The sequence below is a fragment of the Psammomys obesus genome, unplaced genomic scaffold, assembly GCF_907164565.1.
Source record: "Psammomys obesus unplaced genomic scaffold, mPsaObe1.curated_primary_1811, whole genome shotgun sequence".
Classification (NCBI taxonomy): Eukaryota; Metazoa; Chordata; class Mammalia; order Rodentia; family Muridae; genus Psammomys; species Psammomys obesus.
The window spans coordinates 6,556,845-6,627,302 of NW_026586589.1; the positions used below are offsets into that span (position 1 = coordinate 6,556,845).

The 70,458-nt window shown below is 48.5% G+C and overlaps 3 protein-coding genes across 8 annotated transcripts in view; 1 reads left to right on the plus strand and 2 right to left on the minus strand.

Annotated features, from left to right (window-relative positions):
* Window positions 1-3,774: 3,774 nt before the first annotated feature.
* Manbal (mannosidase beta like) lies at window positions 3,775-32,847 on the minus strand. Of its 2 annotated transcripts, XM_055602174.1 has the most exons (4): window positions 32,813-32,831; window positions 21,329-21,549; window positions 20,566-20,773; window positions 3,775-4,590 (listed from the first exon to the last, which is right to left on the minus strand). In XM_055602174.1, the coding sequence occupies exons 3-4, from the start codon at window positions 20,713-20,715 to the stop codon at window positions 4,483-4,485; spliced, it is 258 nt and encodes an 85-aa protein (XP_055458149.1). In that variant the 5' UTR covers window positions 20,716-20,773; window positions 21,329-21,549; window positions 32,813-32,831; the 3' UTR covers window positions 3,775-4,482. The 2 variants fall into 2 exon arrangements, with proteins under 2 accessions (XP_055458149.1, XP_055458150.1); XM_055602175.1 differs by lacking the exon at window positions 21,329-21,549 and having other exon boundaries at window positions 32,813-32,847.
* A 25,361-nt stretch (window positions 32,848-58,208) lies between these two features.
* Ghrh (growth hormone releasing hormone) lies at window positions 58,209-66,843 on the plus strand. Of its 2 annotated transcripts, none has more exons than XM_055602372.1 (5): window positions 58,209-58,271; window positions 61,704-61,803; window positions 62,077-62,184; window positions 64,503-64,619; window positions 66,720-66,843. In XM_055602372.1, the coding sequence occupies exons 2-5, from the start codon at window positions 61,724-61,726 to the stop codon at window positions 66,727-66,729; spliced, it is 315 nt and encodes a 104-aa protein (XP_055458347.1). In that variant the 5' UTR covers window positions 58,209-58,271; window positions 61,704-61,723; the 3' UTR covers window positions 66,730-66,843. The 2 variants fall into 2 exon arrangements, with proteins under 2 accessions (XP_055458347.1, XP_055458348.1); XM_055602373.1 differs by lacking the exon at window positions 58,209-58,271 and adding an exon at window positions 58,677-58,725.
* A 3,564-nt stretch (window positions 66,844-70,407) lies between these two features.
* The window catches only part of Rpn2 (ribophorin II), a 46,542-nt gene continuing 46,491 nt past the window's right edge, over window positions 70,408-70,458 (minus strand). For all 4 annotated transcript variants that reach the window (XM_055602244.1, XM_055602245.1, XM_055602246.1 and 1 more), the window contains one exon: window positions 70,408-70,458. This exon is cut by the window's right edge and continues 295 nt beyond it. The gene's annotated coding sequence lies outside the window, so the exon portion shown is untranslated.

Below are 70,458 nucleotides of genomic sequence, written 5' to 3' on the forward strand. Positions count from 1 at the left end.
AAAGCCAGATGCGCACCCATTTCAAGTTGTACTCAAGGTTATAATAATCAAAACAGGATGATACTGGTATAAAATGGGGCAGGAAAATAGAATGAGAGCCCAGAAATAAACCCAAGCAGATGTTGTCAACTCATCTTCAATGAAGGCACCAAAAATAGACAATGGAGCAATGAGTCTTTTCAACCCATGGTGTAGAGACAACAACATGCAAAGAAGTGAAACTGAACTCTCATCTTACATGGTATTAGTTATGTGCATGCATGTGTGTGTCTGTGTGGGTATGTGCCTGTGAATGCAGTTTCCTCAGAGGCCAGTAGAGGGCGTCCAGATCCCCTGAAGCTGGAGTTAACAGTTGTCTGACATGGGTGCTGGAAACTGAACTCAGGTTGCTGAGCCGTCTCTCTAGTCCATTAAAACAGATTACAGACAAAAAATGTAAAACCTGACAAAGGGAAACTTGGAGAAGAGGAAAGAGGAGGAGGAGAAAGAGCCCCTTGATGTTAGCCTTGGCAATAGGTATTTGTTTGAGACAGGGTCTCACTGTGTAGCCTTGGCTGGCCTGGAACTCATTGTGTAGACCAGGCTGCTCTCAAATTCATAGAGATCTGCCTGGCCCCAGCTCCTGAGGTAAAAGCGTGATCACTATGTGTAGCTTTTCTTCTCTCCCTCCCACCCCTTTTTGGATATGACAATAAAAGCACATGGTACAAAGACAAAATAAACAGGTGCAAACCCAACTAGACTAAAGGTTCATGAGAATGGAAATGAGATGAAAAGTCACTCTACAGAAGGGAAGAGTTACAAGTCATATTTAATAAAGGGTTCATGTCTAAAATAGTATGCACACAATTCGGTAGCAAAAAGGCTAATTTGCTTGACTTAGTAATGGCAAAAAGACCTGAACTTTTCCAGAGTTGGTCTCCACACGGCCTGCTGGTGTGTTGTAAGGTACTCACCCCCATGGTCAGGAGATATAAACAAGAGCAGGAATGGTTGCCTCACACTTGCTAGGAGGGATGTCTCAGAAAAAGCTAGGACGTGGAGAAGTTAGAACCCTGGTCCCGTCAGCAGTTAAAACGTAAAAGACTTCAAAAGTTAAATAGGCTGGGTATGGTAGCATACATCTTCAATCCCAGCACTCAGAAGCAAAAAACAGACAGACCTCTGTGAGTTTGAGGCCAGCCTGGACTACAAAGCAAAAAAAGAAAGAGAGAGAGAGAGAGATGTCTATGTAAACAATAGAATATAGCTCATTTTAACAACAAAAACTAGACGTTATGGTGCATGCCTATAGCCCCAGGGTTCAGGAGGCTGGGGAGGAAGGAGAGAGGGAGAAGGAAGAAAGAACGGAGACATAAGTGGACATAGGCTGCCATGATCTTGTCGAACTCACACTCAGAGAGCAGAGTGGGGCATAGAGGCCTGAGGACCATACAGTGGGAAGACAGGCCCTGGCAAAGGGTATGAAGCTTCAGCTCTGCAAGATAACTCAATTCCAGACGTCTAACATGTGGCACTGGGATCCCAGGTCATGGTACCGTTGTGTGTGCTTAAAATGTGCTGAAGAGGTAGGTCCTACGTGTCCACAATACTTGCACTCTCACTTGCTCACTCACACACCACACGCGCGTACACACTCACATGCACACACTCATACACTCATCACACACCACAGTGCACACACACACACCACACATGCACTCACATACCCGTGTGCGAGGTCACACACACACTCATACACACTCACAACTCTACTTACACAGCCACAGAACGGAAGTGATGGATATTTTAATTAGCTTGGTTATGGCAGTTATATAAATAACTAGCTCGATTAGGGTGGTTATATGTACACAAGTATGTGTGTGCACCACATGTGAGCCTGATATCCACAGAGGCCAGAAGAGGGCACTGGATCCCCTGAAACCAGGGTTGCAGACAGTCATGAGCTGCCATGTGCATGCTGGGAACCGAAATTGGGTCCTCTGCAAGAGCAGCCAGCGCCATGTCTACAGCCTCGTTTTTGTTTTGTTGCTGTTGTTTTAAGGAGAGATGTTCTTTGAGGTGGAGGACCATGAATTTCCTGAGCAGCTGCCTGGGATGCTGGTGAAGAGACCAGGAGTCCTGTCTGCACTGCCCTTCGGCATCCACAGCGAGATACTGGGTCGGTCAGGTCTGGAGAGAGATGTTTGGAAGGGATGGTTACTTTGTCAGCTCCCCAGGCTGGTGACGCTCAGATGTTGGATTAGACTGTTTCTGGGTGGTCTGTTTGGGTGTTCGCAGGCAGATGAGCGTTTGAACTACCGAGTAAGATGGGTATCCCCCCGCCCTTGGGTGGGCCTTGTCTAACTGGCAGAAGTCCCAAATAGAAGAAGGTGAGGAGGCTTGGATTCCGAGTCCTTCTCCCAGGCTGAGGGCCAGGGCCATCCTCTTGCTCCTGGTTACTAGGCTTTCCACTCTCACTGGTGTCTACCCATTGGCCTTAGCTCCAGCTTCTCTGCCTGCAGTTGATCATGGGACAAGTCACCATGATCACGTTATAATCACCATAACGTCTTCCGATAAAGCTCTCCTGGTGCTTCTCTACCCTGGAAACCCCAGGCAGCTCAGGAAAGCTGGAGCCTGGACCAGAGCCTCAGGGAGCAAGTGCCAGGCAGAAGGCCAGTGGGAACCAGGGATGGGAAGGAGATCCAGGAGAGATGTCTCAGAAGCCATGAAAGCCCGCTGCTGCCATCGCCACAGTACAGAGGGGAGGCGGGAATGGAGAAAGTACAGGGCTCACCTCTCCTAGCCTGGACCCTGGAGCAGCCTCTGAGGGAACATCAGGAGTTGGGCTCTGAGGTAGAACTGCTCCTGGCAGTTACAGGTTCTCTCCTCTGCTGTGGCCTATGCTTGATTATGCCTACCATAGTCCCTTGACTCTTAACTCCTGCCAGGCCTTTTGACAGCTGGTCACTTGCGCTGGGCTTGGTCTGACACGGCGACCCTGCGCTGGGCTCCCACACTCTGCTGACCTCCTGATGGAGACTCGAGCCTCATCTGTTTGTATGTCAGCCTCCCACCAGGCCAGGTGCACTCACGGTTCCCACAAAGGCTCCTTGTTTCTGTGGAAGCTCTTTGTGTGCTTGTGTTTGCACAACGTGGCCCTTTGCCAAGTAGAATGTCCCTGGATTTCCCGAGACCCGAGGCTCTGGGAGGGACCCCACAGCACCTGCCCTACTCACGATATACACCAGGATAAATGCCTGTTGAATTGCGTGGCCAGGAGCCTGGGCTCGGGTCACACTCCCACTGTGGTGTCTCAAGTGGCCTGGACTAGTAAAATGGACAGGCCTGATGACACCTGGGATAGCATCTGGCTGGTGGAGGAGCCTGTTGTCCTGACTTTGTGGTGTAGGGGTTTTCCTTGGCGGCTGATTCATGTGACTGGAGCCGCCTGGAACCTTGATGCTTTCTACTGTAATGCACTGTATTTTACAGGGCTCTAAGGATAAACAGTGTTGTCCTCCTGCAGTAGGGACCTATGGAGTGAGAGGAGCCTGGACTCTGTGGAAACTTAACTCACAAGGGCTCCCAATGACTAAGGACAGCGTGGAGCCACTGACTGGACCTTTTCTGGAAGCCTGTTCCAGGGTGGCTTGGCCTAGAGGGCTGCTTTGCCCAGAGCTGCCATTTCTGCCCACACTGTTCCACTTCTTTGGGGGACAGTGTTCCCTCATCCTCAGGAAAAAAAACCCAGGTTGTCCCTTCCCCTCCTCAGTGACAACACTGGCAGGCTCAGCATGCAAGACAGTTTATTTGCTTTGACTTCTCCACATAATTTTTCTTCACTGGCCAGGGAATGAGAGCTGTGGGAATGACAGGTCGAAGTCAAAGGCACTTTGAATGTTAGAATGGCTTGAAAAGAGGTTGGTCTGAAAGTGAAATGCCTGTTTCAAAGGCTTGCAAAGTCCGTGTCCAGGAAATCTGGCCTCATTCAGCCAGCAACTTCCTGTGCAGGCATCACTGGGCCCAGGCCTTCGACTGTCCCTCCAACCCCCAACATCTTCAGGATCTGGCTGCTAAATCAAGTGGGCTAGGTCACACTGTATCCTGACCTGAACACATGTGAAGTTCTGTGCACATAAGAGTGACACATGTGGCCCAGACAATGGGAAAGGGCGTGCCTGGAGCCTTAGGTAACAGCTCCTAAGGTTAGATGCAGCATGTCTCTATCTGAAGACAGCTGGGCCCAAGCATGACTGTGAGGGCTGGACTCTGTGAGCCTTACAAGACCTCGGACCCCTCCGGGGCCGTGAAGGAAGAGGAAGTGGTGGTCTGCACAGCTGGGGCCTAGGGGCTGTTCAGATCCCTGTGGTCAGAGGGAGTTTTAATGACCTCAAACCCCGAGCCAAGGACAGAGACAGTCTGTGAGAGGAAGCAGGATGTTGGATCCCAGGAGGGCTGTCCCCAAGGCCAAAGCCGTGGGCTCCTCGGCCTCCGCTTCTACCGCTTCTTCTTCGTCTCCTTCTTTGGCCTCTTGTTGGTGGAAGGAGCGGCAGCCTTGGGCTTCTTCGTCACCTCTGCACTTCTAGGCTCACACTGTTCTGCCTCCTGTGTGTTGATTAAAAAAGAGAGTCCTGTTAGAGGAATCCGGATGGACCAAAGGGATTCTGTCAACTGAAGCACGCCACACAACCATAGGCAAGGGCTGTTTCCCAGAGCAGGGTCTGAAAGTACATGGCACCAGGGGGCATCTGGCTCCTTTACCTTCCAGTCCAGTGGCCTGTGGGCATTTCAGTCCCAAGCCTATGTGTAAGATGGGGACAGTGACAAACCTATGGATAAGATGGGGAAGGTGACGTCGCAGGAAGCACCAGCAGGGCTGGTGGCACCGTGGCTGTCAGGATGCCCCATGCTAGGACAGAATTAGTGAGTGTGGGCGGTGGGGGAGGCTGCTGTGGATGGCACTGCTGGTGGTCACGCTCCTCCCCCCATTTGGCCACAGCATTTGGATTGGGGGTGGAGAGCAGCTGGCAGGTGGGCTAAACTGTGCTCTGCAGGGTCTGGCAGAGGTGCCTTGGGGGAGGGCAGAGCCAACCTCAGGCCAGAACCCCAGGTTCTCAGCAACTGGGGCAGCTCTGCTGCCTGTTTCATACCCCATGATCCTCCCTCAGAAGATCTGATTGGGACAAAGGTTTTACTGCTGAGAGAAAAGAAAGTGCAGAGCCACAGATCTAGGTCTGGCCTCACTGTGCTGATAAAGAAGGTAAACCCCAGGAAGGCACAGGCCTGCCCCAGGCCACTCCACTCATTCCAGAGAAGAATCTGGAATGACAGCTATCTGCTGTTCCTCTCATGTGGTGATAACATGAGGAATGCCATGGCCCAAAAGGACACCAAAAGCAAGTTAGCACAGAGGACACCAGCCACAGCCTGTGCTTTGTCTGCAAGCTGCACATGGTCTGCAGTGTTTATTCTTAAAAATCCACACTGGGGTGGGGTGCGGTAGGTTGGGTGTGTGGCATGGTGGCCCAGCAGGGAAAGGTCCAGCAAGCCCAATGGCCTGGGTTTGATCTACAGGCCCCACAGAGTAAGAGAGAACTCACTCCTAAAGACCTCCAAAGGAGGACATGGCATGCATGCCTCCTGCAACAAACAAACACACAAATGCAACAAATAAATGTAATGAAAACAGTGTATACCAGGCTGGTGAGAGGGCTCACTAGGGAACAGCATTTGCCATGTACTTCAATTTCCAGAACCTACATGAAGGTGGAAGGAGAAAACTAACTCTACAATTATCCTCTGACTTACACACACACACACACACACACACACCCCATCCAGAAAAAAACACACTAAGAGTTTTTAAAGACTCAAAATCCATGCATGCCAACTGGGTGACTTCCCATGAGATCTGACTCCCAGCTCCTCCTGGATAGTGCATGCATGCAGCGATGGCAGTTCTGTGTCCCCTCATAGTGGCCACAGCTCAAGAGCACTGCTCTGTGTTCAAGGACAACAGCCTAAGGTGCCAGGGCAGGACAGAGACAGATCCACTTGCCTCGCCTCCTGATACAAGGTCTCACTGGGAATCCCTGGCTAGCTGGAATTCAATATGGGAAAGGTTGTTGTTTGTTTTACCCCTTTGATATAGTTCTTCAAATTGCTGAGCTTTGTTAGTTTTATTTTATGTGTGTCTTGCCTGTATGTCTGTCTGTGTGTCACATGTGTGCTCAGTGCCCATGGAAGTCACAAGAGTGTCGGGTCCCCTAGAACTGGAGTTACAGATGGGCCGTGAGTCACCGTGTGTGTGCTGGGAATTGAACCCAGGTCCTCTGCAAGAGAAGCAAGAGCTCTTAACCACTGAGGAGGCTGGAGCCACCTCTCCAGCCTCCAAACCCCTTGGTCTTTAGTTAAAATAGAAAAACTAAAAAGCAGAGTAAGGCTACATCCTTGCTCTGGAAGACAAAGACGCTCCTCTGTGTTTAATCTCAGATGCCAGGTTTTAGCTTATTTATTTTCTGGTATTACTACAGTCCCCAGGGCCTAGGTGCCTTCCTGCAAGTGGAAGAACTACAGCTCTGGGAAATGGTCCCTACCAAAGGCCAGCCCAGACCCTGCCAAGTCCCCTTCTCAGCCAGAGAGCAGGTATGGAGGCCTGGTGGGAGTTAGCAGAAGGCTGCTTCCCACTCACCAGGTCTCAGGACTGGAGCTCAGCTCCTCTGGCTGCTGGGCCTCCTCCAGCCAGAACTCAATGGTGTCCAAGATGCCTTACACTATTATTTATGTAACTTGGCTAAGAATAAAAAAATAACCAGTTAGAAAAGCAAACAAAACCAAATCTCAGAGGAGTGGCTGTCAACTGCACCCCCACTCCCCCACTGCCACAGTCCCTTGGGCAAACTCATCAGGACGTGATGTCGATGTCACTGGGGGCCTTGGGAGCAGAGAGCTGTGTCTTACAGCACCTGCACACCCTGCGGAAGTCAGCTGTCTCTACGTGCCCTGAGCAGACATATGGCATATGCCAGAAAACCTACTGAGGCCTGCTCTGAGCTCAAGCCTGTAGCAGCTAGGGCTGGTATGGTGGACTAGTGGCTGTCCTGTGCTTCTTCATGCTACAGAGAATCTTCCTGATGCCTCCAGGGACTTTGGGCTCAGAGACAACCCCGCCCCGCGGCGCCCCCCCCCCCCCCCGTGCTGCCCCATTCGTCTATACACCAGATAACTAGCATGGGCATGCCCCATGCCCTTCCAACTCAACCCTCCCAGCTCGCATGGCATCTTTTCTACAAGCCCAGCCTTCCTCCAGCAGGAAGTGACCAGGGTCCCAGTGGTCTACCTTCTACTGTTCTGCAACAGGTCTCAAAGCCTGCTGACTCAACCTTCCCTCCATCTTGACTCAGCCACTCGCTAGCATCTGAACCCCTCCTTCCATCCAGACACTACCCCTGCCCTGCCTGCTGCCTCTGCCAAACAAGGTGCCCAAGATGCAGGTCTCACCACTGCTCTCCGCCCTCAGCCTCCCCAAGAGCTTTCTACCACCCTCAGCCTCTTATCCCATACCTGGGAAGGCAGTTAAGGCAGCCTCCCAGCACCACACTGGTCAGGCTGCAGGGCCTCCCAGCCAGCTGTACTAACAGGAGCACCCTCTGTCCTTGCCCAGATCCACACCCTGTGGCTTGGGCACTCTTAAGAACATACTCCAGGGCTGGAGGGACGGCTCAGTGGTTAAGAAAACTTGCTGCTCTTACAGAGGACCCAGGTTCAGTTCCCAGCATCCATGTGACTGACAGTCTACATTCACCTCTAACTCTAGCTCCAGGCAGCCTGACACACTTTTCTGGCCTTTAAAGGGTGCACTTACATACATGCAAGGAAACCACTCATACACATAAAGTTAAAAAAATAAAAACAAATCCCACTTACGACTGCCTAGCCTCCTTTCTTTACAGAGTGTCCAGACACCTTCCAACACCACCAACACTCTACCACAGAGACACGTATACTGTGTGTGACGTGTGCATGGGCACGTGTTCATAGACATGCATATGTAGGTACGTGTGTACATGTGTGTGGATGCCAGAGGCTGATGTTGAACGTCTCCTTTCACTGCTCTCTACCTTTAAAGTGACACGTCCTCGCGCCTATCTTACCCGGCTAGCCATCTTCAGGGCAGCGTCAGCGGCTTGAACAAGTTGGTGAATGCAGTGAAGGAGCAGGCAGAGACGAGCCTCTTGTCTATCACGGACAACACTGAAGATGAGGCCTCACGCTTCCGATAAGCTAAGGGGCGCAGCCATTTTAAAATCAACTACGTGCAGCCCCCAGCCCTGCTCAGCTTCTCCACCGGTCACACTACCGCCACACCAGCCCAACACTGCCTGGTGGCGAGCATGTCAGGTCCCGTGTCATTCGTCTAGACAAAGTGCCCCAGGATGGAGCTCAGGTGATAAACAAAGGGACGAACACCTGGGCTGGCCCCAGCTCTGTCTGGTGAGCAGCAGAGCCAGAGTCTGTGTCTCTCAGTGTTTCACTGCTAACTATAACATCTATTTTCTACACTTAGCATCCCCTAGAGCCCCATGCCAGAATGACGAAGTGGTCTGTTCTGGACTCTGTCCCCTCCTTGTGACCAGTGGTCCTGGAGGAGTCAGGCAAGCAGGTTAGCGGCGTAGCTGTGTTCGCTCTGTGCAGCTGACTCGGTCCTCTGTGGGTGTGCACACCACAGGTATCATGCCTGAACACGGTAACTGTTTCCCTCTCTACCCACCCCACCTCAGCTTTTGGCACTGCCATCCATCCAGCTGCCCAAGTCATTTCTAAGCTTTCACTGGTCCCTCATACCCCCACATCAACCTGTTCCCAAGGCCTGTTTACTCTACTTTCCAGGAGGTTCTAGGTTTGCTCATCCCAACCACATGCGCAGCCACTGCCCGTTTGGACTCATGGTGTCTGGCCACTCCTGGTTTGCACCCTTCCCTTGCACCCTCCATTCTCTTTATCCCCCGCACTGCTTCTAGACGTTTGTCTTAAAATGTGGACAACGGTCATGACTGTGCCTGTTTCCAGATTTAGAATGTCTAAGATGACTTCCAGCCTTGGCCTTGACTCCAGGCAGGCCCCTCTCACTCTAGGCCACTGGCCTTGTGTCCTAGCATCCACTCATGGCACAGGTGCTTACCACGCATTTATGTGTGCCCAGTACAGGCAGCACTGTGCTCACCACAGGGCGCTGCAGAAGGCCCAGCATATATTCAGTCATTTGCTCACTGGGCCTGTGAGGAGGAGGCAGCCACTGGAGCCACATTTACTGGCAGGGAAGCCAAAGCTCTGGCACAGGGGACTTTTAGAAAAGCTACAGGAAAGCAAAGGTGGCTGTCATAGTGTGATTTGGGTCCTCAGGTCCTAGCATGACAAGGCTAGTTTTCACTCTCAGCTGACAGGAATAACTGAACAAGGGAGTGACTTAACTTCTCTTCAGATGTGTGTGGCTAGAACAAGCCAGGGAAGAGCAAGAAGACTACACACTCGACAGCCTCACCTTTAAGTCTGGGGGGGGGCCGCACCTCATCTGAAGCAAGTGAGGGAAAAAAAAAAAGACATGTGAGGGAAAAAAGAGACACCTTCACTGTCAGGTGTTTCCTGGGTCCATGGAGGCATCTTTTGTGGACACAACCCCATCAATAACGAGGTGGCAAGAGAGCAGCTCGCCAGGCCAGAAAATTGCTGCTATCCATCAGGCCCAGGTAACGGAATCTGTGCAGTATCAAGGGAGAGGCACTAAGCTTGCTGTCTCCACTGTGCTGCTCAGTGTGGCTGTGCGCCTGTAAATCGGGACAGAATGTCATTCAACACTATCTCTCTCTCACACACACACACACACACACACACACACACACACACACACACACACGCCAGGGAAAGAAAAAAGAAAAGCAGCACTCTGCTCAGGCATCACCTGGAAACGGTCTCATCTGACCCTCCAGGAGCTCTCCTCTCTTTACGGCTCAGCTACAGTAAGACTGGACAGAACTCAGACCAGTCAGCCTCATGCTGCAGCTTGGCCCTCCCCACCATGCCACTACTGCCTGAAGCCCTGGGCAGGCCAGGGGCTAAAAAGACCTTGTGGAGATGGAGCTCGATGGTGGCCTTGAGAAGAGGGCAAGCTACCAGATGATATGAGGAGGTGGGGGAAGACTGTCCTCGGGGGCTCAACTATGCCAAACAGAGACACAGCATCCAAGACACTTTGGCAGGCAAGCGGAACCATGATTAGAAAAGGCAATCTGGGAGGAATGGGGAGATGGTTCAGTTAGTGAGGCACGTGCTGTAGAAGCTTAGGGACCTGAGTTCAGATCCCCATACTCACGTAAAAACTGGGGTGTGGTAGCACGCACCTGTTATCCCAGCATTAGGGAGGCAAAGACAAGATGTCTGGGGCTTGCAGGAATGCTGTGTGCCATTAAGTAAAGCACACCTCCTCCCAAGCCGCAACCACATGCCAGCAGAACGGGAGCTGGTTCTGTTAGCCAGTCCCTGGATGCTAGGAGTGGGCGCATGCTTATTCAAGTTAACTGTATAGTTATGGGCACAGAAACTCAACCACCCCCACCCCCCCCGTCAACACACACACAGAACTTTTCATAGAGCTCTGGCACTCTAGGCCACTGTCCCAGAGCTCGGGGACAGGTTTTTCAGGTCTCCAGACACTACAGGCTTCAGGTTGGGAGTGACAGCTCTGTGGGCAGCACATTAGACGCCACCAGCTCACTAGATTCTGGTGCGTTCTCCAGGAGAGCATGTGGTCAAGCAGAGCCTCCATGAGATTTCTAAAGTGAACGCAGCAAGTTAACGGTTCCGAGCTGTAACTCCATGTTGATGGGGATGCTGAGAGCTACCATCTTCCCTCCTCACCACAGGGCCCAGGAAGGAAGTCAGTATACCCTGGGAAAGGCAGGAACTGGACCACTCTAAGCTTCCAAGTCCCCTATGCCTCGATATCCCCAATCTGCCAAGCTAACGAGCCAATACCATGTCTGCATGGGGAAGCCACCAGAGCTGGGCCGATGACCCTCATTAGCACCACAGACCTGGATGGAGTGTGAGCAAGCGGAGCTGCCTACCTTCTCCGTGCTGCTTGCTGAGACAGAACAGTTGAGATTGGCTCAGACAGCATCTAAACTACAAACTCATGGTGCACTCTCACCACTGGCATGAGGCAGTGAACAAGCCAGTGCCACTCACGTGGGGCCAACTGGATGTACATTCTGTGCAGAAGCTCCAAAAGACGCCTGGGGGAGAAGCTCGGGCTAGTCAGGACACACGGAGCAGCTGCCCACACTTCCTCGTTTTCCTTTTCTTTTTCTTTTTTCCCTCTCCCTCTCTTCTGTTCTCTTCTCTTGACACAGGGTCTCATTACGCAGTCTTGGCTGGTCTGGAACTTGCCATGTCAACCTGGCCTCACACTCATGCCCTGAGGGAAAAGGTGTGTCTCAGCATAGTCTGGCTTACTGCCCTTTAAGGTTCGGGATTTCCCCTAAGAAAGCCTACACAGACCTCCCCAGAAAAGCACCCAATGAGCTTACAGATGCCATCACAGACTGCAGAAGCCCAAGTTAGCTCTGCTAGAACCCCTCTGAGGAGGGCTACCTGAGCCTGGCAGAGCTGGCAGGCAGAAGCTGCTTGCCTCTAGTCTCTGGGGTACTAGAATTCGCATATGCTCCCCAGGACTCCAGCTTTTGGAGAAACAGACCTGGGCTCCTCAATCCCAGCCATCACTGTAGCTACCACCCAGTGACCACTGTTGTCCCCAGCAGGCCGGCAGGCCTCCTTTCAGGGGCCTTTCAACTAGCCCAAGCAGGAAGGCAGCCTCCTTGGGATACTGTGGCTGAAAGAGACAAACTCTGGGAACTGTCATCTCATCACAGGGTCAGGGAGGCAGAGGGCACCTCAGGAGTCCTGGGTTCCCACCCCAGGAGCAACTACTTCTCAGTCAGCCTAAAGCACATGTAAACTTCAAGCAGGGTAGGTAGGCAGGGTCAAGTTCAAGCCTTTCTGGAACCTTAATTTCCTTGCATAGCCCAGCATCTCCTCAGGTTTCAAGTAAGCATGCTAAATTGAAGCTGGGTGTGGTGGAGCACACTGATAATCCTAGCACCCCGGCGGAAGCAAAGGCAGGAGATCAGGAGTTCCAAGTCATCATTGGATACACAGCAACTTCACGGCCAGTTTCAAAAAAGTGACTTCCCAATACACACATGCACACCAAGATGCTCATGATGATTCCTCTAATCTAACTCTTCCCAGGCTCTTCCTTTCCCAGCTTGTTTGTTTGAGGTTTTGTTGTTTTTGTTTTGAGACAGGGTCTCTCTGTGTAGCCCTGGCTGTCCTGGCACTAGCTCTATAGACCAGGCTGGCCCCGAACTCACAGAGACCCACCCGCTTCTGTCAGGTACTGGCATTAAAGACGTGTGCCACTATCACCCAGCTCCTTTCTCAACTTGTGATATCAAACCATCATTTCACACTTAACCTGTCCTCCTAAAATTAAGTTTAGGCTTCAGGGAAATAAATCCAAGTGCTAGATAAGTGCCTCATATTAGTCCACCTGGGCACATTACAAACCCTTGATCTGTGACTCTGATGACGAGAATCCACATCTGCAGGAGTCGGCCAGGCCTACGAAAACTCCCCAGATGGCCCCAGCCACGCACAGAGCCACCGAATGATCACATCCCAGCCCCTGGCTCATAGGCAAGCATCAATAGTCTCTTTCCTCTAGAGCCCAAAGGCGATCTCAGAATCCTTTCTATTTTATTTTCCTTTTGAGACAGGGTCTCACCTGTAGCTGACTACATAGACCAAGCTGGCCTTGAACTCACAGAGATCTCCTGCCTCCACCTTCCCCACCCCCACAGTGTTGTGATTGAAGGTGTGTACCACTATGTACAGCCTAAATCTAATTACTTTTATTTATTGTGTGTGTACAGACGCATGGGCACACTTCGAAGGTCAGGGGACAACTTTATGGAGACAGTTGTCTTCCACCATGAAGGTTCTGGGATTGGAAATGCCGTGAGGCCTGGGGCCTTTACACACTGGTCATCAGTCCCCCAGGATCTTTTTTTTTTTTTTTTCCCTTACCATGCTCCATACAACCAAACTTGGCTTGAAAGACAGGAGCATTTGCTGTCTTTTCTGAGTCTAAGGACTTGCTACCTCATATTTTTGAATCTAGCCTATAAGAAAACACTTGGGTTGTGTGGCCTTGGCCTTAGTCAGGAGCAAATAAATATTTTCTCAGGTCTCAGCTTAATGAGGTGTCAATGGGAAAACCTTCCATCTGGCTCAGGATTCTAGAGGCTTGGCTGCAGTTGCCAGTGGGTTCTTGTTTCTCCTCTGAAAGGATGGGGGTGGGGTGGGAATCATTTATATGTGTTCTTTTTTTTCCCCTCTTCCCTGATTAGCCCCCAAAGAGCTTTCAAATAATCTCCTAAGTACTGAAGCACTGAAAGCATAAACCAGTTGCAAGAAATCTGCTTATTGGGAAACAGGAAAGACATTCTTTTTGCTTTCAAAGGCTTTCCCATCATCTGGAGCCAAAAATATTATCTTCTGACCCTAAAAGCCACTAAGAAACCTTGTGTCTATATGCTAAGCAAGGAGACAGTTTTGCCCTAAGCAAAATAGCAAAGAGCAGCATTGTTTTCCGGGCCTCTTCACCCCACTTCTGCCCCTCTCCCACCTCTGTAGCATCGCCTGCTACCAAGCGCCACCCTGCTGCCCTCAGGCCATAAGAGTCTCTACAAGCTGTCCCTACTTTCCCAGGCCCCCTTCCTCCCTAAGACCTCAGTTGTCCCCTAGTTAAAGGCCCCTTCCCCCACCCCATCTGGCTGTTTGACATACTCCCAGCGGTGCAGCCCAGACACTCACCACTCTGCTGCCTAGTTCTGGCAGCACACAGCTCCTTTCCTTTCTGTGCATGTAGTTGGGGGTCACAGTGGGAGGGATGGGGGAAGGGAGAGGAGGCTGTCTCATCAAGGTACAGAAGAAAGTTGGTAGCAGAATCCCTAGTCACAGGAGCCATATGCTCGCCTAAGGCAGTAAGTGGCTTCACAGTGCTTCATTTTATCATCATCATTGCTACTGACCCACTGAATGGGTTTTGGCTGTTTTCCTTTTAATTTTTAAAAAAGATGTATTTATTTATTATTTATACAGTATATAGTATTCTGCTGGCATGTGTGCCTGTAAGCCAGAAAGAGGGCAGCAGATCACAATATAGATGATTGTGAGCCACAATGTGGTTGCTGGGAATTGAACTCAGGACCTTTGGAAGAACAGCCGGTGTTCTTAACCTCTGAGCCATCTCTCCAGCCCCCTTTTTTAAAAAATTTTAAAAGATGTAGTTATATTATTTATGTGTATGAGTGATTTGCCTCCTTGTCTGAATGCATACCATGTATGTGCCTGGTACTCACAAAGATGGAAGGTCAGGCCAGAAGAGGTTGCTGGATTTGCTGGAACTGGAGTTATAGATGGTGTGAGCCTCTATGTGGGTGCTGGGAATCAAATCCAGGTCCTCAGCACAAGCAGCCAGTGCTCTTCATAGCCAAGCCATCTTTCCAGACCTAGTTTTTTGTTGTTGTTTAAGATTGCTTTTATTTGTATTTACATGTATGTGTGTTATGTAGATGCCAGCAGAGGCCAGAGAAGGGTGTTGGATCCTCTGGAGCCTGAGTAACAAGTGTTGTGAGCTGCCCAGCATGGGTGCTGGAAGCCAAGAACAGTACGCCATTGTAATTGGACCATCTCTCCATTCCCCTGGCAAGTTTTTTGTTTTTTTAAGGCAAAATGGGTCATATATAGTGGCACAATCCTAGCACTTGGAAGAGAAAGGTGGACAGATCTCCGTGAGTTTAACAGTCTGGTCTACATAGTGAGTTCCAAGTCAGCTAAAACTGGAGCCAGTGGGCTCAGTAGGTAAAAGGTCTTGCCACCAAGCCTGCTGACCTGAGCTGGATCCCCAGAATCCACATGGTAGAACTGATCTTTGCACGCTGTCCGCTGACCTCACACATGTGCACATGCACTCACAGAGACAGCTACACAGCCCTGTGTGGCGGGACACACCTGTAATTCTAGCACTTGAGAAACTGAGGCAGGAAGGTTATTATTCTCAGTTTGAGGTCAGCATGGCTACAGTGTGAAATCTTGTTTCAGCAAACAAAACAAAACAGAGTTAATACAGTAAAAACCAGTTAGGAAGATAGCTCCCCTGTATTCCCTGCCCCCTGAACCACAAGAAAAAGAAAAGAAATTTGCTGCAATATATTTATATTTTAAAAGATGGAGTAAGTTAAATCTTCCTACTTGTTGGGTGACTTAGAAGGCATATACTTAAAAAAAACTTTTTTCGCCTGTTTGCTTTTTAGGAGACATGTATTAAAATTTTTTAAATCATATGGGGGGGGGGAAAGACATGTCACAGTGAGGTCAGGAAGCAACTTTCAGATGACTTGAGGAGCTTATATTTCTGAGCCCTTTGTCAAGTCCTTGCCTTGAAGGACCGTTCCCTGCCAGCCTGTGGCACAGACCCAGGCCTCTGCTCTCTTCAAAGGGTTAAGAACAATGGGCGGAACATGGCTTCCCTTCCTACTCTCCAAATAAAACAGCAGTTACCCTGCCCCTCACTCCCCCATCCCACTGTCCCTGGGGACCAAGAACAGCTTCAGCAGCAGCTGATGACAATAAAAGTTTGTCACATAATACTCAACAGCATGCCCTGGCAGAGGACTGGGCCTCGGGATTGCGTTGTTTTGTTTTTTTCTTTTATAACTTATTTGTTTGTTTATTTTATGTACGTTGGTGTTTGACTACATGTGTGTCTGTGTGAGAGTGTCAGGTCCCCTGGAACAGGAGCTGTGAACTGCCAATGGGTGCTGGAATTGAACCCGGGTCCTCTGAAAGAACAGTCAGTACTCTTAGCCCCGGAATTGTGTTCTTAATTGTGGGATGTGACTATGGGTGGAAAAGTCCAGTGCTGACATCCATAAAATACCAGAATACACAATGGACAAAACCACCAGGGGCCACACGCCTGCCCATGCTAGAATCCCTCAAAGCTCTGGCCTTTGTCTGGTGTAGTTATGCATGAGTGTGTGCACATGCTTATGCAGTTCATGCACCCATACACTACATGCCTGCATGTGCCTCTGCGAGGACAGCAGAAGCCTTGGAGCTAGAGTACAGACAGGTGTGAGCTGACATGGTAGGAATTGAACCCAGGTCCTCTGGAAGAGCAGCCAGAGCTTTTAACCACTGAGCCATTTCTCCAGCCCCTTAAAGGGACCCTTTTAAAACTTGAAGTCTGGCATGCTCCTTCCGCTGGCCCCATGCTACACTTGCTCCTCTGACTTGGTTCCCCACTGCACAGCACCCATCACCCTGCACCACATAAGCAGGAGCTTCAGAACACTACAAGCCCCAACACGTACAGTCTCCAAAATGCAGCATGCTTGTTAGGCAACAGCCAGCTGTGGTGATCCCCTTTAACCCCAGCGCTCAGGAGACAGAGACAGGAGGGTCACTGAGTGTGAGGCCAGCCTGGTCTACATGCATAGAGAGTTGCAGGCAGCCAGGGCTGCATGGTGAGATATTAGGGGAAAAAGAAAAGGTATGTTTATGACTATGCCAGCTCAGTACCTCAGAGGAAGGACGACAAATGCATGGATATTCATATACAGACAACATACCAGCATTTATTGGTTTAAAAAAACAACAATGAATCAAAATGATAAAGATGAATCAGTAATAAAAATGGCTTCCTATGGGAGGAAGAAGAAAGTAGTGGGGGCATAATGAGATTAAAGGAAACTTCTATGAACATACCTTATTCTACAGGTTGAAAATGTTATATATAAACATTTTATAAGATTTCAAAAACAAATTAAATTAAAAAGAAAAAATTCCTAAAACTTAAAAACAAGTTGTAGCAAATGTGCCTAATGTCTTCCAGAATGGAGTCCACAGAGAGAGCAGGCTGAGAGCGCCGTGCTGGGCTGCAGTCCCCCTGCAGGAACACAACCTGAGGCCAAAACAAACCTTCACACGTCCGCCTGGCTCCCAGCTTAGCGGTGCATGTCAGACACGGTAGGTGTTAGAGTAAAGTCAGGTAAAACACAGTCACATCTTTCCAGAAGCTGCTGGCACGCCTGGTCCCTGCTGGCACGGCTGCTCCTTGCCAGCACTGGACGCTGGGATCTCTTAACAGCTCCCCTCACTCCCACTGTTGTGAGAGCGCGCTGTGCCGTGCCTAGCCCATCAAGCACTGTGCCTTCCGTTGACACCTGCATCTCTGGAGTCTGAAATCTGGACATGCAGTAGGCAGACAGTATTCATGTGACCAGCCCCAATAAAAAGCCTTGTGGGTGGGGCTACAGCTCAAGGGTAGGACGCCTGCTTGGAGCTCACTTGGCAGAGTGCTTGCCTTCCATGCAAGAGGCCCTGGGTTTAGTCCCAAATGCCTCATGAACCAGGTGTGGTGGTGAAATCCCATCATTAGGGATGCAGAGGCAGGAAGAGCAGGAATGTAAGGATAACCTCTGCTACGTGAGACTGTCTTCAAACAAACACACTGTCTCTGAGGAATGACTTGTTGACAAAGCTTCTTGATCTATTGGCTTCTTGCTGCTGGAGTTGGACACATCTGTGTGGTTCTGGTCTGGGTACTTTGGGACTGGGGTCAGTTGGTCTCCAGCTTTATCCCAGGCCCCTTCTATATCCTTTCACTGTGGTAGCCACAGCTGTGAGGCCTCCTAATTCATTACTTAACCTAAGTTGACCTTGGTGACCTCCAACATAGCAGGACAGAACAAAATTAGTCATTTTGTTAATCTTCTAGGAAATCAGACTGCCTTTATAAACCGAAGATAAGTTTAGCAGTGGCAAGGTGATTCAGTGGGTAAGGGCACGTGCAACCAAGCTTGACAACCTGAGTTCAATTCCACGGACCCTCAAGATAGAAGGAAAAACCCAACTCCTGAAGGTTGTCCTCTGACCTCTGTACACACATGTACACACGTGAGTATGTACGCATGCACATACTCACACATATGCACACACAAAACAAATAAATGTAAAAAAAAAAAAAAAAGTTTTATGATACAATTGTAAACTCAAAAACACCGGAGTCTTCAGTTTAAATTCTAAATATCAGTATGAATTCCAATTCTTTCAACTGAGCTAGGATCTCAGAATGTAGCTCAAACTGGCCTACAATTTACCAGTCTAGACTGCCCTCAACCTTACGGCAATCCTCCTGCTTTCGCTTCCTGCACGCTGTAATTACAGTGTGCGCCATTACACCTGATGCAACTTCTTTAAGAAAAAACTTGCTGTGGCCGGAGGTGTGGGCACACACTTGTTATCCCAGCACTTGGCGGGCTCAGCTGGGAGAAGAGTAGGTTCAAGGACAGTTTGGGCTTCAAAGGAAGACCCTGCCTCAAGTAGTTAACAAAACCCAGGTGACTGGGATGGCTCCAGGGGAAAGGCATCTGCTTCTGAGTTCTAGTCCTGGAACCCACATGGTGGAGGAGAGAACCAACTCCCAAAAGTTGTCCGTTGACGTCCACACAAGCTCACACTCACACACACTCCCATTGAATTTCTAAATGCACTTTAGAAATTGAAACAGCTGGCTGGAGAGATGGCTCAGCATTCAGAGTACTTGTTGCTGTTGCTGAGGCCTGGGTTTGAACCCCAGGGCCCACACGGTGGCTCACCACAATCACAGATGGTTGTGAGCCATCTGGGGGATCCAACAGGCACGCACACGTTCACATACACACGCAGGCAAAATATTCATACACGCAAAGTAAAACCAAAAAAATTACAACAATTTTTAATTTTTAATCAAATTTTAGAAATCTGATGTCTATCAAGTAGAGGGCCCAGTCGTTAAGAGTGCTCAGCGCTCTTCCCAGGGGGCCCAAGCTCAGTTCCCAGCACCAACATCAGGCAGCTCACCGAATGTCAGCTAGCAAGTCAAAGGTCCTCACTGAATGACTGGCAAGGCATGGGGGAATAATGGATCTCAGCAGTGATGCTGCAGCCATTTAGGACAAAGACTTCAGGGTCAGGTAAGATCGACCTTACGATGATCTCTCAGTGTACAAGAGCCAGACATCATGATCCTTCTGACACCAACTACAACTGTCACAACTGGAAAGTCCACAGCACCAAGTGGTGGGAACAAATAACTGAATGGCCTTGGGTGCCTGTGTGGAACTTCCTGTGGGAACAGTGGCCATGTAGAGAGGCAACCAGGTAAATCGTGGAATGCGCAGATCACGGATGATAAAGACTTGCTTCCTCCAACAAGTCAATGTCAGAAGAAAATGGGGGCAGTGTACAAGAATGGTTGAAAGCAGGGTGGTACAGAATAAAGACACTCACAGAGTAAGTGTCACACCCAAAGCAAACATGATCGTGTCACTGTCTTCAAACTCTCTGGGCCCTGCCCACACCCTGGGCTGCAGCTCTCACCCAGTGCCCTCTGTGCTCCAGCCACAGTCATCTCCTAGGTTCCCTGAACCAGCCTGGTCCTTCAGGGCTCAGGCTCCTGGCAGGACTCCTTCTCTTCCTTGGAATGCCATCCTCCCACCTTCCCCATTCACATGGTAGAAGGCTGCTCATTCTCTGGCTCAGCAGCAGGGATAGCCCAGGGTGAGAGGGTCCCTCTACCTAGTTAGTCACTCAGAGTATACCTTGTATTTCTCATGGAAACAGGGTGCCAATTTTGGGAAAGAGAATCACACTATACAGCCCAGGCTGGCCTTGAACTCACGATCTTCCTGCCTTTGCCTAAGTGCTGGGACTACAGGCATGCATCACTGAGTATTGTTTTATATCTGCATCCCTCCCAAAGACAAGAAGCTCCTTGAAGACAGAGGCCATATTTCTTAGCAGCCTGGCAGGCAGCAGGAGCTAATGAAAGTCTTAACAGAAGCCCTGTGTGATGGCTCACACTGGTCCCAGGAGGCTGCGGCAGAGAGGCTGTCTCAAGTCTAAACCCAGTAGACTCTATCTCAAAGTAAAACAAAACAAAACAAAACAAAATAAAATAAAGCACTTAATAGAAAGGCAGCATTCAGGACTCAGAGAGATACTGAGTTTGGGGCCAGCCCTAGGTCATACAATAAGAATCTGTCTCAAGTTGGGCATGGTGGTTCATACCTTTGATCCTAGCACTCAAGGAGGCTGGTAGATCTCTTTGAGTTTGAGGCCAGCCTGTCTACAAATAGAGTCCAGGATACCCTGGGCTACAAAGAGAAACCCTATCTCAAAGAACCAAACCAAACAACAATAACAACAACAAAAGATTCTGCCTCAAATAAAACAATATGAAAAAGACCTGATCAAATAAAGCCACGTGGTCCCATCCATCAGGTAGGATTCCAGGGACCATTCTAACTTGATAAGGGCCAGCAGAGTCCCTGCTGATCTTGATTATGGTGATGTCTTATGGCACAAGAATCTAGCCTGCCATGCAGAAAGCTGAGGACCCAGGGAAGGACTCACCGCCTCATGGGACTTGGGAATGGGTACGATAATGGCCAGGACACAGATGAGCTGGAAGATGGCTCCCAGGAAGAGCCCATACCGCAGCAGGTTCTCCAAGAAGGTGGGCTCAGGCACCTCAGGAGGTGAGAAGTCCAGGTCGGAGGCCATGGCCCAAGTCACTACTGCCAAGTGTCTCTTGAGAGTTAGCGTTCTCCAGAACCAAATTCTAAATGAAAAGAATGAATGTCAGGTTTCTACATGTGATCTTTAAATGGTCCCACTTGTGCATATGGACAAACTACATGCACATACTAGAACAAGCAACTTCAGTGAGGCACAAACAGTTCTTGAATTTAATTAGAGAATATATGCATAGTGAACTATCCCCTCAACTTTTAAATGTTTGAAGTTTTCCAAATATAATGAAAATAAGCAAATCAAAAATCTCCAACCACTGTATTTATAAAGACCCACACATTTCTGTGTTTTGTTTTACTTGCTTTTAAGATAGTATCTCAATCATCCTGGGCTGGCCTAGAGCTTGTTAATAATCCAGGAAAGTGTGAGCTTCCGATTCTCCGGCTTCTGCCTTCTAAGAGCAGGAGTTACATTATAGGCTTGCATCCTTAAGTCCACTTTATATGGAGCTGGGGCTTGAACCCAGGGCCTCATGAATGCAGAGCAAGCACTCTATCAACTGAGGATACCGACTATATATCCGATTTTTATTGCTTTATTCATTCACCTAGTGAAATAGCACTTTGGGATAACAAAGACTTACAGAAAAATGCCTGTTCCCAGAGCTCTGCTCCAAATGGAGGCAGAGTAGCTATGGAGACATGCGGTAGGGGGAGAGAAACTGGGAGCCGTTTAAGGAAGGGCGCCATTTGATCTTGTATGAGGTGGGAGCAAAGGCCTCTGTGGATATGGCAGGTCTTCAGTAGATAGAGATGAGAAGAACTGGACAGAAGTAGAGCAGCTCACACTTGAGGGAAGAATACTCTAGATGGAAAGAAAAGCAAATGTGGAGACCCCAGGCCACCCTGGGCACCCACATGCCAGGAACGAGTGGCTGGGAAGGAAACTGGAAACTGGTGAGATGGAAGAGCAGCCAGTGCTCTTAACCACTGAGCCATCTCTCCAGCCCAGTCCTACTCCATTCTTAATTCCCTGGGAAAGCAGGAAGAACTGCCTTTGGTTCTCCAAGAGCACACGAGGCTGTCCAGAACAGCCTTCCCATGACTGTTATTCAAAACCCTATTCTACCTCCAAGCCTGAGCTCAAGGGTTACCTTCTTCCTTTGCTTCTTCTTTACCATGGCACCTACCTATATGGCTTCCCCGACAATAAAGAGACAAATGTACCATGGCATCAGGTGCCACAGGTGCCTGTGTTTTCAGAGAAAGATCTGTGCCACACTGTGCAATTTCTAGCGAACTAATATGGTGCTCACGAATCACATGTGGTCCCAAAATGCACTTGGTCTGAACAAAATTGACTGTTAAATGCAGACCTAATTTCAAGGTGTATTATGAAAGAATGTAAAATATCTCATTAATAATGTTTTATATTGATTATATGCTGAAATGGCATGCTATTAAATTACTAAAGTTAATTCAACTTATTTTGAAAAAGAAAGTTGGAAAACATTGTATGATATTAAAACAGATCTACTGACATGAGAACAGGCATACAGACCAATGGGACAGAGATGAGAACAGACATACAGACCAACAGGACAGAGATGAGAATGGACATACAGACCAACAGGACAGAGATGAGAACAGACATACAGACCAACGGGACAGAGATGAGAACAGATGTACAGACAATGGGACAGAGATGAAAATGGACATAGAAAAACAGGACAGAGATGAGAAGAGATGTACAGACCAACGGGACCCAGAGCTCCAAATAAACATGCACACACAGGAGAGGATGGCTTTTAAACACGTGGTGCGAGCAAACAGTGTCCCACACAAACAGATACAGCCGGACGGCCCCCTTGGACCCTATACAAAGATTAACTGAAACTGACCCAAGATCTAAATTTAAGACAGCAAACTATAAAACTGTTGGAAGCCTAAGGTGGAAGTCTCTGTGACTCTGAATTTGGCAGTGTTTCCTGGATGTGACATCAGAGACACAGCAACAAAAGAAAAACGTCAGTTAGATTCCACATAAGAACCAAAGTCTTTTGTCCACAGAGGACAGTTCTCAGACAGTGAGAGACAGCCCAAAGAATGGAGGAAGATATTTGTGAATCATACATTCGGTAAAGGTCTAGCATTCCAACAGACAAAGAACTTCCATAAGGCAACAAAAAAAATATAAGCCATAAGCCAGGCAGTAGTGGCGTACACCTTTGATCCCAGCACTCAGGAAGCACAGGCAGGCAGATTTTTGTGAGTTCGAGCCCAGCCTAGTCTACAGAGTGAGTTCCAGGACAGCCAAGGCTGCACAGAGACACCCTGTCTCGAAAAAAAAAAAAAAAAAAAAAACAAAACCAAAAAACATAAACAACAAAGCAGGTGCCAGAGTAAGGGCTCAGCTGGCTAAGGCACTTGCCACCAAGCCTGACAACCTGAATTTGATCCCTGGGACCACATGATAGAAGGAGGACAGACTCCTAAAACATATCATCACATACACGTTATAGCAAGTATGCCTCTACCCCCTAAAAGTATTAAAAACAAAATAAATGAGGGTGGGGGAACCAGTCAGTTCACGTCTGCAATCCCAGTTCTCAGCTGGAAAATGAGTTCAAGACCAGCCTGTGCTACAAAAACAGCAAGTTCAGAGCCAGTGTGGGCTGCATAGTAAGATTTAGTCTCAAAACTGGGAGGGTAGGGTTGGTGAGATGGCTCAGTAGGCAAAGACACCTGACGTCAAACCTGATGGCCTGAGTTTGATCTTACATGGACATGGTAGAAGCCCGGAACCAGCTTTCTCTCTCTCTCTCTCTCTCTCTCTCTCTCTCTCTCTCTCTCTCTCTCTCACAGACACACACGTGGGGAAAGTAAAAATGTAAAAAAGTATAAAAAAAAAAAAAGCACAGGTGGGCAGGCACCAAGCACCAGTGAAAACGTGGAGAAACTGGAAGCTGTGTGCACTATCTTAGTCACTGCTCTGTAACTGAAAAGACACCATGACCAAGAATTCTTATTTAAAAAAGCACTTAAGAGGGGGCTAGCTTACAGCTTCAGAAGGTCAGCCCAAGACCACCACGGAGGCAAGCAGACAGACATGGCACTGGAGCAGTAGCTGAGCTTTACACGCTGCTCCATAGGCAGCAGGCAGACAGACAGCGCCTCGTGTGGGCTTCTCAAACCTCAGAGTCCACCGCACAGGGCCACACCTCCTCCAAGGAGGCCACACCTCAAAATCCTTCTCAAACAGCTGGCCAACTGCGGACCAAGCTTTCAACATATGAGCCTCCGGAGGCCACTCCCCTGCAGCCACCACTGCACACAGGATCAGAAACTGGCACTGCAGCTGCAGAAACTCCTGTCTAGGTAGGAGGCGGAGTTTTTCTCCAGGAGGGTGAAGAAGTTCTAGACACAGTGATACAAAATGGCTGAAAACACTGAATTTATTCTTAGAAATGTTAAATTTTAGCCAGGCCTGGTGGCACACGCCTTTAATCTTAGCACTCAGGAGGCAGAGGCCAGTGGATCTCTGTGAGTCTGAGGCCAGCCTGATGTCCAAAGTTAGTCTAGGTCAGCCAGGGCTACACAGAGAAACCCGGACTCAAAAAAAAAAGAACGGTAACTTTTGAGCTACATTCAGGGGCGCACCTCTATAATTCCTGGACATAAGAGGTAGATGTAACAGAGTCACAAGTTCCAGGTCAACCTGGGCTACAGGAGACTGTTTCAAAAAAGGTAAACTTTGTTATATTTTAATACAACACAAAATTTCACCTTTTTTTCTGTTTATTTACTTATTTATTCCATTTTACTCGTTGACACAGGTTCTCATGTAGCCCTGACCTTGTTGCCGCCGACTCCCGAGTGCCGAGATTGCAGGCCTGTACCATTATGCCTGCCTTACCTGCTTCTTATACTTTAAATGTAACTAGCTGAACATACGTTATGGTTCTATAGCTAGCCCTGCCACCACAGGCCGGCCATATGACCTTTTTCCATCTTGACCCTGCTGCTCCTCTACTCTAAATGATTTTTCCAACATGAAGAACAACTGTAGGATTATAAAACGACCCACTAGCTAAACAGAGTGGGCACAACACAAATGTTTGTTTCCCTTTCAACCTGGTCACTCCAGAAGGTCATGTGCTTGGCCAGCAAGACAGCCAGTTCTCACACCGGTTCAGCGTCTTTAGAAGTCTTTCACAGCAGGAGCCAGCCCCTCACTCACTGGCCCCAGGCCCTCAGAGCTGGCAGATCTTTCTCCTCCTGAGAAGGCTCTGACGTCTGGAAAGAGCCCAATGTCATCTGGCTCCAATGAGGACCAATCAGGTGGGGCATGGTGTTCAAGGATACCATCTTTGGTCATGTACAAGGTGCGAGGCTCAGCGTGCAGGCAGGCTGCTTGGAGCAGCTCCTAAGCTGGCCCTGGAGTGAATTCCAAGGCAGCCCAGCCCAGCTCCAGGGGAGGAATTGCCAGGCTCTCCAGGGCACTGGTCCTAGTGCCAAGGCTGAAGAAAGCTTCACTCCTCCAGCAGCACCTCATAAACTTAGTGCCCATGACCACGCCTCAGGCTCAAGCCTGTGGTGCATTGATGCTAAGACTTAGCATTATTAGGAAGATTAGGGTCCTGGGATAGACAGGGACAGGCGGCAGGAAGCCGGGGGACACAGCTATGGGCATCTAGCTACACTCTGGCCTATCGCTTGACTTCTTAGAGAGTTGATGTCATTTTGAGCCCATCAACAAATGTGCCCAAAGCCATAGAATACTTAGGCTTTTTTTTTTTTTTAATGGTCATTAGACCAACATACAACAAGAGTCATATAACTGATGATATCCTTTGTCTGAATAACTTACTTCCTAGAATTTAGATGAAGGAAATAATTAAAAAGAAAAGGCCTCCAGGTACAAAAGCAGGCTTGGCAGCACCACTGCTAACACTGGAAGGCAGGAAGTCTCCAGCAGGAAGGGCGCTAGGGATGGAGCATGTACACCATGGGACTTCACTAAAAGGACAGCTTACTGGGCACAGAAACACTGCGACCAAGACAGGGTGCAATACTGAGGAAAAAGAGAACTATCAACAGAGTGACTGCAGTCTGTGCTAACGAATTTCACTGGCTAAAGACCAAAGGCGGCACTTGCAGAGTATCCTGGACAGGTGCCATTCTGGTGTGTCATGGAGCTTCCATTCTAATGAGTACTCACAGACACTTACAGTGGAATGTCAGGGCTGAAAATCTGAAAACCCAAAGGAGGAGGAATGGCTTGTTATTTTATGTGGAATGGTCAGGGAAGAGCTGTGAAAGCGACATTTCTACCAAGGCAAGAAAGCAAAAGGCTGGGAATGTAGTTCAGTGGCTAAGCAAGCCCCCGAACTCACTCCCCAGCATACACAGACCTCCCCAAAAGGAAAGCAAAGTGTCATTTAACTACCTGCTAGAATACTCCAGAATGGAGATATAGTTAGGACAAAGTTCTCAAGACAGGAATGTGTCCAAGGTGAGCAGGAAGGTGAGCAAGTGGGGGAGGGCCATGTGGACCATTGTAAGGGCTGTGGCTCTCATTCTGAGTGAAAGTAAAGCCACTATAGAGTGCTTGGCAAAGAAATCTCACAATTCCCCTGACTGCTGTGTAGAGACCAGACTAGGGAACAAGAGAGAAACAGTTACAATAATAGTAGGACACTCAAAAGAAGTGCTCATGACAGGCAGAAACCACTGAGGTGATAATTCTGAGGTTACAACATATTCTGAAGAGACAAACAACACGATTGATGGGCAAGTTATGAATGAAGTTCAAATACTTGGAGGGGAAACTGCTCAGCTTAATACTGTAAACAGAAGATGTTAAGCACAAAAGATCTAAACTAAAAAGTCCCAACACAAAGAGTAAACTTTAATGATTTTGTAAACACAAATGATTTTAAATGTTCAGAATGGAATGCAGGGTGCCATTCTGAATCTGAATGTATCTTAACCACACTGAAGAGGTGGTGAGAACAGGGTCCTGGCATGAGCGACTCTAAAATGAAAGGTGTCTCTAAAATGCTCTAAAGGCGCCATATATGCACCTCAAACTAGCTGCCAAAAGCTTCTTTCCCAGCTGGGCATGGTGGTGCCAGAGGCAGACGAAGGCAAATTCCCGAGTTCCAGGACAACCAGGGCTACACAGAGAAACCCTGTCTCAAAAACCAAAACAAACAAAGGAAAAAAGCTGTTTCACACAGGATCCAGTTGTGAGGCTGCCACACACAGGACTGCCTGTAAGTGAATAGATGGGGGAGTGGATCTGTTGCGGTGGGGAAAGGTTCCAGATAAAAGAAGGACGCTACCATCACCCACCAAGGGTTAGGGACATCAGCACAGTGTATTTAGCTTAATATAGACACATATAGAAAGATTCACACCCATGCACACACACAGATATCACACTCTGGCCGAGAGAGCACAGAAAAGAGAGCGCCCCAGTAACAATGTGCGCACCTTATGTCCAGATCTTGGTTTCCGTAAGAGAAACCAGGACTCCTTAGGGAAGTGGCTAATTTCTAAGCAGAAATAAACAGGATGAGCCTGGGGCAGAAAGCATGCAAGCGATTTAAAAAAAAAAAAAGCAAAACCAAACATTGCCAGGAGTTGTCCAGAGTGGGGATTCAGCAGGCAAAGCTGGGACACAAGAGTAAACTCAAGATATAAAAACAAACAATGACACAAAGAATCCGCTGGCTAAGTCAATGGCGCATCTTTTGCATGAATCGCAAGTATTTATGTAGCCACTCTGGTTGCGTGTGGACAATCTCAAAGGTGTGCTGTACATAACGACTTTCTTCTGGAGCGACAGTGTAAAGGCAGGCGAGGGAGTAACTATAGTTGCCTGACTACTCCCTGAAGCCAAGAGACCCTGGATAACATCAACACTCACAGCCACAGCAGGCCCCTCTGTGGGCCTTCCTTCTTAAAGTCTGTGACTGCGCCTGCTCACCAGCAAAAGACATACATCTCAACCAGGAGGCTCTTCTGCAAAATACCCGACCAATGATCCTCAAAACTGCCACCTAAAACATGGTGTCCTGGCCAGTAGGAAGGGCCTCCAGAGACATACTGACTGAATGGACTGTGCCATCCTAGCTAGGGTACAGAAAGAAACTGGAAATCTGAACCATGTAGTGATTCCTGGGCGTGGTGATGTTCAGACAGTGGCTCATTAATTATGGCAAAAGTTCTCTCTGGTAATTCAACAGTGTCTCAAAATAGCCATAAACCTAAAATCATTTTTAAATATTTTTTTGAGCCAGTCTTATATATCCTGGGCCGGCCTTGAACTCACTTGGTATGAAGGGGTGATCCTGAACCTCTGGCCCTCCCACTCTGAGTCCTCAACACTGGCATTACAAGTATGAACCATCAATCGCCATTTATAGAGCACTGAGGACTGAACCCAGATAGATCATTGTGCATGCTAGGCAAGAACGTTCATCCCCACTGCATCCCCAGCCACTAAAATACTTCAAACTATGAACATTAAGTCTGAAAACATAGATTCCAAAATTGCCAGAGGTTTCAGAATCTCCCAACTGTTTCCCACTGCTGTACAGAGTCTGGGCAGGGATGCCTGCCCCCTAATGAGGGGATTTTCCAAAGCTGTTCTGAGACTTCAACTAAAATGAGGCAGGGAGTGCTGGGGAGATGACTCAGTGGTTAAGAACACTGACTCCTCTTCCAAAGGACCTGGGTTCAATTCCCAGCACCCACACTGTAGCTCACACCTGTCTTTCACTCCACTTCCTGGGGATCCTCACACAGGTACACATGTAGGCAAAACACCAATGAACATAAAATAAAAGTAAGTTATGTTAAAAAAAAAAAAAAAAAAAAGAGGCAGGGGAATAGAAAAGACGCTGTCTTACAGCAATCGTGATGCGTTCCCAAGAACTGTTTAAAATTAGGTAAGGATTTTGTCTGATGGAAAGGTAAGCAGCCCCTAGGGGAGTCACACTGGTGTGCAGATAAGTACCGGCATTTAAGGTATGAGATGCCACAGAGTTGTTCTTTCCTACCCAGTGATGCCAGATACTATGCCCAGCACTGAACCCTATACTGACTTCCCCTCTAGACACACCCCTGTGAAAAAGGCTACAGACTGGGCCAGCAAGAGAGGAACAATGATAATAATATACAGCAACAAGCCATTAAATCGGGCCTGTGTCAGTATCATTTAAAAACAAAAATAATTACATCTGTTATTATTAGCGGGAGGGGGCCAATGTGGCAGTCCAAAGACAGCTTTCGGGAGTCAGTGCTCTCCTACACGTGGGTCCTGATGATCGAACTCTGGTTGGGCTGAGTGTATGACACAATGCATGTGTGGTGGGTGAGGTGGGTGTTATGATACAGCACTGGACTGTCCCTGACCTTCTGACGACACATGAAGGGAGGGGCAGTCAACCCACAGTTATGATGGGGATGGCTGGGCGCCAAGAGCACAGGAGACTGGTGGTTGGAGGATCTGTGAGAGCCGAGGACTTTTTTAGTAAGTTTTTAAAAAAAGATTTATTATTTATTATTTATACAGTGTTCTACCTGCACGTGTGCTTGTGTAGCAGAAGAGGGCACAAGATCTCACTTTAGATGGCTATGAGCCACCCTGTGGTTGCTGGGAATTGAACTCAGGACCTTTGGAAGAACAGCCATTGCTCTTAACCTCTGAACCATCTCTCCAGCCCTGAGGACTCTTTTTGAATAAGTACAGTCCGCCATATGTTCATTTGTTTGAGCAGAGTCTCACTGTGCAGCCCTGGCTAGCCTGAAACTCAGCATGATGATCATGGCCTTGACCTCAGAGATCCACCTGCCTCTGCTTCCCTAGGGCTAGGATTAAGACAGGCAACACCACACCTGGTGAAGGGGAGGAGCTAGTTCCCTAGGAATCTCATGCTGGGGAAAGAGAAAGGCTAAAGTCCTGATGCCAGTCAGAAAAGAAACTTGTCCAGAAAGATTTCAGTTTTTACAAAGCATCAGACCACCTTGCGGGGCAGACAGGATCAAGGACAGTGGTGGACCAATGAGTGACCGACCAATGACAGGCAGGACTGCGTCGTGACCGGACTGCTTAGCTATGCATACTTCTACCCCTCTAGTTAAGCCTAAATCTCATGACAGTATCTCAGGGAGGAACTTTGAAGTGAGAGAATCCCTTTATTTGTTCCTTTCTCAACGAGGGCACACTGAATGAATATTTTTCTGATCTTCACTGTTAGTTGTCTCATTAATTAAAATATTAGGGATCAGTGGCCAAATCTAGCTTGTTGACACTGTCAAAGCCCAGACTTTAACCCCAAAAACTTTAATAAAACCTTTCAAAAGGGCATTGAAGTTGCCAGGTATGGTAGCATGTTCTTTGTCCCATCACTAGGGAAGCAGGCAGTGCTCTGTGAGTTCAAGACCAGTGAGTTCCAGGCCAGCCAGACTGCACAGTGAAACCTGTCTAATAATAGACAAATATGCATTTGTAATGGCATATCAATCTGACAGTGTTTGCAGGAGCTGCAGTCCCTCACTGGCCACACAGATGACTTTAATGTTTTGTTCCATCCAAGGACCACAACTCACAGTCTTGTCCTTTGGGGCATGTACAATTTGAAACACACACCGGCAAAACTTGACAATGTCCACACTACTCTGCTTCATCAAATCTCTCCCAATTTCTCACTTGTTGGCACTTCAAAACTGCCTTCCATGGGTTCTTATGCTGGGAATGCAGCAGAAGCTTCTTCATTGGTAGCTATGGCCTCTACAGAGATCTTGCTTTTCAAGACAAATCCATCCCTACCCTGTGTAGCCATTCCTTGGCCCCATTAAGTGGCTCTGTGTTCCTCTTTCAGCCAGGCATAAAGGTTTGGCAGAAGGCACTCTCTGTCCCTGTTTTCTACTCGCAAGTGTGATGCCCTCTCTACCCAAGTAAACACTTACTATGCACTGTGGCCGTGCCCGTGGCAAAGCTACCACTTATTAATTGCATTTCAGAAAGGTTCTCGTTTAGCCCTCAAACTTGCTATGCGGCCAAGAATGGGAGTCTAGGAGTGTTCCTAGACTGTGCCATCCTAGCTAGGGTACAGAAAGAAACTGGAAATCTGAACCATGTAGTGATTCCTGGGAGTGGTGATGTTCGGACAGTGGTTCATTAATTATGGCAAAAGTTCTCTCTGGTAATTCAACAGTGTCTCAAATAGCCATAAACTGTGGCTTTTCTCTGGATGCTTCTGCCAACCTTTCTGCTCTCCATGCCTCGGTCCAGAGAATGTCTGACCTGGTAGTTGCTGATGTGACTGTCAACTTCTCTCAATTTCCCTATGATTGCAAATTAAACTTTCTCTTTTCAGCCTATCTTGGCTTTTGGTCAGTGGTCAAGATTAGAAAGCCCCCACCACTCCCTTAGTAACTGACTGAATTACATGTTTATTCTTTTCTCCTACTCTAAGTACTATAGTGGAGATTCTGTGGCATCTATTTGTCCCTTGCTTCTGATTTATCTTCTCATCTTATAGTGTTATGGATAAAACGCAAGGCTTCTTGCATGGGTAAGCACTCTCCCAACTCAGCTATATCACCAGCTCCAACTTTTAATGTATTGGGGTATTTTTGTTTTGTTTTGTTTTTTCAAGAAAGGGTTTCTCTGTAGCCCTGGCTGTCCTGGGACTTGCTCTGTAGACCAGGCTGGCCTCAAATTCATGGAGATCTGCCTGCCTCTGCTTCCCAAGTATTGGAATTAAAGGCATGCACCACCACAGGCTGGCCCATTTTTAATTTTTTAAAGACTTGTTTTTAATTATGCCTGCGACTGCAAGTTACACGACACAGGCGCAGAAGCCCTGGCTGCCCTGGTGCTGGGGAAAGAGGTGATAGTGAGCTGGCTACCCGATGTGAGCAATGGAAATTGAAATTAGCCCCCCCCCCCCCGGAAGAGCAGACAGTGCTCTTACCCACTGAGCCATCTCTCCAACCCCGATTTGTTTGTTTTTACACAGGTCTGGCAACTGGGCCCAGGCTGGCTTCAAACTCACTAACCTTCTGCCTCGTGTCTCAAATGCTAGGGTTACGGAGGGGCAACACCATATTCAGCACAGTTTTCTTCTTTGTAATCTCACCGATACAAGATTTGTTCTTGCCCAGCAGTGGTAGTGCACGCCTTTCGTCCTAACCCTCAGGCGGCAGAAGCAAGGGGATCTCTGAATTCGAGGCCAGCCTGGTCTACGGAGCAAGTTCCACTTTCTCTTTTTCTTTCTTTTCCTTCCTTCCTTCCTTTCTCTCTTTCTTTCTTTTCAAGCTTTTTACTTTTTGGCTTTGCCTCAGCAAACCTCAAAGGCTAGGCATTACTACTCTTGTGCCGATTATCTAAGCGTTACCTGAACACAGGCAGTTGTCCTAAGCGCCTAATGAGTGGGCAGCAAATACAGCAGGGATGCGCCGAGCAAGATGCTATAGGTGCAGAGCAGGAAGGGTTAAAACTTCATCATGCTGCTTTTTCTTGGGCTGGGAAGAAAGTACTGGGGAACGGACATGGGACTCAAAGCACGCTGGGTAAACACCCTGCTATTGGGCTCTTCAAAACACTACTCAGAATCCACGACTGGAACGCCAAGAGCTGTTTGTTTCTGGAGTCTTCCCCTTACTGTTCTCAAGTAACTGAAACCGCAGGTAAGCGGGAGGCTACTGCATTCATCTTCCCTTTCTCTCAGTTTTCTCTCAAACACACATTGCGCACCTAAGCACTATGACATCGGTGGTCTCTTCATCCTCTGCACAGGCCTATGTGCCCCTTTTTCGGAGGAGGAAACTGAGAAGAGGAAACGTGAGATGTCCGAGGTTACATAGCAATGCTGGGCACACTCGAGATGCCAAGCCCGGGCTCCACCTGGCGGAGGGCAGGCTGGACCCTGGGCCTTGAAGAACCCTAGCTCTGGCCCGGGCGAGGGACCCGGTCTCCCCAGAACGCACACTGCCCTTCTCAGACAACTTCCCTCCGCAGCCCCAAGAAGCCTCTGAGGTCCGCAGCGCCGCCCCGATCCCGCCCGCCGATACAAAAGCCCCGGCGGGGCCACCGGCACCTAAACACTCACCTCCCGTAACTCCGCGCCGCCTCACCGGAAGTGCTTCCTCGTGACCCGGAAGCGATGAGCCCTGAGCTCCAGCAACCTTCCTCTCAGCAGGCTTTGCTGGAAGTACGGCTTCCCCGCCCACCTCCTCCCGTTCTTCCCTAAAAGCACAGTGAAGGTTGAAGCCTTATTGAATTTTTGTTTAATTTGAGATAGAGTCTCACAGTGTAGCCCTGACTGGCCTGGAACTTGGAGCAATTCTCCTGCCTCATTACAGATGGTCTCTGCATTGTTTATAACTTAGTTCTAAGCCTGAGCTAGAAACCTACAATATAAGGAGGAGGACAAACAGATTGACGTGATATAATTCAGACAAAAACAAATAAATTAAAAAGCGACCACTGAACGTTTCTGCTCCCAGGGAGTTTATCGTCAGAGAGAGTAAATCACATAATGGATATGGGATCCGTAATGCGATAAATGTTTGGAAGGCAAACACCAGAGAATTGGAATAAGTGAGGCAGATTAATTGGGAAAAGGAGGCCCAGTTTAGGCAAAGGCTGGTAACCAGCTTCCATGATGGACAGTTAATGTTATTGGTGCCTGATTTTCAAGCCTTTTACAGTCTCCTCCCACGCTGACCAGTGTGACCCATAGGATATTGGGGAAATACAGAACTTGAGTTCCAAGACTTAAGTCAGAAAAACATTGTGACTTCCTCTTTGCTCTCTTGATCACTCATGGGAAATCCCACATGGTGAGGCTCACATGGGCAGTTACCAAGCCTCCAGCCAACAACTATCAGCATTGCAGCCAAACGGATAGACTACCTCCAGAGGTCATCCCCCAGGCCCAGGTCAGCTAAAGATTTAGGACCCCTAAATCTTTTAATTGTGTGTGGGGCAGGTGGGTTGCTGTGGGCATGGGTGTGGCATATGTACACGTGCGTGCACCTGTGCAGGCTAAGGCCGGAAGGGTACACCAGGTGTCCTGTTATATTCCACAGTACTCCCTAGAGATAGGGAAAGCCCCAGTGATCCTGTCTCCAGCAAGCCTTGGCACTGGGGTTGAAGGTATATGTGTGGCCACATCTGGCTTTTTACTTTGGGTATCTGAGATTCAAACCCAGATCTCCATGCTTGCACAGGCAGAGCTCTCACCCACTGTGCCATCCCCAGCCTCAAAATCAGTTGTGTGGATGGATCTCTGTTTGTCCTTTTTCCAATGCTGAGGATGAAACCTCAAGCATGCTGCTCCAAACTCCTGCTGCTGTGACTTCCTCCCAAGGACAGACTGTAATCTTCAACCATGAGCCAAAACAAACTTCCTCAGTTGCTTCTGTCAGAGTATTTATCGTAGCAGTAAGCAAGTAACTAGGACTGGAGAGACACGGTGGCTCACACCTATATTCTCAGGACTTGAAAGCCTGAGGCATGAAGGTCACCATGTGTTTGAGGCTAGTTTGAACTACACAGTGAGCCCCAGCCTGGGCTACATGATGAGATATTGTCGTAAAAAACAAAACAAACAAACAAAAAACAGGGATGGCTCAGCAGTTAAGGGTACTGACTGCTCTTCCAAAGGACCTAGGTTCAAATCCAGAACCCACATGGCAACCCACATGGTGTCTCACATAGACACCAATGCACATAAAATAAAAGTAAATAAACTTAAAAAAAAAAAAAAAGCTGGTGGTGGCTCACACCTTTTATCCTGGCACTCAGGAGGCAGAGGCAAGTAGAGCTCTGTGAGTTCAAGGGCAGCCTGGTCTACAGAGTGAATTACAGGACAACACTACACAAAGAAACCTTGTCTCCAAAAACCAGAGAGAGAGAGCTGAGTATGGTAGTGAACACCTTTAATCTCAGCACTGGGGAAGAACTCTGAGTTCCAAGGCAGCGTGGTCTACATAGCAAGTTCCAGGCCAGCCAGAACTAATAAGGAAATCTTGTCTCAAACAAACAAAAAAGAAGGCCAAGGAGAGAGCTTCTTTGGTCAAGATGCTGCTGCACATGCCTAGTGACCTGAGTTCAACCCCTAGAACCCACACCAAAATGGAAGCTGAGAACCTACTCCACAAAGTTGTCCTTTGACCTCCACATATCTGCCATAGCATGTGTGCCCTTCCCCATATCACACAGATATGTATATATATGCACACACGCAATGATGAATGTTTTTAAGGGAAAAATGAAGTCAACACACATGAGGATGTCATACATGAAGATGAAGATGAAGGCATACATGAAGGTCCTACAAGTTAAGAACCACCAAAATTCTCCCATGAGCCACCGGGAGCTGAGATAGCCATGGATCAGCTTTCTCAAGCCTTCACAACTGCCCTCGGACCACTTGGTTTCAGACTTCTGGCATCCGGAACTAATAAGATAAATGTCTGCTGCTCAACTCACCTAACGTGTGACATGTACATGGCTATGGCAGCCCAGCCCTAGCATGTTAACACAGGTAGTGTGGGCGATAGGCTAACCCAGGTGCTCTGAAACCTGTTACTATCTGTCTCCAAATGTAGAAAGATCCCCAGTGTGGCTGCTGCGGGCAAAGCCACTTTCTTACTTTCTGGAAGTTCGTAGAGGACTCCAGCTGAATTTAGCTTCTTGCTGTCCCCTGCATGGCTCCATTTAGCGCACAGCAGAGCTCCGTGGCAGGTTTGGAGAAAACACCAAGATAAAAAATATAAGCAAGTATCTTGGGATTATGGATGGAAGGCAGCCCAGATAAGAATGGTTAAGGTGGAAGGTATTGGATGGGGGCTGGGAGGTAGATCTTGAGGTTATTGAGATAGCATAGGTGAGATGTCTGCCCAGCCCAAGGAAAATAAGGCAGTTATAGAATTTTAACAGGTATCTATGCTTTATTAATTGTGATAGTGGGTTAAATAATACCACTGAAATAATTATAGGACAAATGATAAACATTTAGCCCAATACCATTTTTATTTTCAACAACAAATCACTGTAATTTATCCTCAATGGATTAATCTTTTGGGTAATATAATATTAATTATAGATGATGATGATGATGATGATGATGATGATGATTGAGAGGTAGTGAAAAGTAGGAGGTAGTAGGGCTGGGGAGATGGCTCAATCAGCAAAGTGCTTGTTATATAAGCATGAAGACCTGAGTCTAATCACCAGAGCCCACAGAAAATGTGGGTGTGGTGGTATGTAATCCCAGTGCCGGGAAGCAGAGACAGGCAGATCTCTTAGGCTCACTGGACGGCCAAGCTGACTTTACAAGCTCCATACCAGTGACAGACCTTGCCTTAAGAAAAGAAAAGAAGAGCTGCAAAGGGATGGAGTGTTCATTCTTTAGCCAGGCACGGTGCTCAGGCCTTTAATCCCAGAACTCAGGAGGCAGATCTCTGTGACTTCAAAGCCACCTTGGGGCTGGAGAGATGGCTCAAAGGTTAAGAGCATTTGCTGCTCTTCCAAAGGTCCTGAGTTCAATTCCTAGTGAACACATGGTTCATAACCATCTACAGTGAGATCTAATGCGCTCCTCTGGCGTGCAGGCACACATGCAAGGCAGAACACTGTATGCATAATAAATAAATAGATCTTTATTAAAAAAAAAAAAAAAACAGCCTGGTCAATATAGCAAGTTCCAGGCCAGCGAGGGCCACATAGTGAGACACTATCTCTAAAAGAAAACACAGTAGGTGAAAAATTCCTGAGGAACGATACCCAGTCCTTCCTTTAACCGCCACCTGTACACACACAAGCACTCACACATTCCTGAAAACACGTGCACTCACACTAATATGCACACAAAGCAGGAGGCAGGAACTTGGTGGGTGACATAGGCACGAGAGTAGGCCCTTGAGAGAATCTTGTCTGTGGCTTCTTCCTGCCTTGCTCCCTCACTTCCTGGGTGCCATGATTAACCAGCTCTGCTCTTCCATGCTCGCCACACCAGACGAACTAAAACTTTGAAACCACGAGCAAAACAAATCCATCCTCCTTTTGTTGTCTTTCTGGGTGGCACTGGCTGTCCCGGAACTCACCTTGAGGACTAGGCTGGCCTCTGCCTCCAAAGTGCTGGGATTAAAGGTAGGTGTCGCGCAATCGCGGCTGCCACAGCCACCCTGCTCCTTCCTCCCTTTAAGTTATTCAAGTCAGGTATTCTGTCATGGTGATGAGAAAAGTAATGAGGGATCCCATGGAATGGTTCAGCGGGGAGAGGTACAAACTGCATAACACTGGTGACCTGGGTTCTATTTCTGGAATGAATCCACATTAGAACCAACAAAAAAAAGTTATCCTTTGATTTTTACACACACACACACACACACACACACACACCGGTAGGTAACTAGTGCATTGGATACAGGGAAAGAAAATAGAAGGAGGTAGAAGACGTCTTTTGCATATGCCAGTCTTTACCACTGTTGGTCCCCACACCTAAGATGGAAAGACAGCTAAGATTAAAGGGACAACAGTGAAAGATCCCCGGAGGGTATCTTCCGTCAGAGAGACCCCCTCCCAAAGAACAACGAGTCCATTCGGATGCAAACAGCAAGAGGCTTTTATTTTGATTCACGAGTACTCGGGGCAGCAAGGTCACTCGGGAGGACCTGGCGCGCCTCCTTGGGGAAAAACTGGGGTTTTTATAGGGTTTTAGAGCAGAAGCACTGGTACAGAAGCGAGAGGGCATGGTTACAGGGGGCTGATTGGCACGTTTACACGAGACCACAATTTGCGTCAAAGTTTGGCAGGGGCACCAAGATTCCAGGAACTGGGTGGTCAAGGGGGGTAGGATGACCCCTTGACGTGGCCCGCCACCTGTTATTTTGTTTTTTCCTATCTTAGCTGAAACAGTCTCACAGATATCTATGAGAGTGATTAACACAAACTGTTTTTAGTATGACTGGGGCAGCCTGACCACAGATATCCCAAGTGGGTGACACAGCTAGGATTTTTCAGTAATTTTCCAGTTTCTCATCTGGCTTTCAGAGTTTTATAAAACAGTGGTGTCTCACAAAATGGCGTTAGCTATGTTTAACTTAGTGTGAGGCTGCGGTCTTTCAAACAGGAGAGAAAAGGCTCTCTTCACCCTGGTGTCTTGCTGACTGCACCAAGAATTCCAGTACAAGTATCAAAATTTGCTTTGAAAGTTGCCTGCGTAGAGACAGAATTCCTTCCATACATCGCTATTTCAAGTAATGTTGAAATAGCATTGACCCACACTACAAGTCTGAGTGGCTGTGACAAAGTGTGACCTTTCTCCTTTCCAGGTGGAGAGCCTGTAACGTTCTAGATACCTCATAGGCAGGCTATAAACTCCACTTACGATAAAAAGGCATGGCTTAACTCCCTTGTACAAACTCGGGCCTGTGGTTTTACTGTATCAGCTTGAAACCCCACCCAAGGCAACCTGTGATCTCATTTATCAAAAAGGGGAGGGGGGATGGCCAGGTGGTAGTGGTGGCACAGACCTTTAATCCCAGCGCTCTGGAGGCAGAGGCTGGTAGATCTCTGTGAGTTTGAGGTCAGCCTGGTCTACAGAGTGAGTTGCAGGACAGCCAGGGCTATGCAGAGAAATCCTGTCTCAAAAAAACAAAACAAAACAAAAATGAGGTGGGGATAGATAAAAAACTCATTTTAGAAGCCTTTCAAACAGTGCAATTTCAGAAGCCACTAAAATAACGTTGTGCTGCGCTGCTGAGAAGCTGGAGCCCATGCCTACACTTGGGCGTGCCCTTTCCCAAGCCCCTCTGAATCAGTCCCTGTGCTTAAATCTAGGTAAAAATCTTCTTCCTAATAAACGCCAGCTCAACTTCGAGCAGGCTTCTCCTGCAGTTCTTTTCTACGGGGAAGTCAGGAACTGTTTCACCTGAGCAGAACGGCCCTGTAGGCCAGGCTGGCTTCAAACTTACAGAGATCCACCTGCCTCTACCTCCTGAGGGCTGAGACTGAAAGCTTGCACCACCACTGCCTGGCCCTAGAAGAATTTCTAAGTCTCTGTTTGTTTTTCTAGACAGGGTTTCTTTGTGTAGTCTTGGCTACATAAGCACTCCTCGGTCTGATGCGGGTGGCCCTGTGGAGCTCTCTCTCTGCGACTCTGCTGCCGCTAACAGAATGTTCTCTTCTCTTCGCGAGGCAGACTCATTCTCAGCTCTTCGAGCTCAGGGCAAATATCAAGTTCTCTGAAAAGGCCTCCGGGATTGTCCCCGCCAACGGTGCCTCCTGAGGATGGCTACAGGAACGCCCCCTCTGCTTCAAACAAAGGGCTTTGGTTCAAGAGATACTATGTTAAAATCAGGCGCAGCACTTAACTGTCCTGCCATGTAAAAAGCGGCTCTGCCCAGAGCCCACCCAGCTGCCAGCCTCAGGCATCAGACCCGGGAGGGCAGAAGAGGGCGTGAAGAGATGAATGCATGAGAAAGCAACAGAGGCAGGGCGCTAGGTGTGGAAATCTAGATGGGGGGGGGGGGCAGGATACTTGCTGTCTATGTCCTTTGGCTTCTATACAAACCCAAAACTGGAGATTTTCATTGTAAAATTTCATTTTTTAAAAAATGTTCATTTATGTGTGTGTGTCCGCTATGCACGTGCACGCCAGAGAGGGCATCAGATCTCATGGAGCTGGAGTTCCAGACATCTGTACCTGGTACTGGGCGTTGAACTTGAGTCCTCTCAGAGGACGCAAAGTAGTCTTTACCACTGAGCCATAGTCTCCAGCCTTTCTTTATAAAGTTTTAGACAACAAAAGAGATCATATAGGAAGCAGATTCTCTAGCACCCCCCAACATCTCTGCAGATACCCCATGGGGCAGCGGTCGGACCCCAGCTCAGCCCTCCCCAATCAAAATCCCCAAACCAGAACTAAGTGTTTCTTTCTTTAATTTAAATTTAATTATTTTTAAATTTCATTCATTTTATATCCCAATTATAACCCCCTCCCTCATCTTCTCCTGGTCCCATTCCCCCTCCCTCTCCCCCCCCCCAACCTCCTCTCCTAGTCCTCAGAAAGGGGAAGTCCTCTTCCCCTACTAATGTTTGTTTTTCTAGACAGGGTTTCTTTGTGTAGTCTTGGCTGCCCTGGAACGGCCCTGTAGGCCAGGCTGGCTTTAAACTTACAGAGATCCACCTGCCTCTACCTCCTGAGGGCTGAGACTGAAAGCTTGCACCACCTCTGCCTGGCCCTAGAAGAATTTCTAAGTCTCTGTTCTGAGGTCTGCATTGCAGAGACTCTGTCTGGTAAATGTCCCTTACCTTCTGCCACCGCATGCTACCTATGTCTTCACCAGCAGCAATGGAACATGCGCTGCAAGGCCACGGGCAGATTCCCTTCAGCGTCCGGGTGGCAGGAGGGGGCTGAGATTCCCCGTGTGCTAATTCGCTGGGCCTGTGGGAGCCTTCAGCAGATAGCCAGCCTGGGTTGTTTAAGGCCTGTTCTCTGTCTACAAGGTGTGATGTCAGGACTGGGTTCCACACTAGCCACAGTGCCAGCGGGCTCCTAAGTACCAGCAGGCCTTAAGCTACAGGGAAAAAGTCCACACTGAAACGCTGGGTCATGAGGAAGGACACCAGACAGCCTTCCTATGGGAAGACCAAGCACCCTTTGAGGGTTACTCCTTGGTTTTAGCTATTGTTCAGGCCTAGGAAATCCCTCAGGCTTTTTCAGATTAGCTGTGTGTGTGTGTGGGGGGGGGTGTCTTTCCCTGAGGTTACCACTCTTTATTCCATTTTGAATCAGGCCTTTCTTTAAACTTCCCATTTCCTCGAGCACAAGTCTTGGCTCCACCATTATATTTCCCGGTGCTCTTTTTTTCCTTAAACTGGACATTTTGTTTCTCTTTGCCCTATTTGCTCCTTTTCATTGCAGGTCTGAGTAAGAGTGATCACTGATAACCTCGTGACACAGTCAATACAGGACTGTCTTGAAATCACTTCTGCCAATAACGTTAATCCTAAACTCTTCAATTTAGCCTCCAGCATGTTGCAGGATATTTGATCCCATTGTGAACCCTGAGATTGTGAACTGTAAAAACCTGTTTCTTCTTGTGGTGTGGCTCAGCCTTTGATCCTAGAGCTTTCTGTTTACTGTAAACACGTATTTGTGGTGTGGCCCAACCCTAGCACACAGCTTTAATCCAAGAGCTTTCTGTAAACAGGATTAAATAGCTTTAGGTTAAGAGGCAGAGCAAGAAACCAGATTGACAGGAAGTGAACATAGAAAAAAAAAACATAGAGAGAGGAAGTCCAAAGGACGGATAGAGAAACAAACAGGAAGTAGAAAGGAGGGACATTGAGTTGAAGAGTATTTAGGACATTGTAGAGAAGGAAGGCCTTTTCCTTCTGAGACATGAATTGAATAGGAGAGGTTTTTTTTTCCTTATGGGATGTGAGCTGAGTAAGAAGGTCAGCTGGGTGCTTTCTCTGCCTCTCTGAGCTAGTAGGCCTTCACCCCAGTATCTGGCTTCTGAGTCTTCATTGGTAAAATCAAACGTTTGGGATTTTGTTTTTAATAACATCAGCAGATTTTTAGGATAAAGGCAAAAGTCAGCCACATTCTTTGCCAATATCGCAAGAATGGTCTCTATGCCAGCTGCTGGTATAAACATTGTTTTCCTCTGAAATATCTTGAGCTGGGCATGCATAGCCCATCTACAGACAGCACTGCTGTCTTCCCATTAAGCCCCACCTAAAATGTCCAACTGCTTCCTGGTCCAACATCCCAAAGTGCTTCACATTTCTCCATAGAAAACCATGGTCAGGCCTGTCACAGCAATGTCACTCTCCTGGCACCAACTTCTGTCTTAGGGCTTCTACTGCTGTGAAGAGACACCATGACCATGAAAACTCTATAAAGGAAATATTTAATTGGGGCTGGCTTACAGGTTCAGAGATTTAGTCCATTGTTGTCATGGTGAAAAGCATGGTGGCATGTAGGCAGACATGGTGCTGGAGAGGCAGCTGAGAGTTCCACATCTGGATTGGCAGGCATCTAGAAGAGAAGGTACCAGTGGGCCTGCCTTGAGTTTATGAAACCTCAAAACCCCTCCACCACTGATACATTTCCTCCAACAAGGCCACACCTCCAATAATGCCATTCCCTATGAGTCTACGGGGGCCATTTTCATTCAAACCACCACAGTTCATTATCATCATGGTGAGAAGCCGGCAGGCATGACAATGGGGCAGTAGCTGAGAGCTTTACATCATGATCCACAGGCAGCAAGGGAAGAGAGGGAGACTAGACTTGACAGGAGCTTTTGAAGCCACCCCCAGTGACATACCATCCAAAAAGGTCACACCTCTTAATCCTTTTCAAACAGTTCCACTAACTGGAAGCCAATTGTTCAAACATATGAACTCTGGGGACTACTCTCATTCAAACCACCAGACTCTTCCTAAGAAAATCCAAACACCCTGGGCATTCTGAAGGTCAAAAAAGCTTTCTTTTAGCAAAAGTGCATGGACTATTACCAGACACTAGGGACAAGATCTTGGGCTAGGGTGGGCAGAAGTGACAGCCATATCAATAAATAACACAAAGTAATGAGTTTTATCATGGTGTCTTCACTCATATATGGCATTATATCCTGTTTTCATTCATCCTTCTGCCCATCATAGAATGCTCTGTCTGCATATACATCTATATGCCAGAAGAGGGCATCAGATCCCTTTATAGATGGTTATGAGCCACCATTCGGTTGCTGGGAATTGAACTCAGGACCTATGGAAGAGCAGCCAGTGTTCTTAACCTCTGAGCCATCTCACCAGTATGTATTTTCTCTTTTTTACCCTCTCTCTCTCTTGCTCCCTCCCTCTCTTCCTCCCTGCTTTCATTTTGTTTTTCTTAAGACACAACCTGTGTTGCCCAGGCTAGCCTCAAATTTGCAGTCTTCCTGCCTCCATTTACCCAGAACAAGAAAGTATTTTGAGTCCTGTACAAAATAAATAAATAATAAATAATAAATAAATAAATAAACTTGCAGAGTGACAAGGCAACCCAGGAGAAATGCCAGAGACGTTTAGAAGCCACGGGAGGCTTTCCAGGAGAGGTGAATATCAGTCTCTCAGAGGAGCACGCACACAGTAGAACCGCAGCTCCGATCCAGGGCTCTCCGGCTCTGTCCCCCTGCACGGAGTCCAGAAGCTGCACAAGTTTCATGGGCACCAGCGTCCGGCTGGTATTAATTACTTCCACATTTATTAAGTGCCCCATTAACCTTGGCTCCGACAGCACTGTTGGCTCCCTGGGTTAAATCCACACTAAATATTCAATTATACGCAGCAGAAGCAAGCTCACATTTGGCAGGGATTAGCTCACTGGTCCTGCAAAGAGCACTTTTCCAGCTGAATAACAGCGGCGGTGCCTTTCAACTATGCAGCGCTTTCCTCTTGAGGGACTTGTGGCAGGACCATCTCCCAGAGGGAGACAAAAACAATGTCATCATCTCAGTTGAGCGGTTGAAGAGCTCAGTAAAGGGAGCTGGCCCTCTCACCACATACCCTGGAGCCCACTCTTCTTCCTCCAGGGCCCAGCTCACACTATCTAGGCCTTGAAGCTTTCTCCATTCCCATAAGGGACTCTCCAGGCAGGGCCCGTCACTGAGGAAAACAGAGAACACCTTGTTCTGGCTGAGCCCTAACTGGGCTGGGTCTGTGACCCACATTTGCTCACTTGAACCTCCCACCAATGCTGAGGAAACCGAGGCAGAGAAGTTAGATGGTGAATGGTTCTAGGGTTGCTGGATATTAGTGCATTCTGAATATAAGGTGGTCCCTCAAAAGGTTCGTGTTGGGGGCTGGATGGCTCAGTAGTTAGTAGAGCTTGTAGCTCTTACTGAAGACCCTGCCTGAGTTCCCGGCACCCATGTGGCAGCTCACAGCTGTATAGCTCCAATCGCAAGGGCTTTGACACCCTCTTCTGACCTCTGTGTGCACGAGGAATATGTGGGTGCAGATACCTACATGCGAGCAGACATTCAAACATTCATAAGCCTTACATAACAGAAAGGCTTACTGAAGCCTTGGCTCCCAGTATGCTCCAGTTCAGAGCCGGGTTTCAGAGAAGTGCTAACATCTTGAGAGCTCTCCACTCATTGGTGGATTCACAATTTGATCATTGAAAAGGGGTGGAAATTAAGAGGTTGAGCCTATTTTAAAGACGGATATCTTTGGAAAAAAAGAACCTGGAGGGAGGCGGCTGGTGGGAGGAGCCGGTGGGAGGGGCCGGATGGGAGTAGGGCTAGGAAAGAAACTTTGTCTCTCTGTCTAGCCGCCTCCAGTACCTCCCCATGCTTTCTTTGTTGCCAGCGGCTGTGCCCCACAGTAACTGGACCAAGCAACCATGGACCAAAATCTGTGAATCTGTGAGCCAAAATCAATGCTCTTTTAGACTCTTTCTCTCCGGCGTCTGTCACAGTGACAAACAGTCTGATTAACACAACATTAATCAGTGCGGTAGCCAGGGCTTGAGGCTCCTTGGCCAACCCACAGACAAACCTGCAATTCATTCATTCAAGAGGCGTTTATTGAGTGCAAACTTATTGTTAAGATTTTTTTTATATGTTTATTTTAAGTGTACGAGTGTTTTGCCTGCATGTATGTATGTGCTCCCCACACGTGTGTGCCTGCCTGGTGCCCTCAGAGGTCAGAAGAAGACATGGATCCCCTGGAACTGGAGTTAAAGATAGTTGTGAGTTACCACGTGGGTGCTGGGATTTGAACCCAAGTCCTCTGGAAGAGCAACCACTGCTCTTACCCACTGAGCCACCTTTCAGGCCAGGCCAGCACTTGTTAGGGAAGCAGTGGCGAAGGAACACGTTCCCAGCCCTAATGAATTTAAAGCTTTAAAGCTTCTCCATGGAGGAGCATGTGAACACCACTGAACAGGATTTTACGTGTTATGTGTCTGCACAAATGGAGATCAGCGGTCAGCCTCTGGTGGTGTTTCTTGTTTTTTGTTTTTTTTTCAGGTGCTTTTTTGTTTGTTCTTAAGTGATAGACATAGAGACAGTTTTTTTATTTTTATTTTTTTATCTCATCTACTCATTAGTTATTTTAACCTGTGTGTCTATGTGTACATTCTTGCATGTGCGTGAGCCCAGGCATGCGCATGTAGAGCTCAGAAGTCAACCTCAGGTGTCAGTTCTTGCTTTCCACCTTATTTGAGATAGAATTTTTTTTTTTCTTTTTGGCTGCTGCCTAAGTCATGCTAGGTGTCCCGCAGGCTTCTGGGGATTCTCCAGTCTCTGGTCCCCTCTCCCCATAGGAGCAATAGGATGACAAACCTCATCCAGCTTTAAATGGAATCTACTGATCCAAACTCAGGTCTTCCACCACTGAGCCATCACCCCAGCCCCAGATAGTTTATTAAAGAAACACTCGCTCCCAAGAACGGGCGTGGTCTAAAGAGCTGGGACTACAGGGAGACTCAAAGTCCTATTTTGGTGTTTTGTTTTGTTTTGTTTTGTTTTGTTTTAATTAGACAGTTCTCACCGGGACCTGGGGCTTGTCAATAAGGATAGACTGACTGCACAGCAAGCCCCAGGGACCCACCACCTCTATCTCTCCTTCGCTTGGTTTGCAAACAGCCAGCTTCTCATGTGGGCAGGCGCAGGAGGCTGACCTCCTGTGCTTGTGTTTTTGTGGTAAGACCTTTATAGAATTTAGATAAGATGCCGTTAGGAAGATTAGTCAGATCTCTGGATGGATGGCTCTTTTTTTTGGGGGGGGGGGGGGGGTTGTCAGGAACTCTTCCCTTATTCTTATATTTTGTAGTTAAGTCATGCAAAAGGATGCCTCTTTTTTTTTTCTTTCTTTCTGCAAATGTTCACAGGGTACTTCTTTCTTTGAATCACAGATTTTCCAGCTATAAAAAAAAAAAAAAAAAAGGAAACAAAAACAATAATGAAAGACCCGAAGCAACTCAAATACCCACAGGGGACTGTTCAACAGATGACAATGCATCTATACCGTGGACCTTATAGCTTTTTAAACACAATGGGGCAGGCCAAGCACAGCAGTGTGTGCCTGTAATACCAGCCGAAGCAGGAGATTCGAGACCAGCCTGGACTGCAAAGCGAGACTCTGTCTAAACACAGCAAAACATGAACCAGAAAGCAGGAGGCAGTTCTGAATGCTGGATAAGGATGGTTGAGGCACAGTGAAGGGAAGGAGCCAGGCACAGGAGATAGAGGAGCTCCTTCATAGTGCACACAGGTGTCCAGCAAGGATGCGCAAGAAAAAGGGAAAGGGCCTTTCCAGGAAGAAAACCTGGCACCTACGCTCTGGAGGAGACTTACTGGGGATGGCTGGTGGGTTTAAAGGGAGCCTGGTCCTCCTGCCTCAACTTCCCCAGTACTGGGGTTCAGATGCCATCACACCCAGCTCAAGACCTAATCTTTTGTTCTGTACTGTTTTGTTTTGTAGAGACAGGGTCTCACGTAACTCAAGCCACTTGAGGGTAGCCTTGAACTCCTAACCTTCTCCTGCCTCTACTTCCCAAGTGCTGATATTACAGGCATGTGTCACATGTCTAATATATGTCATTTTGTACCTTTGGGTTTTTATATTGTATTCAAGAATGTTCCTGGAAGATATATATTAATCAGTCCAAGTAAAAATGTAAATATTTTTAAATATATATATGTGTGTATATATATATATATATATATATTTTTTTTTTTTTTTTTTTTTCTGAGACAGTATTTCTCTGTAGTCTTGGATGTCCTGGATTAGCTTTGAAGACCAGGCTGGCCTTGAACTCACAGAGATCCTTCTGCCTCTGCTTCCCCAAGTGCTGGTATTAAAGGTATGATCCACTACACACACTCACCCAGTTTTTAAACCCCTGTATGTGTGTCGGGGGTGCCCATGGAGACCATAAGAGGGGGTCAGATCCCTTGGGACTGGAGTTACAGGCAGTTGTGAGCCACCTGACAAGAGTGCTGAAAACTGAACTTGGGTCCCTGGAAGCATGAAGTACTGCTAACTTCTGAGCCGTCTCTCCAGCCCAAGAAAATCTGCCATTAAGTGAAGGGGAAAAAAAATCAGTCACAATTTCTGTTTCAGCCTCTCAAATGATGATATTGTTATTCTCAAAGGAGAGGTTACATACATCAGCCTATGGGAGGATCTAGAAGGATTAGAACATGTGTTGCTTACTGTGAGACGGCAGAGGACAAAAGGGCCAAATAGGAAAAGGAGAAAAGAGGAGGAGGAGACAGGAGAAACAAAGAGGCTAGGCCTACATACAATGACCTCCCAGTAAAAAATCCACAATTACTTTAGTGCCACTGAGACCCGAAAGCTACACGTGCTGCCTGCTTCTTTGTTGCCAGCTGCCAGGTTGTCATGGTAATATAATAACCTCTGATAAGCTTATTTTCCTTTCTGAATACAGTTTAAATAAAAGCAAATACCAGTAATTTGCAGATGGGCTGCAGGGAGAGAGAGGATGTCGTCCAGAGGAGAGTAGGCAGCGAGGGTGACCTTTCTGGGGCTGATACCTGCCTTAAAGCTGGTGGGATGACAGAGAGCGGAGGGTCAGAAGCCCGGGCAGGCATCGGAAGTGCCAGAGGCGAGTTCAGCCATCATTTTCTGCTCCAGCAGGTTTGATGTGTGTGGTGTTTTGACCCACTTCCCAGTAGGCGCCGGTTGGGACTACATCTGAAAAGCCACTGTCCTGCTGAGTCCATACTGGGCTCCGTGAGTGGTATGCTCCAGCCTCCACTCTCCCTAGATACACCTCACACACACCTATGTCACCAAGTGTCACCGTGCCCTAACATCCCCGCAAGAGGTATGGAGCAGAGAGCTTGTGAGCCGAGGGCTCTCAGGGCAGCTTCCAAAGCAGAGGCCACACCTCATCTACACAAGTGGGTGGGAAGACTGTCCTGTGCCTGGCTGTTCTTGCTAGAACTCTTTCATTTAGCTGGCTCACCGTAAGGGTTGACCAACACGGACCACCGGGCCAGAAGAAACCGAAGCTGTTCGTTGTGTTTAACTAAGGAAGGGCCAGAGCAGGCTGGAGAGGACCCAGAAGTGATGGCAGCTGTCTTCAGGACCCATAGTTGACCTCAGTAGGATTCTGAGTTCCCTCAGAAATGGATGTGAGGGCCAACAAGACCAACCCAGCCCCGCCCAACACACACAGCTTGCTGACTGAGGCAGGAGGGTAACTATCAACTCCAGATCAGTGACACATTGAAACAAAACGACAACAACAAAAACCAGGAGTGAGGGTGTGTCTGTAGAGCATAAAGCTCTGGGCTCCATCCCTGGCTCCACAGGAGCCCAGCATGGCAAGCTCCCCTGCAATTCCAGTGCTGAGGGTTGGGAAGGAGGCATAACAATCGTAACTTAAAGGTCATTTTTGGCTACAAAGCAAGCTTGGGGCCAGCCTGGGCTACATAAGACTCTGTCTCAAGAAAAAAAGAAAGAAACACTGAAAGACAGAAAGAAATTAGAAATAAAAAGATAATAATAAACTTTACTTTTTTATGTAAAAGAAGAGACAAACACATAAAGGGTTATTATGGTGATGACTGAGCTTTGTTTTGTTTCTAAGGTCTGAGATACGGTGGTTTGTTGGAGACAGACAGGGCAGGGCAGCAGCCTGCACTGAGGTCTGAGCAGAGAGGAACTGGAAACAGAAGCGGGAACTGCTGGAGCTGAGGCCCAGCACGTCTCATCTCTCCAGATGCTGCAGCCTGCCGGAGGCAGGACTCTGGAAAAGGGCTTCTCTTTCGCCCCAGGACACAATCTGTTTCGTTTCTCGCCTCCTCTGTTTGGCTCCCGGCCAACACCAGTTCTAAGGGCTCTGGTCAAACTCAATTCCACAGGCCCCTCTCCCAGCATCCAGAAACAGAGGACAGCAATATCCGGCATCATCTGCCAGGCCCCTCTTCTCCATCTTCACCTCAGTCCCAATCTCTGGCAACCACCCACCAAATGCTATCCCTGCCTTGCTGTGTGGAAGGGGGACACTAAGCAGTCATTTCAGCTGATTTGTACAATTTGTTTCCTGGGCTTTGGGCTTGTGTGTGGCTTCCAAGCGTCATGCCCTCCTAGGCACCTCCCAGGAGCCTCCCCGAGGGCTGCCTTTCATTCTCCTCCCAGGGGTCTGCAGATGACAGGCCTGGGTGTTCCCAAGGCACGAACCAGCGTAATAAGCACAGGAAGTCTCCATGGCATCCTTCATTGAGCTTACTGGAGCATTCTGCAGATGCGAGGAACCACCGAGCCAAATCCCAGACAGGCGTTCTGAACCCCAGGAGTCGCATGCCACTTTATTAGGTAGTTTATTGGCACAGCAAACCGGGAATCAACCACCCTCAGTTCACAAATCAGTTCAGAGATAGGATCTCACTTGCCCAAGGTTGAAGAGTAATGTCTCCCCCCCCCCTTTCCTCTCCGTTAATGGCGTTAATGGCGTGGTGGCCTGGGATCAGGCCAGTGGCCTGACAGGGAAAGTGAGGCAGCAGGGAGTGGGGTTGTAGACAGGCTGCTAGTTCAATTGGGAGGAACAAAGGCTATTTAAACCTTTGGGGAGTCGATAGAGGTTTTTAGGGTGAGTGTACATCATTGTCAGAGGTCAGGGTTCTAGGGATGCTTTGTTTATATGAAAAGGGATTCCAGGCACTTGCTGGACGTGACCAGAGAGCGGAAATCTAACCTATAACCTGGCCACCAGGTTATGTGACTACCTCAGGGTAACAGACACAGGTACCTACAGGCTACGTGCACCGGGACATGCAGGCCCAAGGCAAGGAGGGAGGGATCTTGCTCCTGGAGGTGTCAAAAGGAGAGGGGTTTGGGCACACCGCAACTTCGCAACTTCGCTCTTGCTTCAGGACGGCTCCCCTGGTCACACAGCTCTCCTGGCCGCTCGGCTCCACAGAGTAAGTTCACAGCTATCCGAACTTAGAAACTAGCTTCTCCTGCAGCCCCTGTGAGGGACAGCGTCCTCACTGATGGGTTAATAGGAAGGCGCAGACCTCTGGACAGCAAATGGCTAACAGCCCTTACCTACGAAACGCACAGAACTGCATAGCCTGGGTGCGAAATGAGCCTGTCATTCTGTTCTGTTGCATTTAGCAATTCCTCTTTTGTTATTTTTATCCGATTGGTTTCACTTCAGACCTGATTCCCATTTCTTATTTATGACTAAAGGCCCCTGGGTGAGGAAAACAGAGTCAAGGAGAATGCCTTCTTTTATGCTCTGCAAATGTTTCTGTACCTCCTTTTCCCCTCCCCCTCCTTTAAAATAACATTTCCTTCCCAGGCCCCCACTAGCTTCTAAAATCCCCTGCCTTTCCAATCTCCTCTTCTCCTTGGCTGTAATTATCTTGGGAGAATTTGAATTCCTTATCATGGGTTTGTGACAGCACCAGCTTAAGGACGGCCAGCCTAGCTTCCATTCCGAGGTCTTGTCAAATTGCCCTCAATAGGTTTTCTTAATAGGAATTATTGTTAGACTTTTTTTTTTAAAGGGTGATAATAGGATTGTGACTGTGTTAAAGAAAGAACCCTTATCTTTTTTGGAGATACGTGCTGAAATATTTACCAGCGAAATGATATAAACTCTGGGATTTGCTTCAAAACGGTCTGGTGGGGGAGGCGGCGAACTCTACGTTTGCTGACTGAAGTTGCTCGTCTAGCCTCTGCTGGCTTTCTCTCACAGTTTTTAACTTCTTTCCCAGTGCTCGGGATGGGTCTTAGGACCTCATGCTTGGTGAGGGTTCTACCCCTAAGCTATTTCCCCACGTCTCTTGCAGGGGCCTCTTCACCTCCTCTCCTTTACCCTCTTGTGCCCCTTGTCTTTGGATCTGTGCGTTGCAGAGTTGGGGATGGGCTCTGCCTCTGGGAGCCTCAGCAGAGGAGAGAATCTGAGAGCTAGAGCCATCTCAATGAGCTCAGGGCCTGTGTACTTGCTCGTCTGGATCCCAGTTACCTCATCTACAAAGGGGAGTCAAGGCTGACAGAAAACAGCTTTCCACTGGGGTCTTTTCTTCTTTTGGCTTTGTTATTAGTGTGTATGGAAGTAGGGAACAACTTTTCAGGCTCATCCCCTCTTCTTCGGCCTTATGTGGGTCCCAGGGATCAAACTCAAGTGGCCAGGCTTGCTTGGTAAGTGACTCCACCTGCTGAGCCATCTCACTGGCCTGGATTCTTTTTCTACATCTGCTTCACCCGCCTGGAAGGTAGATGTAAATTCTTCACGGTCTCCTCCCAACCCTGTCCGGCCCCTCCACCCCAGAGCCCTTTGAGGAAGTGAGGGGGGAAGGAAGGAGGCAGCTTAGAGAGCAGACATTGACCAGATTCAACCACCTGCTACTCAGGACTTCTTGGAGGTTTTAAGACATTCCAACCATGACGTGTGCAAACGGAGCTCGCGCTTTGGTCTTGCTCTGATCCTCCCCCAACCCCCGGCATCCTGATCCTCCCTCCAGTCATCCCACAGTCTCATTTCAGCATCTTTCCCTCTCTTCCCTCACCCGGCTGTCCTAGGCCATGCTTGGTCTTCCAGAGCCTCTCTTTAGGCTCTGCCACCACACTGACTCAGGCCCTGGGCATTCTCACTGGATTCTCTTCCTTCAGGCCGCTGGCAATGTTCCCTCCCAAATCATCCCTCTAGGCCTTGATAGCTTCCCATGGCCTCTCTCTGTGGCGATCAGAAAGGACTCATTTTCTAGTGTGGCATTTGATACGCTACATAGCTTGGTGTAAATCATCTACATCTCCTGCAGAGGAAGCCATGGGCCCAGATTCATACCAAAATAAGTTAGGGCCTTGATTATCACTCCAGTATGCTAGGCCCTACCCCAAACGGTTGAAGTAGGAATCAATCAATCCCAGAAACACACAAAGGACCTGAGGACATGGGGCTCAGTCAGTAATTAGCTGTGTAAGACTGAGGACCAGAGCTCAGATCCCCAGAATCTATGTAAAAGTCAGGCATGGCGACATGCCTGTAATTCCAGCGCTGAGAAGGCAGAGAGAGAAGGACCCCTGGGGCTGGCTGACCAGCCAGTCCAGAGCAATTAGTGAATCAGTGAGAGAGTGTCTTGGAGAATAAAGTGGAGGGCCTAAAGAGATGGCTCAGCAATTCAAGAGTGCTTGCTCTAGCAGGGCTGTGGTGGCGCATGCGGAGGCAGCAGACCTCTGTGAGTCTGAGGCCAGCCTGGTCTACTAAGAGAGTCCAGGACAGCCAGGGCTCTTGCTACCCAGAGAAACCCTGTCTCGGAGGGTGGGGGTGTATGTGTGTGGGGGGAAGAGTGCTTGTTCTTCTTGCGGATGAGTTCAGTTCCCATCTAGCACCCACACTGGGTGGGTCACAGCCACGTGTAACTAACTCCAGGGCCCTTTCCTAGCCTCCACAGGGACATATATTCGAAGCAGGGTCTCTCTACATAAACCTGGCTTGTCCTGGCACTCACTCTGTAGACCAGGCTGGCCTCCGACTCACCGAGATCCACTTACCTCTGCCTCGTGAGTGCTGGGACTAAAGGTGCGTGCCAGCATGCACTATAATTTGACCTCTGGCCTCTGCCTATGCACACACATGCCCGTACATTGGCAAGACACATGACACATGAACCTCTACATACACTTGGCCATGTGTCTGCAACACATGGGGCCTCGACACATAACCCCCCCCCCATACACACACAAAATATCTGAGGACCCTCTCTCCAGCCACAGAAGGCATCATCTGCCCCTCGCCCGGGCCTCCATTCATGCTGGGTTGATTTTATCACTTTTCTCTGAGGCCCAATCTCAATGCATGTCCTTCACCAAAGCCTTTCCTGCTGGCTGACAACAAAGGGAGCCTGCACCTACTCGGCTCTGGTAGCACTAAACACGCTTCTGTCATAGATTGTGCACATCACGCTGGAAGTAATTTTCTGCTTGCCTTCCCGCCTAGAGCAGAATCTTCCCCAGAGCAAGCCCCCAGAACACCAGGGCCCCCTAACACAGCACTGGGCGCTTCACAGATATCAGCTCTTTCTTTCGGTCGGTCGTGTCTCGTTCTTCCTTGGTTCCTGACCACCAAGCACGGCGCTTAGCACGGGTGGGTATTGTCTGATGGGAAGATTACCCAAGATGGATGAAAGCGTGAAGGGGAGATGAATTGCGCTTTTCAACTAGGACTGGCTTCTCACTGATCAGCATTCTGGAATGCTCGTCTAGAGGAGACACTGGAGCCAATATGCAGGAGCTGCACACTCGGTCAGAGCCAGGCTCTGTGGGATCTAGGTTTCACCAAGTCACCACATCAACTTTTAAAACCATTTATAACATTTATTTATCTGTGTGTGTGTGTGTGTGTGTGTGTGTGTGTGTGTGTGTGTGCTGCAACATGCATGTGGAGGTCAGAGAAAACCTGTGTGAGTCGGTTCTCCCCTTCCACCTGTGTGTGGGTCAGGGAGCTAACTCTGGTCGTCAGCCTTGGCGGGCAGGTGTCTCTACCTGCTAAGCCACGTCATCACCCCTGCTGTGGGGAATGCAGAGCCCTCTTCCATCACAGCACCCCTGTCACGAACCTCAGGAAGTCTCACTGCTCACAGTCAGCACAGCCCTGCCTGGAGGGCTCTGCAGAGACCCCACAGACTCCACTCTGTGGGAAATCTGCTCTTCGTTTTGGCGCTGGAGGAAATTAGCCTTAGGCGGCCGTAGCTGGGCCAGGGCGGTAACACTGTTCTTACATGAACGACAAACAAACATACGTTTTGACTCAAGCCGTTACTGTCCGTGTGAGACTGGACATACCGTCTCCAAGGTTCAGGGTCTTAGGTCCTGAAGTGGGAGCCCTAGGTGTTCCTAATCCTGATGGTTGCTGAGGGATGAGGCCCTGTATGCCGTACACCTGGCAGGGGGACGCTGGAGTTCAGTAAACGACACCTAGCTGCTGGCCCCAGGTGATAGGGCTAGAGCAGCAAGTTGGGTCCCAGCCATGGCCTCTGGAGTTGAGTGGCAGAGCTACTTGGGAGCCAGGAGTGAGCGGGACTGGGCGTGGTGGGGCTGATCTTGAACTAAATGACTGGGAGTGGCTGAAAGTTGGGCTGGGAGATTGAGGCTCTGAAGGGGAAATTCAGATACCTTGCTTCTGGTAGTTGATGCTGAGCTACTTGGTTCCCTTAACTGAAGTGGAACCAGAGGGGAAATAGCACAGCCCTGATATTTTTGTCATGGGAAACTGGGAACTGGAGATTCACAGTGCTTTGGGGTTTGCCTGTGATGGGAAGATAAGAACTTCCTCTTTGTGTCTGTGGATCCACTGTTACTAAGATGTGCTAACCCTGAGATTCCAGTGAGCAAAGGGTGTCTCGGGAGAGCCTCCTTCCTCACTGACACACCCTGAGGTGTGCTGAGCACCCTGGGTGAAAGCACAGCTAAGAACCTGGGGATGCGTTGGGAAGAGAAAGATGAGGGGCCTTGGATAGCAGAGTGAGGGATGGCGGTTCTATCTGACCTGGACCTGCTTTGTGAGTCTTGGGATTTTACAGGGAACAAAGCCCCACACAAGAGGCCTCCAGCCTTAGAAACAAAGCCTGACACCACCAAAGACTGGTGAACAGCGCCACCTCCTGGTTGCCTCAGGCTATGACCCTCCTCCTCTGGCAGAACCGCAGGGCTTTTAGGGAGGACACCCGTGGGCCAGTTTTAGCATCCTGGAATAAAGCCACCCATTGAGCTCCTTTTTTTTTTTTTTTTTTTTTTTTGTGAGCCCTAGATTCTGTTCCTTTACCAAACCCTCCTCCTCACCAATACAGCTGCTATTTGGACCATGCTCTGATTACAAACTTTGCAGACTCAATGGTGGATCACCTTTGGTCCCCAGCATCTGGAGGGGCTTAGAGAAAGAAAACATCCCCCCCACATATAAAAGCGTCCATCTCCCCAGGGGAAAATGCTTCTTGGAGAGCCAGGTTCAAGGCCTTCAGCAAGGAGAGGTAGCCTGAAGTAGTATCTCTGTGGCATGATGCTTGCATTAACTCCTATAGCCCAGTGGACATTGGTTCATAGTTCACTTGCCACAGGTGAGATATTCCAAGCAAAAAGAACGCTAGAACTGCTACTTAAGGGGGCAGGACCCAAAGGTGTCACGCCCCACCCCCCACCCTCCAACCCCGGGTTTGCTCCATCTTGGCCAGTGAATTTGAGACAAGCGCTGCATTGCTGAGCTGCGTCTCCAGCCCAATAACTGGTTAAATAAAAAAGAACGAACTAATGGAGAGACGAAGTTATATTATATAAATGCAGGTTTATTGGGAGCATCGAGGGAGGGGGAAGAGGAGAACATGGAGGGGGAGGGAAAGAGAGGGCAGGAAGTGGGGCAAAGAGGGAGAAAGGGCAGAACAAGGGGACCAAGAAGTCAGGTTCTATAGGGAAGGGCCTCTGGGAGAGAAGCCCCGGCCCTAGGTGGAGGGCAGGGTATGGCATCCACATCCTGCAGTAGATAGGGTCTTTAACAGCCACCTCCCCCTTTAAAGTTTTTATTGAGAACTACCGAGGCTGGCCTTGAACTCACACTGCAGCCCCCAGGTGGTCCTTAACTTTGTGATCCTACTAAGAAGCTGGGGTTAGAGGCCAGCTCTAAGGGTGTAGGCTAGGCTTGACCCTGCCTCCTCATGGGAGAGCTTGCCAAGTGACCTCCTCCGAGGCAGCCTTTTCTTCTTTCTTTCTTTCTTTCTTTCTTTCTTTCTTTCTTTCTTTCTTTTTTTCTGTTTTCTGAGACAGGGTTTCTCTGTGCAGCCTTCGCTGTCCTGGAACTCGTTCTGTAGAACAGGCTGGCCTTGAACTCACAGAGATTCTCCTGTCTCTGCCTCCCAGAGTGTTTGGATTACTGGCATGCGCCACCAGGCCTGGCTTTTCTTAAAGAAACAAGAACTTCAGAGTCCCCACGCAGTGCGAGCATAATTGTCCTGGGAGAGCCCACAGACCATTGAGGAGGACCAACTGGGCTATTTACAGAAAAAAGAAACTAAGGCTCAGAGAAATCGAGGGACTTCATCTGGGGCCACCCAGAAAGGCCACTGCAGCCATCACTGGTGGCCTGGCTCTGACAGAACACACATGCGCACTCACGTGACACCTGCTACCAAGGACCCCACAAATAGACCTGGAAGGGCAAGAGGGATGGTAAAGAAAATCGGAAAGTCTAGGGTCTGGGCCTCCTCTTCTGCACTTTGGCCCGGGACAGGCTGGGATTGCTTCTATTCCTTCAGGAAAGACATGAAAGCAGCTTTCACAAAGCGGGGTCTGAGGCCCACAGATAGGCCCCTTTGTGGACGGACTCCCGCTCCCCATCTCCCATGCCCAGCCTTCAGCAGCCACCTCTTTGAATGGCTGGCTTTCACACTGGAAATTTGCAACACAAATGTGCCCTGTCTCCTTCTCAGCCTAGCCACACTGCCCCAGCCTTTTAGAATCTGCCTCTCTCTGGGGTGCTTTCTTTTTCTTCAGCTCAAGCCCGGGGACCCTAGATACAGCCAAGATCACTAATTAAGGCTTGGGTTAAAAGCGAGACTTGGGAAAGAGCCAGCGCTGAGCGAGGCCAGCCAGAGTGGAGCGGTGGGAATCGGAGGCGGTGGCTGGACTTTCATTCTCTGGACTCTTCCTGGCATTCTCGCTCCATCTTCCTAGTGGGCTAAGGGACAAATAAAGCTTGTCAACAAGATGGCTCCCAGCTCCCCTAGCCATGCTGCCCGGCTCTCTGGGCTCAGGACTGGACGTAAACTGTACCTGCTTCACTTCCTCACTGGGGAGGCTGGTGTGTGATCCCTCCCATGAAAATGCAATAAGTGGGATGCAGAGGGATCGGGTGCCTTTCCCAGATACACATATGGGGCAGAGGGCTGTTCCATCTAAATCCAGGCCTACCCTGGCCTATGTGTCTGTTTTAGGCTCCTTCTCTAGCCTGTCTGACGAAGTGCCTCCTGTTTAAGGTGACTTTTCCTTCCCCCAGTTCTTGAGCACTATCCTGTGTTTTTGGAATCGAAGCTCCTGCTTCTCACAGGTTGCCCTACTTCTCAAGGCCCAAGTGCAGTGCAGAGGACAGAGGCCCCTGTTGGCAGAGATGAGACCCTGGCCCTCAGGACAGCTAATCCAAAGAGTTCCATGAGCTCTGGGGGACCTAATTAGATGTTTAATAGAAATTTGTAAGAGAAGGAAATAAATGCTCCCTTAAGAACTGGCCAGACAGTGCTTTCTCGCACTGGAGGGAATGTACATGGAGCAACTCCTGAACTCAAGCAATTTTGCCTCAGGCTCCTAAGAAGTTGGCGCTGAGCCAGGCAGTGGTGGCACACGCTTTTAATCCCAGCACTCGGGAGGCAGAGGTAGGCAGATCTTTGTGAGTTCGAGGCCAGCCTGGTCTACAGGTAGTTCCAGGACAGCCAGGGCTACATAGAGAAATCTTGTCTTGAAAAACAAAACAAACAAACAAACAACAACAAAAAGAGCTGGCACGGCAGGTTACACCCCAGTACTCAACTAGGCCCTTTTAAGAGTCAGTTTTCTAAGCTCTGTTTATAGACATTTTCTTCTCCAAAGAAAATAAACTTTTAAAAAGTTTGAAAGCTGTTATTCCCAGGTCTACAAACTGAGGCCTAGAGGGCAGAAGGAGCTTGTGAGGGTCACGGACTTGTGATTGACAGGATGGGAGAGGAGGCAGGTATCCGATCTTTGTGGGGATCTCTCTCTACTGGTCCACAGAGCCGCACGGGAAGCCAGGGCCTCTCCCTCAAACATTTTTACGCTTTTTTTTTGAGAAATGCTTAGCTACAGGCTAGAGAGTTCTGGAAACATCACAGGTCTACCAAGGTCTCCATTTCTTTCCTCTCCTTCCCTCTTCTCTGAGGCAACTTCCATGTTGGGCTGTCTTGATACACGACAGGTTGCTCCAGGGCTCGGCTGTCAAAATCTGCTTGTTGACAGCAGCAGCTGGTGTAAAACAAACACAGGGGAATTCTGATAATTGGATGACAAGGGAGACAGTGAACAATTTTCCTCACTAAAGGGAAAAAAAAAAACAAAACCACTTATTGGTAATATTGTCTACTCCACAATGAAATAAAGTTATGTGTGGACAGACCAGAATTGTATGACCTTGAAAAGGCACAGATTTTTGGGAGAATGAACAAAACCATGACATTGTTGTAAATATAATTACTAGAATCTCAGTATTATTCACTATTTTTCTCAGAAAAATCATTCAATATTATACGCTGTTCACCCCCACAAAGACAAAGGGAGGGTTCACTCTGGGTATTAATTTATGGGGGCATAAAGGCAATTTTCCCCATTACAGTTAGGTCTATGTGGTGCTAAAAACGGTGCACAGGCTGACTTTTGCGTAATTGACTCTCTGACGCTGGCGACGCTTAGGCAAATGAAGGTATAAATGTGAGTGCGTGGCGGTGGCTGGAGCGGATGCCCAGCCTGAGGTCAGTGGGACCTGAGCAGTGCTTTGGAGAGGGACACCTGTCACATCGGAGGTGAGAGGGGGTGATCCTGGAGGTGGGGCTGGATGGGAGCAAGAAAAACAGACATCTCGTCCACTAACAGAAGCCAAGTCAAACGGCCCGTGGCCAGCCTCTGTGTCCGTGGGCTGCGGAGGACATGCGTGTCCACTCTGAGTGCAGTGGCCTTCCATAGAGACTCTGCAATGTGCATTTGGTGGCTGGTGCCCTGTGGGGGCTGCAGTGAAGATGTACTTGGACACGTGGAGAAGTGGCAGGCAGAAGTGTTGCAGGAGTTGGTGAGAGTTAGATTGGTCTTGGGAGCCTTCCAGGGTGTGGGGCAGGCTTCTGGGTTGAGGCGTGAGCTGGCTGGGTTCTCACACCAATGACAGGACTCAGCTGTGCATCCAAGAGCAGTCCAGTTGCTGCTAGAGATCAATACGGCTCATCGACCACACAGAGCCAACTCAGGATAATTGCCTGGAAATTGGTAACATTTTGCTTTTCCCTCAATTGCAGCCATGCTCCTTGCTCTAATTTTCAGTCACAATTGTCGGGTCTTGGAGGCTTCAACTACTCAATGTCTGACCTCTGCTCCTTGCTTGAATAGACCTGAAATACTTGTTATTATCATCATCAGTATTGTTGTCTAGCAAAAACTGCCTCACATCCTTCTTTGTCACGTACTTCCTTACTGAAAACTTAAGATTTGGTGTGGGGGTGTGGTTCAGTGTTAGAGCTTTGCCTAGAATGTGCAAAGCCCTGAATTCCATCTTTGGCATCACAAAAACAAACAAACAAACAAACAAACAAACACTCAGCTTCAGATTTCTTTGCACTAGAAGTGGTTTTGGTCGAGCGACTTCAGAATTGGACTCTGTGCTTTGGGGTTCTGTGCTGCAAAGGAGAACACTTAACAAAAACAGAAAATCCCCTGGAGGGTTTCGAAGCGCCCTTGCTTGAATAGACATTTGAGACCCAGGTTCTGTTCAGTTTGCCACAGATGTGTGTCTGTAGAATTCTCCTGGTGCTGGTGGTGGGAGGCTGGCGAATGGTGCCAACCCATGAGGACTGACACTCCTTTCTGCCTACATTCAAGATCCCATCTGTGTCTAATCCCAGAATTAGCCCTGCCGAAAGCTGGTGCTTCAGGACCTAGAGCTCCTCCGTGGACCTGGCAGCTGGACTTGGGCCACGGTGTCACATGGCCCATTGTCAGCGGCTACCTCACGGTCTCCGTTTCTGTCTTTGTGCAGTCTGGGTGATTCCTGTTGTCGTGCCAATCTGTGTTCACGGGGTTGGGCAGCCCCGCGCAATAAGCCTGCATAGCTGGGGTTGTTGTAGAGACTGCACCCGTCCCTGGGGCAAACGGGCAAGAGCAAGTGTTGAGTTTCTTGCTTGAACAGACTGTGCAGCAACTGAGTCTTGTTAGGAAGGAGGACGGGGTCTGCGGTGTTATTGGGCTTGCAAAATTGTTCTCCTGCAGCCTGCCCTCTGATGGAGAAGTTCAAGTCCTTTGACATGGGACAGGGGTGGGGAGGGAAGTGCCGATCAAGCAAGTGTACCTGTTTGTCCCTTTTTGACTTCTGGGAGGCCCCGTGATAAAGAGCAAAAGCTTTTTTCTTTCCTCCAGAACCCTTTCCCACGTGCAGGTGACAAATCCTGAAGGCCCCATGAATAGGGAGAACTGTGAATAGGGTATTGTAGCTGAGAAAATGCCTTGCAAGCAGGAGGAAGTCTGCTGGCCTGGGAAGTAAGGGCCCATTCTGAAGTTATTTTGATGGAGGACCATGTGAAAAATGTTCTTTTTTCTCCTTGGGCCCTGGGCTCGGCTGTGAAATGAGGCTGAAGGTGCCTGCTCTGATGTGGGTGTGAGGAGGATAGGTAGGCAAGACAGGCCATGGGATGGCAGTGGGAACTTGGGTAGAGACTGGGAGCTCCTTTTGAACTCTAGGGAGCAGTGCAGGAGGGGAGGAGGAGGCAGAGAGCTTAGGCCAAGAGTAGGGCCTGGGTTTCATGCTAGAGGGTTTTTGATCATGGGAGTAAAGAGACCAGGGGCCTGGAGTTAGGAAGGAGGTGAGAAGTCAGTGCGTGTGGAGAGGCAGGAAGTGCAGTGCTTGTGTCAAGGGAACCTCCTTATGTCCAAAGAGCTCCCTGTTTGAAAACCCCACTTCTGGAGAGGCCCAGCTGGGAAAGGAGTGGCCTGGTGTGGTTCAGGAGGAAGACATAGAGTGCAGATGCCTGGCCCAAGAAACAACACCTAAGTCAGAAGAAAATGAGGCCTGGGGTGGGGTAAGGGGGCTGAGGTCACAACGAACAGTTCCCAGGACCCAAGGCACCCCTGACCAGAGGAGGCCAAAATCTACAGAAGGGGCCTGAGAAGAGTGAACCTAGGAAAACATGGTGGACTGAGTTAGTGCTGGTCCTGCCTGCAGGAGTCAGCCCTCAGTGGGACCAGGGAGAGATAGTAATCATGGGAATGGAAGGGTGATGCCTCAGGGACCAGTCAGCTCCTCCAGAGCAGACACCCTGTGAAGACCCAGAGGCTCTACACCAGGGCAGGCCAGAGCTGACAGGTGCATCCTCTTGAGCCAAGGCAGCACATCAGCTAATCGCAGAGCATGTTGTTAACAGGCCGAAATTAAAGGTAATTATGAAGTCTGTGAAGATTCTGGCACACTCACACTTGATGCTCCCCTTCCCAGGGCTAATCCTCTGTGAATGTAACAGTTCTTCCAGGTGTGGTGGCACATGTCTGTAATCCCAGCTCCCGGGAAGCTGAAGCAGGATTATGAGTTAGACATCATCCTGGCTACATAGTGAGTTCCAGGCAAGCCTCAGCTACATTTCAAGGTGCTATCTCAAAGATGTAATCTTCTGAAATGAGAAGGTTCTCCTTTTGTCCTAACTCCACACAAAATGAAACAGTGGTGAATCTACCCTCTGAATGAAGTATTAGGTGACCATGGTAAAAGTTTCTTAAGAGTTCTTATGTGCCAAGCTATTAACTTGGATGTTTCTTCTCACCTGACCTGATAATAATGGTTATTATCATCATCTTCTGGCTGGGGAAACTGAGGCTCAGCTAGGGTAAGCACGGGTAGTGAGAACCAGGATTTGAGGTCAGGTTTATCTGTGAACATGGCAAGCCCTCTGCCCACTGCTGTCAGCCAAGCAGGGGCAGATGCTCTCCTCCCTTGTCTGTCCTTGAGGGAGGCTGTTCCCCTCACTTTCCAGGAGAGGAAGTTTCACTGTGAACTGCTTTTTCTGCTCAGCCCAATGAGGTGGTCAGTGTGGCTTCATTCCAGGTAGGGAAGTCGGAGCTGAGGGCTGACAGTGCAGAACTTGAATCCAGGTGTGTCTGACTTTCAAAGCCCTGCAGCCAAAGGATGCAGACCAGGGCTTGTCATGCAGTGGTAGCCAGGGGACATGGTGGCTATGTTTGATTGTGTCCTGATCTTTCTGCAGGTCCCACGCAGACGTAAAGGATGCCACTCTGGATGTTCTTGGTGATCCTCACCCTCACCAGCGCCTCCCAGTGCTCACTGACTCCCTCGCTTCCCTTCAGGTAAGCAGCAAGGATTCCTGAACTTCTGAGACCTCCCTGCCATGGCAGAGAGGATACAGAGATTGCTAATTGGAGCCACCAGCTGTTTCTTCACAGTATGCACTGATTATCTCAGGCAGTGACCAGAAATGGAGCCCCAGAGGCCAAGCAGCCAGGCTTTAAGTCTCTCTGGGAGTGAGGCGAGCACGGACAATGAAGGGAGGCCTTCCTGAGATATAGTGTAACTCTGTGCTCTTGCCTGGCCACATCCTAACCTCTGACCCCTTTACACAGGATGCGGCGCCACATAGACGCCGTCTTCACCAACAACTACAGGAGAGTTCTGACCCAGATGTATGTCCGCAAAATGCTCCAGGACATCATAAACCAGCAGCAGCAGAGGTAAGCAGCATTCTGCGGGCTTCTTCCCAGTGGCCTCTGCATCAGAGTTGGGAAAGCCCCATGCGGGAGGTGGGGTCTTCCCTGACTCGGTGTGTGCCAGTGCTTCCCAACCTTCATAATGCTGTGACTTCCTCATGCTCTGGTGACCCCCAAGCATACAATTATTTAGTTGCTATCTCCTAATTGTAATTTCACTACTGTTATGAATTGTAAATATTTGACACGTGATCCCGAAGGGGTCACAACCCATAGGCTGAGAACCACTGCCATGTATCCTTTCTGGCTTTTGCACAGGAAAAGCACCACTTAGACCTACTGTGTGCCTCTCCCTGTCCTTGGCTCCAGCAGTGACAATGCTGATGGTCATGTTCCTCTTTGATCAGGACTGCAGGCTAGAAAGAAACAAAGACTAGGCATGGGGACATGTGCATGCATGAGGACTACGCTGTGGACACAGGAAGCCTGTGCCAGGGCAGCCACTATGGCCTCCTCTCAGATCTTTGAGAGCACCTGTCATTACCCCATTGGACAGACCCACATGTCGCCTTTAAAGGACGCACCCAGAGTGGCCGAACAAAGATCCAAACAGCCCCAGTTTGTAGGGTTTTTGTTTTTGTTTTTTTTTTGGAAAACCTTCAGATGTACAAAAATGTCATGGGGATGGAGTTAGCACATGCTGCTTTTGCAGAGGAACTGAGTTCAATTTCCAGTACCCACGTGGAGGCTGACACCTGTCTGCGACTCCGGTCCTGGGGCTCCAACGCCCCCTTCTGGCTTCTACATACATGTAGATAAAAACACCCATACACATAAAAATAAATAATACAAAATCTAAAGCTACAGTAGTGCTCTTAAGAGTCAACAGCTTCTAACATTTTATCATTTTTCCCGAGATCAGTAGCACACATGTACACACCCGGATCCATGTACATCACAGGTCTCATGACCTTTTACCCAGTGGCACTTGTGTCTCCTAACACCTAACAAAGGACACCCTCTTTTGTTCTCAGTGCCACTATCAGTCACAGTGCATATCCAAACCTCATCAGTTAACAGATTCCTTTTTTCCACTTATTAAAATTTTATTTAAATTTTTATAAATTAGTTTATTCACTTTGTATCCCACCTGTAGCTCCCTCCCTCAGCCTCTCCCAGTCTCACCCTCCCTCCTTCATCTCTTCCCATGCCCTTCCCCAAGTCTACTGATAGGGGAGGTCCTCCTCCCCTTCCTTCTGACCCTAGCCTATCAGGTCTCATCAGAACTGGTTGCACTGTTTTCCTCTGTGCTTGGTAAGGCTGCTCTCCTATCAGGGGGAGGTGATGAAAGAGCCAGCTACTGAGTTCATGTCAGAGACAGTTCCTGTTCCCATTACTAGGGAATCCACTTGGAGACTGAGCTGCCATGGGCTATATCTGTGCAGGAGTTCTAGGTTATCTCCATGTATGGTCCTTGGTTGGAGTATCAGCCTCACAAAAGACCCCTGTGCCCAGAATTTTTTGATCTGTTGCTTTCCTTGTGGAGCTCCTGTCCCCTCCATGTCTTCCTATCTCCCCCTTCACTCTGTCTAAAGTTTGGCTATGAGTCTCAGCATAACAGATTCTTCATAATTCTTTTCGGATCCATGACCCAGTGAAGGATCACAGACTCCATTGAGTCATCATTGTATTTTTCCATTGTTAGATTTCTGTTATATATATGACTGTTTTTACTCACATGTGTGTCTGCTTACCATGAGCGTGCCAGGCACCCTCCAAAGTCAAAAGGATGCATTAGGTCCCTTGAAACTGGACTTATGGACAGCTAGGCAGCACCACATGGGTACTGGGAATCAAACCCGTGTCCTTTACAAGAGCTCTTAAAGGCTGAGCCATCTCTCCAGCCCTTCGTTATATCTTTCGAGTTTCTTTCCATCTGGAAAATGCCTGACTTTCATGACTTTGACAGCCTGGACTAGTAAATGTCATTGCTTCCTAGACTGTCCTTCACAAGGAACCTGTCCAAGATACTCTCATAATTAGTACTTGCTGTGGCCTTCTCAGCTGTGGTCTCAGCAGCCACCACACAGCAGTTTGCCTGACACTTGTTTAACATGCTATCTATAGGATTAGTAATCTGTGGGGAAGGCTTTGCAGTGGGATGGATATGCCTGCTGTACTTCTCACTGCCATGCCTACAGCTCCCCAGATGTCGCTGAATGTAAGCGTGTTTCCTAAGAATCCATATCAGATTCTGGAATAGCAAACAGCCCAGTCGGAGGGCTACACCCCTGACTGGACATCTTATCTACCAGAGACCTTACTGTTTTTTCCTTCCCAAGCCAAAGGGAGAAGAACGAGAAACAAGGCAGCAGGCTCAGCCGTGAGGTAGACAGCACGTGGGAAGACAAGCAGATAACACTGGATAGCATCTTGGTAGCCCTGAGGCAGAAGCACAGGTGAGTGGGGGAGAGCTTAGGTGAGGGGGAGATGGTAAAGGTAGGAGGGGAAGGGAGGGCACAGTCGGGGAGGGCAGAGGGAGAAAGAGAGCGGTTTTCCAGACAGGGTTTCTCTGGGAAGCCTTGCCTGTCCTGGAACTCAGCTGGCCTCTAACTCCGAGATCTGCGTGCCTCTCGCCCAAGTACTGGGATTAAAGGCATAGTTATCACCACTGATCCCAAAGAGATTTTCTTAGGACTTTAGAGACTTCCTTCCCTCTGGGTTTCCAAGAAAAGCAAAGACCCGTCTGTTCTTCCCAAGTGGGGCCTTAGTCTTCCTAGCAAAGGGACAGGGTCCCACCCCCAGGCCTCAGGGACAGGGAGGGAAATGTGAGGGGACTGCACACTGGCCACTGCAATGTGTCCAGTCCAGAGCAAGAGGTCAGGTTACTCACACTGATGTGACTGAAATATTATCAGTACTCCTGGTGTGGGTTTCAGACCCTTAACAAGTGCCCAAGGTACTGCACTGTGGGTGATTACAAGGGTGTGCCTCAGATGCCGGGTGAAGTCCATGAGCCTGCACTATCTAAGACAGGCTGGCTTTCCTGTGCTCACTGCTGCCCCAGGGCAGGCAGACGCTGCCATGAGAGCTGGTCATGACGGTCCTTCCCCATCTCACTGATCCTTACATTCCCACTGGGAGTAAGAGAGTATGAAGAATAGGTCTCCACTTTTACAGACCCTCTTCTGTAGAGAGAAGCTAAGGAGGCAGGTTGGAAAGATTAGCCAAGTCCAGGCTCGCATTGTCCACTTTGGGATATCTTCCCGTAAGACCCCAGTTTCCAAAGAATGGTGCAACAGTTCAAAAGAATCATCTGTATTTTACAGCCTGACTGTAAACTGAGCACACGAACTTCTGGTGTGACTCTGCTTCCACAGCAGCCTACGAAGCAAACACAGTTCCATCAGAGCTGTGTGTGCCCTCACCTTCCTTCCAACCTAAGTAGACACCCAGAGCTGGAGATCTCACCAGCTTCAGTCCAGGGAGCCACAAGCACCATCAGGCAGATGATGGAGGGTGGGATGGGGTGTGTGTAGAACCAGACTGGAGGCAGGGTAGAGGCTGGGCCCCAGGCCTGGCTCTGGATCTCTCTGCCCACGATTCCCTCCTTTATAAATGGAACAGGTGAACTCTGTTCCCTTCTAAGGGCTCAAAGTCTAGAACCCTGAGACTGATTTTGAAGAATTCCCTCCAGTGCCTCTCACCAGGAGAGGAGGTAATCTCCCTCTGGAGCCCAAAGGAAAGCATCTACAGGTCCATACATTACAAGGGGCCTAAGAGAAGAGGAGCTTGATAGCTCATGCCCGGTTACCCCAGTATTTGAGAGGTTAAGACAGGAAGATTAAGAGTTCAAGGCCAGGACTGGAGAGATGGCTCAGCAGTTCAGAGCACTGGCTGCTCTTCAGAGGACCTGCATTTGTAACCACAGTCCCATGGGATCCAATTCGCCCTTCCGGTTTGCAGACATGCATACAAATAAAACATCACATACATAAAATATACACATAAAATTTAAAAACCGGTTCAGGGGTAGCCTGGTTACTTAATAAGTTCTAGGTCAGCCTCAGCTAGTATGAGACCTTGCCTCAAAACTGTAGCGGTAGAAGGAAACAGTCTGTACCCAGCCACCTCTGCTATCCTCCCTGACAGGAAGCTGCCATTCTGAGTTAGCCATTCCTGGGCTGAGGATAGGCTGGGCTCAGGTGAGGGGTAGCTTCTATTCTCACGGAGTCTACTCCACCGAGGCCCTGAGGAGTACCACTTGTTCCTGTGAGGTTGCTCATTCAATGTGTGACCAACAGAAAGGGTGAGGCACATGTTTGTGTGGGAAGAAGCTGGTCCTGTCTAAGGGTCAGAGAGGAAGTGACTAGTCCAGGGCCTCAGTGGCAGCCGATTAGCAAGACAGGGGCTAAGAATGAGATTTACATTGCTGAGACCCAAGAGCATTTTTTTTCCTGCCACTGCTTCTGGGAACCCAGAGGTTCTGCCCCTGCCTGGAACCCCAATTATCATGGTACCTAACATTTGGATTGAGTGTCTCTTTCTTTCTGCAACAGGGATTCCTAAGGATGAAGGCTTCAGCGGATGCTTGAGCCCCCTGGCCCCCAAACACAACAAGTAACTTCTACTTCACCTCTGACCTTTTTCTGCCTCTGTAAATAGAATAAAACCCTCCATCCTCATCTGCAGTTCCGCGTCCTTTATTGTTACTGACTTCTTTTTTTAAATGTGATTTATATGGTTACCTCTCCCAGGCAGCATGACAAAGTACGGTGATACAGAGCAGCTGGAGCTGGGGAGAGAGCTCAGTTGGTAAAGTTCTTGCTCAGTCTCTAGTACCCACAGAAAAGCTAGGCATGGGAGTGCAGCCTATAGCCTCAGAGAGTGTGGTGGAGTTAAGAAAGATTAACCCCTGAGGCTCACTGAACAGTAAGTTTAGTCTAGTCTGTGAGTCCCAAGATCCAGTGAGAGATGTCTCAGAAAACAGTGACTGTCCTTGGCACAGTAAATTCCAGGTCAATCTGGGCTACATATAATGCTTTCTCAAAAAAAAAAAAGAGGGGGGGGGAGCCATTTTATTGTAAGTAAATTAAGCCTTAAAAATTGACAACTGTGAAACCTGAATGAAGGGATGTCTGGAATGACTGATTACAAGTGTAAAAATAACCACAGCATTTAAAATCGGATGGGACTCCTACCTCTTTCCCAGCCAGCCTAGTTCAAGGCCAGCAGGAAAAGGGAGCACTTGACCTCACTCCTGGGAAGCCTGCAACCAGGTCTCCTGTCTCCCAGCACCAGCCTATGAAAGACCACCTGCTCCCCAGAGAGCCTGGACAAGAAAGCAAAGCGTGGGAAATCCACTGGAAGAGGCCGTTCCTTGGCTGGTGGAGACAATGAGAATAATGGGAAACAAAAGCTCCTCCAAAGGAGAAGGCTAGCCCAGAAGGGCAGGAGGCGGGGAACCTGCCAAGGCCTGGGACAAAGGAGGAGCTGAATGGGAGACCTACAACGCCCCAGGCCTCCCTCCCGGCCCCACCTGCTCATCTCTTTCCCTGCCCCGTCCTGAAAGCAAAAATTCGGGGCTCTCTCAACTTTCACTTTTCAAATGAAATAATAACTGATGAGGACTGAGGCTACTTGTGGGTTTTGAGGTGAATGCAGTTAGAGGGCAAAACCATTGCAGCCACTGTGGGCTTTATCTCCATTGGCGGAGACTAATGCCAGCTTAAAAAACTTAGCTCCTCCCCCTAGAGGATCTGGGAGCTTCCCTCTCCTGAGGGGCCCTACTTAAGACTAGGGACTATTTTCATTGCACTAAAGATGTTTTCTAATCAAGAGGACTTGTTCCTTTCATGTTTGTGTTAACTTGGAGTTCACAGAGAGACTCCCTACAACTGCCCTTTGGAGGGGGCACTTACTGGCAAGCTGCCTACCAAGGTCAGGGCGACTGGTACTACACACCCAAGAGACAGCAAAACCAGGGACTGATGGGTGTGTGTGTTGGGGGGGGGGGCACTGCTTTTGTATGGCTGTGAGACTTCAGGCCCCTCAGAACTTCGAGCTGGAACATCAAGTGACTTAAAAACCATCATTAAGTAAAAATAAATATAGTCAAGGGCTGTGCCCAGCTTGGGCTACATAGTGGGACCTTGTCTCAACAAACAAACATTTACTAGTCCTTAGGGGCTAGGGAGATGATTCAGTCATAAAGTGCTGGCTGTGAAGGCATGAGGACCCCATTTAGATCCCCATTGCCAACTCAAACGCCAGGGACAGTGGTGCCTGACTCTGACAATCCCAGCACTGGGGAGGAAGAGATAGGCAGACCTTAGGATTTCACTTGCCAAACAGCCACGCCCATTTGGCCAGTTTGAAGTTAAAGTGGTTGTGAGCTGCCCCATGTGGTGTTAAGACACTGAACCCGGGAGGCCTCTGCAGGAGCAAAATGTGCTCTTAACTACTCAGCTCCCTCAAAATCCAGGCTTTTAAAATATAAAATCTCTCAGAGAATAATGCGTGGGTGTGTGAACATGTGTACGTGGAGGCGAAGGGTCCACTTCAGGCACCATCCACCTTGTTTTTGAGAGTCTCTTGCTGGCCTGGGACCCTCTGCCTATGGCAGGAGCTCTAGGATCCGCCTGTGCTCCCCCAGTGTTGAGATTACAAGAAGACTCAGCGTTAAGTCATGGGGACTGGAATCAAACTCACATTCTCATGCTTGCACCCACTGAGGCACCTTTCTAGCCCAAATAACTCAATTTTTAAATGCTGGCATCTAGTTCAATTAACCACCATGGATAAAACAACATACTTCTAGGCACTGTTTTGCAGTACCTGGGAGAGATAAGGCCTACAATTTGCAGAATTGCAGATAGAACTATTTTGGAGTTTTAAGATCTCCTTCCCTTCCCCAACCAAACCCCAATTTCCTTACCATAGCAAAATCCAGTAAGGCTGAAAAGCAACCTCTACAGCACAAATTGAATCAAAGATTCTAAGATGTAGTGCTGTCTACTCTGGGTCTCATATTCCTCCTGTTTCAGCCTCTTGAGTGGATTACAAATGGATGCCACCACGAAATGTATCATGTTTCAATAGCATTAAAGACAATGGGCCAAATTATAGTCATATGCATTTGTTCTTAAATATTAGTGTGTGTTGCTGAGGCAGGGCCTCTCTATGGACTCCAGGCTAATCCTATTCGTCTCCCATCTTGCTGCAGGGGTGCTGGGATAGCAGGTGTTTACTCAAGTGGTCAGTGCTGTGGTCTGAATTATAGTCTCTCCAGAATCATGCTGAAAAATATCCCTAATGCATCGCAATAAGAGGTGGGCGAGTCACACAAGTGGAAGGATTATTACCTCTATACAAGGGCTAGGGGAACTAAGCTAGCTGCTTTTTGTTATTCTGTCCCTTCTGTCACTGCAAATACTGCGAACACTCAGATGGCACCAATATCATCTAGGAGAAACAGTCTCTCTCACTACACACCAAATCTGTCAGTGCCTTCAGGTTCCTAGTTCCCATGATCTGTCTGTCTGCCTGCCTGCCTGCCTGCCTCTATCTATATCCATCTATTATTTATAAATTATCCATCCATCTTTAAATTTTTTTTTCTTTTTGGTTTTTCTTTTATTATTTACATTAGTGTTCTGCCTCCATGTATGTCTGTGTGGGGTGTCAGATCCTCTGACTAGAATTATAGAGAGTTCTGAACTGCTATATGGGTGCTGGGATTTGAACCCGAGTCCTTTAGAAGAGCAGTGAGTGCTTTTAACCACTGAGCCATCTCTCCAAGGCTTCCATCTATCTATTTTAGTGTTTATAAATTATCTATCTTACTGCCTATAAGTGATCCACTGTACTAAATTGCCAGCCTACTTTGTGGTATTTTGTCACAGAAAGAACGAACTGAGGCAGTCAGCTTTATTCTTTTTAGACATTGCTACATGCCAAGGCCAAACGTTCAAAGACTTAGAGCAGGTCTTTTGGCTGAACACAGAAGGCTCTTCAAAAACAAGGATGGCTCATATGAAGTGCTTGCTGCTAGAGCAGAAAGGACACAGGCTTTTCTAGGCCACTCTCAGTACTGTTAAAACAGGAGTTAGCCTGGGCTATACAGAGAGGTGGGAGGGTAAGATGGACCAATTGAGACACCAGACACTTTTAACCCAGCCCCAGCTAAGTCCTCACATGACACACTCAAGGCTCCATCAACACTGGGAATGCACTCTCAGGCAAACCTTCATTTCTATCACCATTCTCTTTATTCAGGCAGATGAATTACAGACTTCA

Excerpts from the sequence above, each read along its gene's own strand:
- Manbal (XM_055602175.1), bottom strand. The coding sequence starts at position 20,715 with ATGGCCTCCGACCTGGACTTCTCACCTCCTGAGGTGCCTGAGCCCACC. Across the intron at positions 4,591-20,565 it reads TTCCCAAGTCCCATGAGGCG|GAGGCAGAACAGTGTGAGCC; the intron begins GTGAGTCCTTCC and ends ATCAACACACAG.
- Ghrh (XM_055602372.1), top strand. The coding sequence starts at position 61,724 with ATGCCACTCTGGATGTTCTTGGTGATCCTCACCCTCACCAGCGCCTCC. Across the intron at positions 61,804-62,076 it reads ACTCCCTCGCTTCCCTTCAG|GATGCGGCGCCACATAGACG; the intron begins GTAAGCAGCAAG and ends CCCTTTACACAG. Across the intron at positions 62,185-64,502 it reads ATAAACCAGCAGCAGCAGAG|CCAAAGGGAGAAGAACGAGA; the intron begins GTAAGCAGCATT and ends TTCCTTCCCAAG.